The following is a 70,249-nucleotide window of genomic DNA, read 5'->3' as shown; positions in this document are numbered from 1 at the left end:
GGTCAGTGCTTTGTCCACTGTGCCACCTAGCTGCCCCCTGAGGAGGCCTTTTTGGAGGATGGGGAGTGCAGGGGAATGGGGGAGAGAAGCTGCGCTGAAACTGACCTGAAACCAGACAGGGAAGGGCTTTGGACACCAAACAGAGGACTTTGTATCTTGGAGGCTAATGGGGGTTATTTATTGTTGCTCAGCCACATCCAACTCTTCATGACCCCATTTGGGGTTTTCTTGGCAAAGATACTGCAGTTGTTTCTCGTTTCCTCCTCCAGCTCTTTTTTTTTTTTAAGTGAGGCAATTGAGGTTAAGTGACTTGCCCAGGGTCACACAGCTAGTAAGTGTTAAGTGTCTGAGGCTGGATTTGAACTCAGGTACTCCTGACTCCAGGGCCTGTGCTCTATCCACTGCACCATCTAGATGCCCCCCTCCAGCTCTTTTTACAGTTGAGGAAATGGAGACAAACAGGGTGAAGTGACTTGTTCAGGGTCACGTGGCTAGTAAGTGTCTGAGGCTGGATTTGAACTCAGGACTTCCTGATTCCAGGTTCAGTGCTCTATCCACTTTGCCACCTAGGGCGTTGCTATGGCAAAGGAGAGAACTACTCAAGTGCATGGTCAGACCTATACTTTTTTGTTTGATTTGTTTGTTTGATTTTTGAGGTTTTGTCTTTGTTTTTGTTTTTTTGCAGGGCAATGAGGGTTAAGTGACTTGCCCAGAGTCACACAGCTAGTAAGTGTTAAGTGTCTGAGGTCGGCTTTGAACTCAGGTCCTCCTGAATCCAGGGCCAGTGCTTTATCCACTGCGCCACCTAGCTGCCCCGATATTGTGTTTTAAGGTTTGCAAGTCTTTTGCAAATATCTCATTTGATCCTCACAACAACCCTGGGAGGTGGATACTATTATTATCTCCATTTTACAGTTGAGGAAACCAAGGCTGACAAAGGTTAAGTGACCTGCCCAGGGTCACACACCTAGAAGAAGTGACTTAGCTAAGGACACTCAGCAAGTTAGGGTCAAGGCCTGGACTGTGACCTCCAGAATATTTCAGAATCTTTCTCCAGGTCCATCTTCTGTTATCATCCATTATGATCCATAGATGCATGATGCAGATACTCATGCAGATGATGAAATTATCCAGGGAATGGTGCCACCCCCATAGGCCTAGCCCCAGGCTGGGCACCCAAGAGGTAATTGATAAGAAATAAGGACTTCCACTTCTGTCCTGCTTTCCTTCTTTTTTTTTTTTTTTTAGTGAGGCAATTGGGGTTAAGTGACTTGCCCAGGGCCACACAGCTAGTAAGTGTTAAGCGTCTGAGGCCGGATTTGAACTCAGGCACTCCTGACTCCAGGGCCGGTTCTCTATCCACTTCGCCATCTAGCTGCCCCTCCTGCTTTCCTTCTAATCTTGGCTGCATTGCTTCTGTTTGTACAAACCCTTTTTAATTTAATGTAATCAAAATGATCCATTTTGCATTTCATAATAGTCTCTATCTCTTGTTTGGTCATACATTCTTCTCTTCTCCATAGATCTGACAGGTAAACTCTTCTTTCCTCTCCTAATTTGCCTATAGAATCACCCTTTATGTCTAAATCATGTACTCATGCCCTTCATCATTTCTTTGGTTTTTTGGGGGTTTTTTGTGTGTGTTTGTGGGCTTTCATAATTTCTCATAGCACAACGGTATTTATCTATTTCTCTTCTCCTCTCTTGACTGTTTTTTCTAACTTCTCTCTTTTCTCAGAGCATAGATGAAGAACTAGAAGGGCAATATAGCCTATGCCCTTTATTTTACAGATGAAGAAACTGAGGCCCAGAGAGATTAAGTGCTTTGTCCAAGGTCACACAGGTAGGAGTGGTGGGGTAAAGATCCCAGTGTGAGCATCCCATGCGGTGGAAATGCTTTCAAGGAAGCCGAGGGTCCCAAAGGATAATAGATGATGATGATGGTGGGGATGAGAAAAGCAACAGCTGGCATTTATATAGCAATTTAAGGTCTGCAATACACTTTACATGTATTATCTCATTTTATCCTCACAACAGTTCTGGAAGGTAGCTGCTCTTATTATGATCTCTATTTTACAGATGAGGAAACTGAGGCTGAGAAAGGTTGAATGATTTTCCCAGGGTCGTGTAACTAATGAGTGCCTGAGGCTGGATTTGAACTCAGGTTTTCCTGACTCCAAATGTAGATTCTATCCACTATACTACCTAGCCACCTCTATGATGAGAATATTGAGACAGAGATAGGTTAAGAGACTTTCCCAGGGTCACACAGCTACTTTGTGAGGCAGGATTCAGACAGAGGTTTTGCTGATGCCAGACCTGGTTCTCTGGCCTCTGCACTACCTATGCTCTGGCCAAGATAACTGGAAAGGAGGGAAGGACCTTTGGGGCTGTGGACAGGCTAGAGAGGAGAAGCTCTCTGTATGTGAGGAACAAGGGATGGGAGTGTCAAGGAGGCAGGAGGACTGGATGCTGGCCCTGGTGGGGACCCCAGGGACTGACACTAACCCTAAAAAGTGGGCCAAGCTCCTTCTCTGGGATCCTCCCAGAGGACCTTCTGACGGAGACTGGCAGGCAAATGTGGGACGAGTCCTGGAATTCAGGCCAATTATGGTAAAAAATACAGTATTCATAACAAACATCTTTCTTCTCGTTCTCTTCCTTCTCCTTTTCCTTCACTTTTTCTGCTTCTTCCTCCTCTTTTTCTCTCTTCTCCTCCCCTCTTCCTTCTCCTTCTCCTCCTCCTCCTCTCCTTCCTCCTCCTCTTCTTCCCCTTTCTCCTTCTCATCTCTTTCCTCTTTTTCTTCCTCCTCCTCCTCTTCCTTCTCTTCCTCTCCTCCTTCTCCTCTCCCTCCTCCTCCTCCTCCTCCTTCTCATTCATACACTGACTTTTACTCTCAAAGCATTTTCAGATCCACAATCTCATTTGATCTAGAAGTGATTTTCCACTTTGGGCACCACCGCTACAATATCTCTGGCTCCTGCCACTTTAATATACCTCACATATAAATGCCAACTTATTCTTCCTAAGGCACAGGTCTGACCATTTTATTGCCCTGTTCTAGAATCTTCAGGGGCTCCCTATTGCCTCTAGGACAAAATTTGTATTTTATGCCTCAATCTGCCATTCAAAGTCCTTCACCATCTGGCTACCATCTATATCTATAGTCTTTAAAGTGAAATTCAATAGAGATAAATGTGACATTTTACACTTGGAATCAAGAAATCAACCTTGCAAGTCCAAGATGAGGAAAACACAGTTAGACAGAGGGTTCCTGAAAAAGATCTGGAGGTTTCAGTGGACTGCAAATCCAAAATGAATCAGTTCCAGGATCTGCAAACCAAGAAATCCAGTGCTACCTTAGGGTGAGCTGTGTAACATCCCAGCTTAGGGAGATGATGGTCCCACTCCATTCTGACCTGGTCAGATGACATCTGGAGCATTTTGTCCTGTTCTAGTCATCACATTTTAGGAAGCACATGGAAAGGTCAGAGTTTCCAGAGCCTGACTACTATTTGAATAGGGAAACGTGCCTAAAGTCCAGACCAGATGAGAATTAGTTGAAGGAACCAGCAATGTTTAGCTTGTAGAGGAACAGATTCAGGGAAGAGGTGAGAGCTTCTTCAAGGATTCGCAGAGCTGCACATGTAGGTGGGATTTGCCTTATTCTGTCTGGTCCCAGAAGACAGAACCAGGAGCAATGGGGAGAATTCGCATAGAGGCTAATTTGGGCTTGATGTCAGGAAAAATTGCTGAACAATGAGAGCCGTCCCACAGTGGAAGAGGCCCTTCAGAGAGGCGGTGGGCTTCCCATCTCCCTGAAGGTCTTGGAGCAGAGGCTGAATGACCAGTCATTGGGTAGGTGGTAGTGGGGATTCCTAGGAGCTGGATTACACAGTCATTGAGGTCCCTTCTAACTCTCAAATTCTACACTAGCCCACATCCCCTCATTTCCTCTGCCCAGGCTTGGAATGCACTCCCTCCCAACTGCTGGTGAAGAGTCCCTCGATTTCTTTAAGGTTCAGCTCAGGTTCCTTCTCTGACTGTCCCAACCTGCCGACCCCAGCTGAAAGGAATCTCTCTACCTCTTCCAATTTTGTCTAGAGCCTTTCTTCAATTACCCTCTACTGTGTATTACAAGTGGCAAAGTACATTCCCCACCTCCCTTAGTAGATTGTAAACTCTCTGAGAGCATCGACTCATTTTTCAGCTGTCTGTCACGAATGCCTTGCGCATAGTAGGCACTTGACAAATGCTAGTTAAACGGAACGGATGACCTGTCTGCAGCCTTTGACACGGGTGACCACCCTTTCTTCCCAGACCCTTTCCCCTCCCTTGGCCTCTGTGACACTGCTCTCCCTTGGTTCTCCCCCAGCCCTTCAGCCTTCTCAGCCATTCCACCTAGGTATTCCACCTCCTCCTTTGGGGGAATTCCTTCCAGAACCTCCATCATGAGTGAGAGCTCATTCCTCTCCTGGTTTTGCTTTGGAATCTCTGAACTGCTGGACTTCTCCACCAAGGTTCTCCCCTCCTGTTCAGCTCCCTTTTATGTGTGACCTTCCCCCATTCGAATGGAAGCTCCTTGGGAGGAGAGATTGGGTTTTTTGCCTTTAGTACAGTGTCAGGAACATTAATAAGCCCTTAATAAATGCTCTTTTCTTTGACTCAGTGACTCTTCCTCAGCCTTCTTTGTTGGATCTTTCTCCCCCTCCCCATTAATTGTGGGTGCCTCCCAAGGCTCTGCCTTCTCTTCTTTGGTGATCTCTTCTTCCTTTTCTTCCTCTTCTTCCTCCTGCTTCTCCTCCTCTTCTTCTTCTCCTTCTCCTCCTCCTCCTCCTCTTTCTCCTTGTCCTTTTTCTTCTCCTCATCCTCAGAACTGAGAGGTATCTTAAAATGCAGAGTGTCAGAACTGGGAAGGAACTTAGAATATGGAATACCAACATCATGGATATGGAAAGTTAGAAGAAATTACCTTGGAGATTACTCAGTCACATCTCATCATTTTACAGTAGAAGAAACGGAGGCCCAGAGAGGAGAAGGGGCTTGTTTTTCAAGAGCTACTGGAAAATCGTGGTGTCCTCAACAGAAATAGGGAAGTTTGGAAGAGGTGAGGATTTGGAAGGAAAAATAATGAGTTCTATTTTGGACATGCTGAGTTTGAGATGCCTATGGGACATCCAATTAGAAATATCCAAAAGGCAGTTGGTGATGCTGAACTGGAACTCAAGAGAGAAATGGGGGTTGGATATACAGATCTAGATGATAATGGAACCTATGGGACTGGCGATGAGATCACCAGGTGAGATGGTACAGAGGGAGAAGGGAAGACCCAGAGTCTTGGGAGACACCAAGGTTAGCAGGAATGATATGGATGAAGGAAACTGAGAAGGGGGTGGTTAGACAGGTAGAGGGAAAACCAAGACAGCTGTGTAATGAAAGACTAGGGAGGAGAGACTATCGAGGATGAAAGGAGAGTCTCACACAGAGGTCAAAAAGGATCAGGGTCAGGAACAGGTGACTAGATTTCCCCCAGGCCCAGAGTCATGAAGTCATAGAACAAAGGAACAGAGATTTGAAAGGGCGCTCAGAGACCATGAATTCCAACCCCTTCATTTGAGAAGATGAATCCAAGGCCCCGGAGAGAAAAAGGGACTCACCAAGGGTCACATACCAATTTAATAATAGCATGGAGACTAAAACCCAAGTCTCTTGATACCTAGTCCAAGGCTCAAGGTGCTGAGTGCTCTCTCTCTCTCTTTGTTCATCCATCCTTCCCTTGGCTCTAAGCACATGTACACGGATACACACAAACACATACACAGAAGCACACACATACATACACACATATATGGCTGCCTGAGAGCCAAGGCATGGCTAGAGGGCAGAGTGTGGCCGTCCTTTGAAGCTGGCTGCTAAGGCAGCCAGCATCTTCATTGGCTATTTAATCATGCTGCTGAGCATTTCCTCTCATTATAATTTATGGGTCAGGCTCAAGCCTTGGAGAGCTGAACTCATTAACATGCAGGATGCTCCTGGGCTCAGCTTCTGCTAGGGAAGGTCATCTCTTGGAGGCCAGGCCCTGGTCCCCCCAGGAGGGAAGCCAGGAGGCCCTGTGGCCCCGCAGCCAGTGGGGGGCTGAGCCAAGAGAAGGACCCGGGTCCCCTGATTCTTGCTCTGTCTTTAGGTTTCCATAGCAACAGTCACTGAACACCCCCCCATCCCCGTGCCTTCCCCCCAGTAATGGGATGGCAGGACTGCCTCTTCTGTGGCTGACAAAGGAGAGGGGGAGGGTTGGCTCAGCTGTTTATCTTTTATCTCCATAGAAAGGGATCTATTTGGGTGGGATTCAGCATGGGGAACCATGTAGAAGCAGTGGGATTACAGGACCTCATGTGGCCCTCTAGTCCTGCCCCCTGTCTCCTGCCTCCAAATGAACAGAGCTCTTCTAGCCAGAGTCTAATATTCTTAATAACGTTTCAGGAGACAACTGGAGTACAGTGGCCAGGACGCTGGTTTTGTACTCAAAAGACCTGGCTTTGAGGCTTGTCTCTGGAATACAGCAGAGTGGATGGATAGAGGGCTAGACTTGGAGGCAGAAAGACCCAGATTCAAATCCTGCCTTTACTATTTATTTGCTGTATGTCTATGGATAAGTCAAGCAACTTCTCTGTTCCTCAGTTTTCTAATCTGTAAAAAAGGGATATATTATTGTGCCCATAGTCGCTACCTCACAAGGTTACTGTGAGACTAAGGTGAGGTAAGGTCTGTAAAGTACTTTGCAAATCCCAGAGTGCCACAGAAATATTGGGTATTATTACTGCATAATACTGAAGTGGCCAAGTGACTTAATATGCATCTCAGTTTCCTCATCTGGAAGCGGAAGGGGCTACAGTAGATGACTTCCATGGTTCCCTTTGTCAGCATGCCTCACTGGGCAGAAGGCTGGACTTGGCATGAGGAGGACCTTAGTTTAAATTCCACCTCAGAAACTCACTAGCTCTTCGAATGTAGGAATGTCACTTAACCTCTCTGAACCTCAGTTTCCTAATGTGTAAAATGGGTATAATGAATCTGCTTGTGTTTAAAGAAATTGTCGATCAGCCAGCTGTTATTAAACACCTACTATATGCAAGATACTGTGCTAAGGGTACAAGGAAAGGCAAAAACACATCCTCTCATCTCAAGGAATTTACTCTCTATAGGCATGGATATATAGAGGTTTCTGTGACTCATAACCCTGTCTGGTTGGGACCTTCCTCCTGATGTCTAGCTACTTTGGCCCATTGCCTACAATTCAGGCCTTCACAGACTTCAAGTACTGCTGGTCCCTAATTGAGAGATCATTGCCCAGGCTCTTGGGAAAGGTCACCTTTTTTTCTGCCCACATAAGAAAAGCCCAACCTCCCGCTGTCCTCAGGCAAGGGGGCCCCTCCCTCCTTGGGTCTCACATCTAGCATGGTTCCTGAGCTTTTCTCTGGCACTTAGCTCATTCTCCCTGACATCACAGTTATTTATGTCCAGCTCCTTTCTCTCATCTGAGGGTCAAACGCTGCAGATCAGGGCTGTGTCTTATCACAGGCAGCGCACTAGTGGAAGGCTGGATTTGCAGTCAGAAGTCTTGGGTTCCAACCCTGCCTGTTTTTAGTACTTGTGTGACTTTGTTCCACTTGACCTCATTGGGTCCCAGGTTCCTCATCTGTAAAAATGAAGGGCTAGAAAGGCATAGCCTCCAAGCTAGGATCCCATGAGCTGACTTGGTTCAACTCAGCACCAAGGACAGCGCCTCAAACAAACAAGACAGTTCATGAAAGATTTGTTGAAATCCCTGTTTACAAAGTTTTTCTCATAATCACCAACACATCGCCGAAAAGCGACACATCTTATTATCCCCATTTTGCAGACAGGGAAATTGAGGCCCAGAGAGGTGAAGTTCCCCACCCAGGGTCACACAGCTAGTAAATGGTGGAGCCAGGACTAGATTTCTCACGCCCCTCCCCTACTCCCTCAGAATGCCTCTCCATCTTACAAGGCCTGCCCAGAAACAGAAAGATGGAGGGGAGGGTGCCTGAGGAACAGAGAGGTTGAACTTGTCCATGGTCACACAGTAGATAAATGGTAAAGGCTGTATTTGAACCCAGGTCTTTCTGATTCCAAGTCTAGCCCTCTATCCATTCTGCCGTATTCCAGAGACAGGACTCCAAGCCAGGCCACTGGACTTCCATTGTCTCCCAAACTCTACAATATAAGGGGTAAGTATAGTACAGGGAAGATAGGCCAAATTTGGAATCAAAGGATCTGGGTTCAAATCCTGGATCTGCAACTTACAACTTATGTGACATTGGGCAAGTCCCATAACCCCTCTAGACCCTGTTGCCTCAGTTCTAAAATGAGGGGGTTGGACTCAGTGACCTTTGAGGTTTCCTTTAGCTTTAAATATATGAACCTATGACTAACAAAAACAGCTAGCATTTATATAGGGCTTGAGGTTTGCAAATTACTTTCTATGTTATTTTTTGGTTTTGTTTTTGGTGGGGCAATGAGGGTTAAGTGACTTGCCCAGGGTCACACAGCTAGTAAGTGTCAAGTATCTGAGGCCAGATTCTATGTTATTTTACTTGATCCTTAAAACAACCCTGGGCAGTAGGTGGTATTAATATCCTGACTTTACGGATGAAGAAATAGAGGCAAGGAGGGTTAAGTGACTTGTCCAGGGTCACAGGGCTAGAAGGCATCTAAGGCGGGATTTGAACTCAGGTCTTTCTGATTCCAAATCCAGTATTCTCCACTGAGCCACCCCTGCTGCCTGTGACTATGGCTTGTCTCTGACTTTGCCTTTCTTTAGAGCCCAGCTGGAATGATTAGCATGGGAAGACCCCAAGGGCCCTCCCTTCAAGAGAGTGGGGCTGGGGTCGTTTTCAGTAATGCCTGACTCAGTGACCCGACTTGAGGTTTTCCCAGAAGAGATACTGGAGTGATTTGCCACTTCCTTCTCCAGCTCATTTTACAGATGAGGAACTGAAGCAAACAAGGTTAAAGTACTTGCTCAGGGTCACACAGATAATAAGCTTCTGAGGCAGAATTTGATTGGCCAGCCCTCTATCCACTGCTCATGGGTGGGTTGTGAGTGATACTAGCCACCCCAGGGGAATGAATCTCTCCAATGCTAAGGTCACAGAGTTTTGTGAGAGTTTGAGACTAATACCTGTGCAGGGTTATTGTAAGGAAAGCCTTTTTGTAAACCATGAAGTGGTTTATGGGCTGCCTAGCAGTCTTCATAACGGTATTAGATGAGATTCTGGCTTCAAGTCGGGGGTCAGGTGACATGAGCACTGATGGCTCTTCCAGAGAGGTTTACCCTGAGTCCCACAAACCTCCCACTGGACATGGGGAGGGAGCACAAATCCCTCTTTTCTCTGCTCCTCAGTAGCTGACCCTAGCTGAATTCTGCCCATCCTCCAAAATAGTTAACAACAGATATTTCCATAGATTTCTATAGTGTTTTAGGATTACATGTGCCGTTTCATTTGATCCTCACCAAAAACCTGGGAGGTCTGAATTACTATTATCCCCATGTTACAGGTGAAGAAATTGAGGCTGAGGTTAAGTGACTTGCTCAGGGTCACATAATTCGTGTCTGAGGTAAGATTTGAACTCAGATCTTCCTGACTCCAAGTTCATTGCTCTATCTGCTAGGCCACCTATTTGCCATTCTTCAAAGTCTCACCTTCTCCAGGAAGCCATCCCTGAATACTCCAGTCCAGAGACATCTTTGAACACTCAGAGCATTGACTATGACTACCACTCTTCTCAGCACTTTTCATAGATTGCTTTGTGATCACCCTTGTATTCTTTGTCCCCATTGTTCTTTAACCTCATAATGTTAGTGAGAAGCAATATATTGCAGTGGAGGTAGAGAGCTGGCCTTGGAATCAGTGAGATCCAAGTTCAAGTCTTGACTCTGACTCATCCTGGTTGTATATCCCTGGGCAAGTCACCTAATCTCTTTGTGTCCCAGGCAACTGTCCTTTCTCTCCTACAGTGGCCACGTCCCCAGAATCTCCTTCCAGATCTAATCCCCACCCTGTTCTCTATCCTTGTAGCAGCCTCACTAGCAGTAACCTCTTGGTGTCCTCAAGTCTGCCCCTCACAGAGGCCAAGGCCTTTTCTTTCTCTAACTTGCTTCTCAAACTGAACTTGTCTTTAAAGTTGACTCGGGTGCACCTGTGCTGCTTGGCCCAAGTGTGCCAGAACTGCCAATTACAGCTCCCCGGCAGCTCCAAATGAGGAAGAACTTTCTAGCAATCAGAGCCTTCCAAAAATGGAAGGGCTATTTTGGGAGGTAGTGAGCTGCTTGTCACCGGACAAGTGAAGCAGTGGCGAGATGACCACTTGTCAAAGACACTATTGAGGGGTTTTCTGTGAAGCTCTAAGCTGACCCAGATCAGTTGCGTCAAATTCAGAGAATCAGATCCTTGCCCACAGTATAGGGAGCTTGTTTGTCAAGTCTTTCTTTTTTTCCAGTCATGTACAACTCTTCATGACCCCATTTGGGGTTTTCTTGGCAGAGATACTGGAGTGATTCACCATTTCCTTCTCCAGCTCATTTTACAGAAGAGGAAACTGAGGCAAACAAGGTGAAGTGACTTGCCCAGGGTCATACTGCTAATAAAGATCTGAGACCAGATTTAAACTCAGGTCTTCCTGACTCCAGGCCCGGCCAATTCAATTTACTGTGTCACCTCAATGCCCTGTATACTGACTTGGAAAACAGTATATTAACATTACCTATGTTGTACTTATTTTTATTTAATTTGTTAGTTTCCAATTACATTTTAATCTGGTTCTGGTTGTCTTAGAAAATTTTGTGGTCATCTACCCACCCTTGAAGTCCATAGATGGCACTAGTGTGTACAGAGCATCATGCCTGGAGTCAGGGAGACCTGAGTTCAAATGTAGCCTCCCACACTTATGAGCTGTATGACTATGGTCAAGTCACTTAACCTCTCTTTTCCTCAGTTTCCTCACCTGCAACATGGGGGTAATAACAGCACCTACATCACAGGGTTGTTGAGGGATCAGATGAAATAACTTATGTCAGTCAACTAGCATTTATTCTACTCTTATGTGCCAGGGACTGTGCTAAGCACTGGAAATATACATATTAAAAAACAAAGGGACAGCTAGGTGGCGCAGTGGATAGAGCACCAGCCCTGGATTCAGGAGGACCTGAGTTCAAATCTGGCCTCAGACACTTTACACACTTACTAGCTGTGTGACCCTGGGCAAGTCACTTAACCCCAATTGCCTCACCAAAAACAAACAAACAAAAAGTCCTCAAGCATAGGCTAACAAGGAAGTGGCTACCATTTATAGAGCACTTTAAGTGTGTGTTTGATATCATCTTATTGGGGGCAGCTAGGTGGCACAGTGGATAAAGCACTGGCCCTGGATTCAGGAGGACCTGAGTTCAAATCCACCTCAGACACTTGACACTTACTAGCTGTGTGACTCTGGGCAAGTCACTTAACCCCCACTGCCCTACCAAAAAAAAAAAAAAAAGAGAGGTTCACTTTCTCTTTTGGATATCGTTTTATCCATCCTGGGAGATAGGTATGATTGTTATTCCCATTTTACAGATTAGGAAACTGAGGCAGAGGTGAAGTGACTTGAATTCTGAACCCTTGTCTTCCTGACTTTAAAGTCCTACACTCTATGCACAACTCTATCTAGCTGCTGATTTTGTAATGCAGTTTGCAAACCTTAAAGTGTTACATAAAATCCAGCTATTATTATAATTATTATTGCCAGCACTCCATGCGCTTAGTGTTTAGGTTTTGATGGCTCAGAGTGAGTGTAAATAGCAGTTGTTTCTGTTGAGGGTCTTCCCCTCCCACGTGGATTCTTTTGTGAAGGACAAACATTTTTTACTCCTTTTTTTTTTTTTTTTGCAGGGCAGTGAGAGTTAAGTGACTTGCCCAGGGTCACACAGCTAGTAAGTGTCAAGTGTCTGAGGCTGGATTTGAACTCAGGTTCTCCTGAATCCAGGGCTAGTGCTTTGAATCCAGGGCTGGTGCTTTACCCACTGTGCCACCTATGCCTCCATCTTTACCTACCCTTCAATCACTGAGTGGGTATTGCTTCAGACAAACTGAGACCTTGGAAAGACCCTAGCTTAAAAAGGTCAGGGTCTCCCACTGCATCCTGACCTATGTCTTACTACTGAACCCTGATGAATCTGGAGGAGTGAGGCTGATGACTTTGCCCAGTCCTGCCTCACTTAAAATCGAATTCATGTGCAAGTCAATATATTACTCTCTTGATGTCATTGGTCCTCACAAACAACAACAATCTATTACCAGGAAAGGAGAGATCCAAACAAAATATTCTAGGATAATTTGAGAAGCATGAGTTCACTTTCAGAAGCAGGAATCAGGGAAGGGTTTGTGGAGGAGGGGGAATATTGAAGGAAAACAAAAATTACAACAGTAGGGGATAAACATAGTTCTTTCTAAGTAGAAGGCACAGCCTGTAGAAATGCATGGAGGTGGGAAAGATTAGGACCAGTCAAATTTGGCAAGCTCCAGTGAATGTGACAAGGCTGGGAAAGGAAGGTTGGAGCCATCATCCCACAGGCAATAAAAATCCAGTGGAAGTGTCTGGAAGGCGGGGATAGACTTGTGCGTTAGGAAGCTGACTTGTAACCTACAGATTGGAGTAGGAAGACCAGGCTATTATAATCATCCATGTCAGGCTATAGGTCTACACCTCAAAGAGATTATGAAAGAAATAAAAGGTCCTATATCTACAAAAATATTTAGGGAAGCTTTTTTTTTTTTTTGGTAGCAAAATGTCCCCCTGAAAATTTAGGGAAATGGATAAACAATCTTGGTCAATGAATGGGATGATCATTATCGTGCTTCTTCTTCTTTTTTTTTTTTTTAGTGAGGCAATTGGGGTTAAGTGACTTGCCCAGGGTCACACAGCTAGTAAGTGTTAAGTGTCTGAGGTCGGATTTGAACTCAGGTACTCCTGAATCCAGGGCCGGTGCTCTATCCACTGCGCCACCTAGCTGCCCCATTATCGTGCTTCTAAGGAAGGATGAAGGGGACAGTTTCAGAGGAACTTGGGAAGACTTGTATGAACAGATATAAAGTGGAGTGAGCAGAACCAGAAGCTTATTTAGTAACATCATGAAGACCTTAAGAAAGCAAATTCACCAACCGAAGGATGACTGATCATAATTCTAGAAGACCCATGATGAAACATGCTACCACCCCAACAGAAAGGTGAGGGATTCAGGTTGCAGAATGGGACATGTTTTCCACACATGAACGACGAGGGAATTTCTTTCAATTGACTGTATATTTGTCATAAGGGTATTTTTTAATGGTGGGAGGAGGCAGGATGGGGATAAAGTAAAATGTTGTTCATTGAAAATCATTTAAAATGATAATTCAGCGATCAACTGTGAAAGGCTGGGATACTCTGATCAGGACAGTGATCCAAGACAATTCCAAAGGACTCATAATGAAAAACGTTATCCACCTCCCAAGAGAGAACTGATAAACCGAGTATAAATTGAAGTATAAATTTTCAAAATGTTATTTTTCTTGCCTTTTTTTGGTTTTGGCAACATAGCTAATATGGAAATGTTTCACATGGCCTCACATATATAATAGAAATCAAAGTGTCTGCCTTCTCAGGGAGTGGGGAGAGGAAGGCAGGAGGAAGAGAATTTGAAACTTAAAAATTTTTTAAATGGTTGTTAAATTTTTTTACATGCAACCGGGAAACATTTAACAAAATCAATAAAAGGAAAACATAATGCAGGTAAGAGGTCAGAAGGGCCTGAACCAGGGGAAGGGCTATGTGAACGGAGAGGAGGCTGTATGAGATGAGAGGATGGGGTGTGAGTGAATGACCTCAGAGTGAATCTCCACAAATAATTCTGCAGAAGAGAGGCAAGCATCACCTGAAGGCTGTTAACAAGTCTTGGAGATGGAACCATTTCCCCTCTTTTCTGTGGGTTTACTGGGGAACGGTCGTCTTCTCACATCCAAAACCTTGTGACACCCACATATCATAAAGGTGACTCAACACTCCTGCTTGTATTTTCCTAGCAAAAGCAGCTTTGGAGTCAGAGGAAGCGGGTTCAAATTCTGCCTCTGATATTTACTCTGTAACCTTGGGCAAGTCATTAAACCTCTGTGTGGCTCGAGTTTCTTTATCTGTAAACTGAGAGGTTTGGACTTGATCTCTAAGATACCCTTCCTTTAAATACTGGATCCTATGAACTGCTGGGGGTCAAGGACCTTCCTTTCCTCATGTGGTCTGACCAGGGCAGAAGACAGTAGAACATCGCCCCTTTCCTCCTAACCCTGGACAGCCCAGTTTTGTGTCCTCACCTCTCTGCCTTTGCTGACCAGTGTTCTGCTAACCACCTCCCCCCAGCCTGCCTGACTCACACTAGAGCTCATCTAGCTGCCCCCACCTGTGTCCACACAATCAATCCATCCACAAGAATTTATTAAGCACCCACAATGTGTCAGGCACTGCACTAGGTCTTGAGGACACAAAGAAACAGCCCCTGCTCTAGAAGAGCTTACATTCTATCCAGGGAGACATCTACCTGTAGGTATCACACCATACCCCAACCTAACCCAGTGAGGACAGAGCCACACCCCTCTGGGGCAGGTATCCCGCCTCGGCTTCTTTGACAAGCAGGCAAGGAGCACCTAAAAAAAAGGTGACAGAGCCTGCAGCTAGCTGACAGCTAATGGGAAGAGGGAAGAACTGGGTTCAAATGCTGGCTCTGCTGTTCGATGCCTTTATGACCTTGGGCCACCATCTGCTGATGGGCAAAGTGAGAGGCTTGGAGCAGGGGCTTTCTAAGACCCCTTCTGTTTCTAAGCCCCAAGACTTCCCACCACTGGCTCCCAGGAGAAATCTCCCAGGAGCCTGATTCCTTTTCTAAGTGAATGGAGAGAACAGGGAGCTTTGAAGACATGCTGGCCCACAGTAAAGTCACTGAAGGGAGCAGTTTGTCTTTCCCTCCCTCCTCCCCAGCCCATGCTCCCCATGACACTGAGGCTCCCTCCAACGCCCCGTACCCAGAATGAGAAACAAGGGGGTGGGAGGTAAGGTACAGAGAAGATGATCATCTGGCCTGCAACCAGGACACATTGTTTTAGCCAACAGAGCTGCTGAGCCTGCAATGGTCTGCCTTGCAAGGTAGTGAGGTCTCCGTCACTATGACACAAACAGGATGATGACAGGGGTGTTGCTGGTTCCTGTTCAGGTAGCAGTGATTGGATGACAGCCCCTGCCCCACACCCCCATAACCTGAGATTCTGTGATTCTGAGCTTGGCCCTGAAGGCAGAATTAAAGGCAACAGGCAGAGACCATGCCATATGTGAGGATGACTGAAGGACCCCAGAAGCTTAGCCTGTGGATGAGAAGCCTCAGGGGGCACAGGAGAGCTGTCTTTAAGGACTTAAAGGGCAAAGGGTATAATTTGAACCAATGGGTAGATGGATCAAGGCACACTCCAGCTCAGTGTCAGGAAAAATCTTCTAAAACCTGGAGCTGACCTTTTGTGAACTGGGCTACCTTGAGAGGTAGTGAGTTCCCCATCACTATAGGTATGCAAGTGGCATACCCCTCTTTGGGGTGTTATGGAGGATGTGAACTCAAGGCCTCTGCCTCTGTCTCCCGTGTTCTTTCCGATGTCATAGGGCTTGTTTTCCCTAACGCTACCTTGACCCAAAATCCTAACCTCCCTGGGCCACCCTTTCCTCAGCTATAAAATGAGGGGGTCAGAGGGGCCGGCCATGACATCCTCTCTCTCGGTCTTCTCTTCTCCTTCCATGGTCAGCAGGGGCTAAAACAGGAAGTAGGACTCCTCGGTCAGCCCAGCCCCCTGCAAACACAAGGCCGTGTCTCTACTGAATTCCGGTGGGCCGCAGACCAGGGCGAAGGGCTTCCTCCGGCAGGAGCTGACAAGCTCCTGGACCAGGGCCTGGCTGAGGCGGCCCAAGTGAGTCTTTTCTTGGTAACTCCAGGGAAGCCTGTCCAGGGAAGCTTCCTGGGGAAACCAAAGGTGATTCGGTGAGATGAACGAGTAGCTACTGTCCCCTGCCCGCCCCGGCCACTGAGGGGAGTCACACAGACCCCAGAGACCCCAGAGAGAGACGTTCCAGCCTCCCTCTCAGAGAGGTCACAGATGCAGGGCTGGAAGGGGCCCTGGGGCCTGTAGTCTAGCCCCCTCATTTTACAGGTAAGGAGACTGGTGAGAGAAGGGAAGTGGCTTGTCCAAGGTCACCCAGGCTAATGGGGCAGTGTGTGGATTTTGAACTCAGGTCCTGTGATCCAGAACCAGGTCCCATTCAGAGGAAGCCAGAGGCTGGCCAGTCTTTTCAGCCAGATCCCGATGACAGAAGGTGAGCTGCTCGGCTTAGGGATGGTCTCCCTTGGGCTCATCCTCCACCAGGGGGAGCCGTCCCCCTCCCTTCCCCCTCGCCTCCCTCTGGCCTAACCTGGCTGAGGACGAAGCCGGTTCGAACGTTCCAGTAGCGAGCCTGGTCCTGGAGGAGGGGCTTCAGGTAGATGCCTTCGAAGGTCTTGAAGCAGCCAACCAGGGTGACAAATGTCTCGTCCTCTTCATTGTCCGTGATCTCCTTCAGGATGGGCAGCATGGGCGCCAGGCCAGTGCCCGCAGCCAGCATGAGGAGCTCACCGTACTGGGGAGGGAGACAGGGTGCGGGGAAGGAGAGAGACAGAAAGAGAGAGAGAGATGAAAGAGGGAGGGAGAGACAGACAGACAGACAGAGACAGAGACAGAAAGAGAGACAGAGAAAGGAGAGACAGAAAAGAGAGAGACACAGAGAGAGGACAGAGTGAAGCAGAAAGAGAGAAGAGAGACACAGAGACAGAGAGACAGAGAGAGAGACAGAGACACAGAGAAACACAAAGAGGCAGATAGACAGAGAAACACAGAGAGAGAGAGACAGAAAGAGACAAAGACAGAGACAGAGACAGAGAAAGGAGAGACAGAGAAGAGAGAGACACAGAGAGAGGACAGAGTGAAGCAGAGGCAGGGAGAGAAGAAAGACACACAGAGACAGAGAGACACAGAGAAACACGGAGAGAGACAGAGACAGAGAAAGGAGAGACAGAGAGGAGAGAGACACACAGAGACAGACAAGAGAGACAGAGAAACACAGAGAGACAGAGACAGACAAAGACACAGAAACAGCGAGACAGAGACAGACACAGACAGAGACAGACAAAGACAGACAGAGACAGAGAGGAGAGAGACACAGAGAGAGGACAGAGTGAAGCAGAGACAGATAAGAAAGAAAGAGAGAGAGTCAGAGACAGAGAGACAGAGAGAGAAGAGAGACACAAAGAGAGATAGAGAGGAGAGGAGAGACAGAGACAGACAGAGAGACAGACAAAGACAGACAGAGACAGAGAGGAGAGAGACACAGAGAGAGGACAGAGTGAAGCAGAGACAGATAAGAAAGAAAGAGAGAGAGTCAGAGACAGAGAGAGAAGAGAGACACAAAGAGAGATAGAGAGGAGAGGAGAGACAGAGACAGACAGAGAGACAGACAAAGACAGACAGAGACAGAGAGGAGAGAGACACAGAGAGAGGACAGAGTCAAGCAGAGACAGATAAGAAAGAAAAAGAGAGAATCAGAGACAGAGAGAGAATAGAGACACAAAGAGAGATAGAGAGGAGAGGAGAGGAGAGACAGAGACGCACAGAGAGAGAAGCAAACACTTTAACAGAAAGCACAGGCCATGCACCCCCTCCAGTTGGAAGCCTTGGCCCAGCCCCTGCCCCTGGTGCTCACGACTTCTGTGACTTGGGTCAGGCTTCTTGCCTTTCTGGGACTCAGTTCCTTCATCTATACAATGGCACTCCTACTCGGCGCCAGTCCTTGTGCTGGGCAATAGGGACACAGAGACAAAACGGGAACAGTCCCCCCCTCCAGGCACTTCCATTCTAACAAGGGAGAGGTAGTACCCTCACAGGTGTGAGTATGACCAATGGTGTACAAGGTTTCTGGGGGAGAGACACTAACAACCAGAGGAAATGGGGTGAAAATCACGGCAGGCTTCTTGGAGGAGGTGGTCACTGAGCTGGTCTGTGAAGCCGGGAGGGCTTCTCAGGGGCAGCAGTAAGGAGGGGGAGCACTCCAGGCATGGGCCACAGCCTGTGCAGTAGCAGAGATGGGGAGGGGGCAGCCCATAGAGGGAGAGAGAGGCTCGGCTTGGCTGTGACAGTGACTGAAGGGGAGTGAACCACTCTATGGCCGCTTCCTGCCTACCTCTGTCTCCTCTGCCGGACTCCTGGAACATGGATAGTCTGAGCCTCGAAACCTCGTGTTTCATCACAAACTCTGAGAGTCTGAAGGGGCCTGAGAGGGCATCTGGTCTCTACCCCACCCACACCAGGAATTCCCTGTAGGGCAGCCTCAACAAGTGGTCAACCAGACTCTGTTCAGAGACCTCCAGGGATGGAGAGCTCACTACCTTCCAAAGCAGCCTGTTCCACTTTTATATGGCTCTGGTTGTTAAGACATTTTTCTTCTTCCAAACAGAAACAGGTTTCCCTGTGCTTTCCACCTATTGTTCTGAGTTCTGTCTTCTCGGGCCAAGCATAAGGAGCCCACTCCTTCCCCGTTCCCTGCCTGTCTTTGTGGGGAGCCTGCTCCCCTTCTCTCCCCGCCTCCCTACTGAAAAGAAAAAGGAATTTTAGCAGACGGTGCTGGAGCAGACTGGAGAGGTCAATCCCACCTGCATCACTGGTGGTGAGTGGGCACCAAGACTCAATACCTCTTGGATGCACTTAATTATTTGCTTGCAGTCTGTCCTTGAGACAAGGATTTGTGTTTGTGCCTTGCTTTGTATCCCCGGCACTTACAGCAGTGCCCAGCACACAGCAGGCACTTAATAAATGCTTGTTGACTGACCGAAGACCTTCCACTGTTGGGGAATGGTTTGGATTGCTTTCAATCTGTCCTTTCTCTGACCCTGCTGCCAGAATCAGTTTCTTGATGCCTCGCTAAGATCAGGCCTTCCCTCTCCCCCTAAACCCCTGTGGCTCCCTACTGGAGACAACCTGACTCTGGCATCTGAAGCCTTCTAGCCCCTGGCTCCGACCTATGTGTCCAGCCTTCCCCCAGACTAACTGCTCAAGGGGTCTGGGACACTCCCCAAAAGGTGAAGAACCACTGCTCTAAACCCTTGGGAAGGTTTCCACAAGGAGCAGTGTGGTACAGTGGAGAGCTGGCTTTGGAGTCAGGGAATCTGGATTCCAATCCTAGACCTGCTGCTTCTACGTGTGTGACCTTGGACAAGTCCCTTAACCCCTCCAGGCCACAGTTTCTCCAACTATAAAATGAGGTTGTTGGACTAGATAATGGCCAGGGGCTCTTCTGGCTCTAAATGTGGGATCTATCATCTCTGGGCTCCCTGAAAAGGAAGCAAGAGACTGTTTAATTTGTGTCCACTCCATCACCTGCAGGTCTCTCAGCCCCTCAAGAACGCAAGGGTCCTCGAGATTCAGGAACAGAAAGGGCAGGATTAAAAGGATTTTGCTTTTTCTATAAAAATAAGCCTTGATTAAAATGACAATATAAATAAACACTAATTGCTCATTATGAACACATTGAATCACGTCCATTCCCTAGGAGAAGCTTAAAAGCCACTACTGTGGGGGCTCGTCCCATCTGGCTCAGGAAGGAATCTCAAGGCCATGACACCAGCCCCACCCCCCATCTTGGACTCACCTGGTTTGGTCTGTAGGGGAAGCCCCCAAAAGGTCCTCGCCAAAATGCTGTATCCCCAACTTTCCAGGACCTGACATGCTGGGACATGAGCCCCGTCTCATAACACTGGAAAGGAAAAACATGTGGATTCAGGAGGACCTGAGTTCAAATCCAGCCTCGCACACTTGACACTTACTAGCTGTGTGACCCTGGGCAAGTCACTTAACTCTCATTGTACCACCACCACCACCCCCCCAAAGAAAAGAAAAGAAAAGGCATGTGGAACAATTAGAGGGTAAAGCAAAGAGACAGAAAGGATTGTGGGGTGGGGTGGGTGGGCAGCAAACTGATGAAACAGCTAGAAAGCTGGAGCAAGTTGGCAGAAGAGGCGGTGGGGCAGCTCTGAAGGTGTTGTTGAGACTAAGGGGGAAAAAATGAATATAGGGATTGCCGAGTTCTTCAGAGATGATGGTTGTCTGTCAAAGTTTTAACCAAGCACTTAGAGTTGGGTTGTAAACACCGAAAAGCAGGTTAAAAAAAAAAAAAAAAAACAAGAGGAAGGGCAGCTAGGTGGCACAGCGGATAGAGCACTGGCCCTGGAATCAGGAGGACCTGAGTTCAAATCCAGTGTCGGAAACTTGACAACTTATTAGTTGTATGACCCTGGGCAAGTCACTTAACCCCAATTGCCTCAGCAAAAACAAAACAAAACAACAACAACCAAAAAAGGGGGGGGGGAGGAAGAAGGGAGGAAATTCCCACCAATATGGAGAGTAGGGTGTTCCATGTGATGACCTGTGCTGAATGTGTGATGCTTCTTTTTCTGCCACAGCCAAGTGACTGTGCCCCAAGTGGAGGGTGACCTCCCTCCTGGAGAAACATGAAGGGCCACAAGGAACGTCTCTTCACCTTCCAGGTTGTCAGGGGAAATGAAGGCAGAACAGAATAGAAGTAAGGCTTCCGTGGGGAAAAGAGGGACCCGAAGGGAGAGGGAGAGGAAGGGAGACACGAGCCTAGTCAGGATGATGGAGCACTGAAGAGGGCTACCCAGAGGAGAGAGAGGAAAGGCAAGACACCTGCACAGCTAAACTTTCTTTTTTTTTTTTTTTTTGGTGAGGCAATTGGGGTTAAGTGACTTGCCCAGGGTCACAAGGCTAGTAAGCGTCAAGTGTCTGAGGCCAGATTTGAACTCAGGTCCTCCTGAATCCAGGGCTGGTGCTCTATCCACTGTGCAACCTAGCTGCCCCCGTCACAACTAAGCTTTCTACCAGATCGGTGGCTCTCCCTGAAGAGGAGGGAGCTGGATGCTCTGAGGAGGAAGAAGTCCTGTGTGCTCCCAGGAGTGATTCCACAGAACCACAGAGTTCATCCACAAGGCACAAAGGCAGCGGGCTGGATAATAGCTATCATTTACATAGTGCTTTAAGATTCAAAGTATTTTACAAGATAATCGCACCAGAGAGGTCTATGATCTTCCCGGGGCATATGCCCTAGAAATAACAGAGAACCTCTAAGACTTATCAAAACTAATGACAGCTACTGACTTCTGGTAATGCAACACAAATGACAGGCCTTCAGAAGGAGCCTAAAACATGTCATCAACAATTAGGAAGTCTTGGGCGAGAAACTGAAGGCAGGAAGGGGACAGCCTGTTTTCCTCACGGTTGCCCGATAAAGGCAAAGGAGGCAGAAGAGAAAAATTAATTCGGGAAGTGAACAAGAAGTGCCCAGCCAGAGATGGAGCCCAACTAACAGGAAGAAAAGTGGGCAAGTCCAATCCAAAGGACTTTAAACCATAAAGGAGGAAGGAGGGAGGAGGTGGTAGATGTTTATCCCCCAGTGAGATACTAGGGAACAAGGGTTCTTCAGCCTTTGGGTATCCTGGACCCCTTTGGCAGGCTGGTGACCACTATGGACCTCTTCTGAGAATAATGGCTTTTTTTTTTTTTTAGTGAGGCAATTGGGGTTAAGTGACTTGCCCAGGGTCACAAAGCTAGTAAGTGTTAAGTGTCTGAGGCCGTATTTGAACTCAGGTCCTCCTGACTCCAGGGCCGGTGCTCTATCCACTGCACCACCTAGCTGCCCCAGAATAATGGCTTTTTAAAAAATTCATAGTTGAGAGGGCAGCTTGGTAGTGCAGTAGATAAAGCACAGGCCTTGGATTCAGGAGGACCTGAGTTCAAATCTGGATTCAGACACTTGGCACTTATTAGCTGTGTGACCCTGGGCAAGTCACTTAACCCTCATTGCCCCGCAAAAAAAAAAAAAAAAAAAAAAAGGAATAGACTACAGACCGCCTGGACAGAAACAAGAACAGACAAAGAGGCAGAGAAGCATGCTGCAGCAGTGATGGGGGACTTCAATTACCCAAACATCTGCTAGAGCCCTTTCTTAGTCAAAAGCAGAGCAGCCAATAACTTGGCCTTGCTTTACTGATAATTCATCCTGCAAAAGGAGAAGGAATCAAAAAGGGGAATTTCTGTTATAGATTTGATTTTCACTGACGGGGAGGAAGTGGTAACTGGAATGGAAATGATGGGAACCTTGTGGAGGAAGTGACCACTCCCTCCTAGAATCTGTGATAGAAAATAAAGGGAAATCTGGGCATAGTCTGACATGCACCCCTAAGTTTTGGGAAAGTAGATTCCAAAGGGTTAGCAGGAAGGCTATGAATGATCTCATGGATTGAAATGTTTTAGGGGAAGTCAGTCTAGGAGAGTGAGAGATGCTCAAGAATGAAATTCTGAAGACACACAGCGAAGCAATTCCAGCAACATTTGTTTGAACAGATACAGATGCACAGGGAACTCACCAATAAACTTTGTTTTTAGAAAGAAATATTCAAAAGATGCAAACAAGACCAGGGAACAGAGGATGAAAGTAAGACTGACATAGACCTATAAAAATAGTATCAGGTGGGCAGCTAGGTGGTACAGTGGATAAAGTACTGGCCCTAGATTCAGGAGGACCTGAGTTCAAATCTGTCTCAGACACTTGACACTTAACTAGCTGTGTGACGTTGGGCAAGTCACTTAACCCTCAATACCTTGCAAAAAAAACAATTAAAAAACCACCCTAAAAACCAAAACAGTATCAGGAATGCTGAAGCTCGCAAAGGAAGCTAAGGACAAAATAGCTTGTTAAAAGGCTATATTGGAAAGGAACAAAGAAGGGACTGAACCTTTGCTTGGCTGAGATGATGACAACATACGGCAGAAAAACAAAGTGGCTTAATTCTGATTTTGTTTGGTTTTTGCCAAGAAGAATGAGTTTTACGCTGAAAATGACAGAACAAAAATAATTAACGGGGACATCCAGCTGACCTTGATGAAGTCAAGTCTCTGACCCAGGTGCTGAAAGAACTGACAGGTGAGAATGCTGTCCCTGTCAGTGATATATAAAAGATCATGAAAAATAGAAAAGCTGCTACAAGATTGGAGAATGGCCCAAGTTGTCCAGATTTGAAAAAAAATGGAAGAGAGTAGAATCTATAGACATCAATTCCTGGGACACACTATTACTTTCGAGGTGGTTTTTGTTATTCAATCATGTCCAACTCTCCATGACCCCATCTGGGGTTTTCTTGGCAGAGATACTGGAGTGGTTTGCCATTTCCCTCTCCTGCTGATTTCACAGATGAAGAAACTGAGGCAAACAGGGTGAAATGACTTGTCTAGGGTCACACAGTCAGTAAGTGTCTGAGGCCAGATTTGAATTTATGAAGATGAGTCTTCCTGATTCCAGGCCTGGCACGCTATCCGCTGTGTCACCTAGATGCCCCCAAAGAGATGGTTACAAAACATCTAGAAAGCAAAGCAGCGATTCTAAGAAGTCAAGCCTGGCTCGGTGAGGAGCAGGTCATGCCAGACTCACCTCCTTTGCTTTCTGGACAGGATTACTAAACTAGCAGATGAGGAGAGGCTAGGAATATAGTTCACTTAGGTTTTAATGAAGCTTCTGATCAAATGTCTCATCCCGTTTTTTGTGGAGGAGATAGATGTGGACGAGAAGATAAGACAATTAAGTAGACTCAGAGCTGCTCCAATGGTTGGACCATATGGGTGGTTGTTAATGGAGTGGAAGCCCTTCCCCCACTCCATTCTGACATAAGGGAAATCTTAAGAACTATTAGCACGGTTATAGCATGGGAGTGAAACCCTGGGTCTAAACTGAATGAGGAATTTTGTCAGCCTTCTTTAAACCATCAGTTCAGAGGAAATAATCCCCCACATGGGCATCTTTTTGATTTGTTCTTACCTGAGGCCTGATCATTTTCTAAAGGGAGAAAGAGCATAGGAAGGAATTCTCTCAGAAATTCATTAAGGTAATGATCAGACTAAAAGCTAGGACTTCTCTTGATTGATTCAATTAATAAAAGCATCTCTTGAATTCACCTTTGACCAGGTTGAAAAAGGAATCTTTAGACAGAGGATAAAGAGGGCTTGAATGGTTTTAGGGAAATGATTCTCCAGGGCATGCCAAAGTTAAGTTACTATTAAGGATTAATTAATTACTTTTGTCTTTGTTCTTGAAATGTCTCAGATAATTATTAGCTATGTGACCTTGGGAAAGTCACATACCTCCCTATACATCAGTCCCCTCACTTGTAAAATAAATAAGGGGGGTAGGCTTGACAGCCTCTGAAGTCCCTTTCGGCTCTAAATCTAAGATCTTAGGAACCCTAAAAAATTGTAAATAAAAAAGCCTCTTGGTAAGCTGCTCATCGTATAGGCTTTTTAAATTTTATTTTATTTTTGCGGGGCCATGAGGGTTACACAGGGTCACACAGCTAGTAAGTGTCAAGTTTCTGAGGCCACACTTGAACTCAGGTCCTCCTGAATCCAGGACTGGTGCTTTCTCTACTGCGCCACCTAGCTGCCCCTCTTATAGGCTCTTAAAGCTCTTTTGTTTGTTATTTCAGAGATTTTCAAAAGCAGGAGGGATCTCCATCCCTGTGAGTTTTTATTTTTCTAAGCAGAGGGGCTTGGGGTTTGATCAATTTGTTCCTGGCAGACTTGTGCCAAAATAGCAGGAGACTGAGTTTTTCTTCTGCAATGATTCAATGTCACCTTGGCAGGAAGTCTCCAGTGGGGTGCCCCAGGGATCTGTGCTTAGAACTAAACTTTCATATTCTTATTGGTGACTTGGATAAAAGGGGAGATCCACGATCATCAGATTTATAGATTGTGAGATTAACATCACATTTAAAACCTGGCGGAGGGGGGCAGCTAGGTGGCGCAGTAGATAGAGCATTGGCCCTGGAGTCAGGAGGACCTGAGTTCAAATCGGGCCTCAGACACTTAACACTTACTAGCTGTGTGACCCTGGGCAAGTCATTTAACTCCAACTGCCTCACTAAAAAACAAAAACAAAAACAAACCTGGCGAAGGACCATTAACACAATGGATGATGGAATCAGGATGCAAAGAGATTTGGGCAGATTTGGGCTAAACCTAATATGATTAAATTCTATAGAGATAAAAGGAAAAATCTTACACTTGGTTTGTTTTGTTGTTGTTTGGTTGTTTTTCAGTTGTGTCTGACTCTTCCTGACTCCATTTGGGTTTTCTTGGCAAAGAGACTGGAGTGGTTTGTTTACCTTCTCCAGCTCATTTTACAGATGAAGAAACTGAAGCAAACAGGGTGAAGTGACTTGCCCAGGGTCACACAGCTGCCCTAGTAAAAAGTTCACATTTTAGCACAAAAAAATCAATACAAAGGAGATGGGTATCTCAGAGCCACGCCTCTGTGCTATGCTTTCTCCCCATGAGAAGAAGTCCAAGGATTTCTCTCTTGGTCTCCTTTCCATAGCACCCTAAATAAACTATTATTTCATTCTAAAAATAAATAAATAAATAAATACAAAAGGGGCTGGAAAAATATCTGGGGGTCTTAGCAGACCACAGTCTTCTCAGTATGAGTCAGCACAATCTTAATATGAGTCAAAAAAGGCAAAGCGGATGTTGGAGCTGCATGAAAGGGGACACAGCTTTCAGGAATCGAGAATGGGCGGTCCCACCTTCATTGGCCTTCTTTAGATCTCTTATGGCATATTGGACTCCAGTTTAAGAAGGACATGGATGAGATGGAGAGTGGTCAGAGGAGAGCAACCAGAATGGTGAAAGGCCTGGAACCCATGGCATCTTCAGGAAATGACCCAGGAAGGACACAGAAGCCATGTCTAAATACTTGAAGTATTACCAAGTCCAGGGGCCCGTGAGGTGGCTCAGTGCATAGAGTGAAGTGTCTGAGGCCAGATTTGAACTTAGGAAGATGAGTCTTCATGATTCCAAGGTCTGTGTGCACCCAGAACAGAACACGCTAATCAATGAGTCTGACCAGGGCAAATTAAATCCTTTGTCACTATTTCAGTTTGTATCAATCACCACTTAACTACTCAAACTTGGCTCTCCACTCAACTCCCAGGAAAACCATTATATTCATTTATGTGCGAAAAAGATCTGGGCAAAGCCTCTTGAGTAAGCTGCTCATCACATGGGCTCCTAAGGTCTTCAGTTTGTTTATTTCCTTAGCTGCTTCCCCAGTTACCCACTGCTCAGCTCCTCTGTGTGGGTGCTCAGCTGTCACTAATTAGCGGGTTCTTCTACTAACGTCATACTTCAGAAGACTGGAGGGGGATACAGAGGGGACGCTGCTGTCCCATGGTGGATTATAACCAACGAGGAGGGACCGGAGGAAGAAGTAGAAATGACATCGACTCTGGGAGATCTCGTCCAAGTAAAAACCTGGTGAGGGACCATGAACACGCCTGACAGAGTCCAGACCCAAACAGATGTTGGCAGATTGGAAGCCCTGGGCTGAAGCTGATATGATCAAGTTGATTCGAGATAAAAGTAAAAACCTCACACTTGGGCACAAAAAGTCAATTCCAAAGCACCAAACGGAGGAGGAGGAGCTGAAAAGAGATCTGGGGGATGTCGTGGAGCACCGTCTCCTCCACATGAATCAGCACAATCTCAACAGGAGTTTTTTGACTTCTGCTGGAGGCTCAGCCTCTGAAGGGTTGGTGATGGAGAAGAACACTGGGCTAGGGTGGAACTGTCCTTTGGAACAGTGGATAGCTCTAGGACTGGTCTGGTAAAAGGGAAACTGGCTTAAGGACTGAAGGCTTGATAAGGAAAGAAATCCTGGTGGACACGATCACCATTGCATTTACTGGGGAATAAGGAGAAGAAATGGCTGGAGAAAGAGAGGCCATTGAATGGGGACTTAGCCAAGAAATGGAATTTAAAGGGACACGTACAAGAGACAGGAGGGAGGACAGAGAGCTACAGAACAAGGGAGGAAGGTCAGTATAGAGGTGGAAGATGAAGGCATCTTATTCCTCCCCTCTCCCTCCCCCTCGGCCCCCTCCCCCAGCAGGTGCTCCAGATTGGTGAGACTTCTCCAACTCTCAGCCCCTCAGGTCCTCTCTCTGTTCCATGGGCTACCCAGCCACCATGACCCAGTCTCTGCCATCCTCACCCATTAGAATGGAAACTCCATGAGGGAAGGACTGTCTTGCTTATAGTATTCATCTCCCCAGCACTTAGCAATGCCCGACACATAATAAGTGCTTAATATCAATACTTTTTCATTCAGTCACTCATTCATTCATTCAAGAAAGATTCTAGGGGCAGCTAGGTGGCACAGTGGATAGAGCACTAACCCTGGAGTCAGGAGGACCTGAGTTCAAATCTAGCCTCAGACATTTGACACTTACTAGCTGTGTGACCCTGGGAAAGTCACTTAACCCCAATTGCCTCATCAAACAAAACAAAGAAAGGTGCTAGGAGAAATTTAAGGGAGGTTGTGAGGGTCAAATGAGATAATATTTGTAAAGTGCTTTGCAAAACTTAAAAGTACTATGTAAATGTTGGCTATTATTATTACTACTTCTCTTCCAGGTTGGAAACACTACAGCATAGGGGGAGGGGGGGGAATCCCCTCTATCTTTCTCCCTACCCCCATCACAATCCTTGTTTATCTCCTTCTAATAAAAATAAGGTTACTCTGGTAACCATGCTCCAACAGTCATTCCCTGGAGTTAACTCGTAAGCTCCCTTCTTTATCAATACCCAATTAGCACTGAATCATTTTAAGATATGCTCTGTAGTGTTAAGACCTGACCTAGTCAATCTTTTTTTTTTTTTAAATCTAAAAAGTGTCAGGGTCCTGTGATCTCTGACTGCCAGGATTCCTAGACTGCTGGTGGGATGCACAGAGAGAAAAAGGGAATGCCTCAAAAGGTGATGTCAAGGACACAGTTGCCACCCTGAGAGGAGGATTTGTCACCACCAAACCCAGTGCCGACCTGGGTGCCCAAGACCCAGGCCATGCGGGTTGAAGCCCAGCCTGACTCCAGAGGATTGCAAGAGAGAGAGAGAGAGAGAGAGAGAGAGAGAGAGAGAGAGAGAGAGAGAGAGAGAGACAGAGGAGAGGAGAGGCTGGGAACACAAAGGCAGACCCCCAGAGAAAGCCACCATGTCAGAGGCCCACCCGACCCCTTGCTGAGCCCCCCCAGAGCTCTCCCTGGGCTCTCTTTCCCTTGACACTCACCAGGGTGTCCAACTCCACTTATTCCACACACACCCCCCCCCCGCGCCCCACTCTCTCTCCCCCAAGTAGCACCTACTGTGTCCCAGGCACTGTGCTTGGTACCAGGGAGACACAGACAAATGAAATGGCGCCTGCCCTCAAGAACTCCCATCCTATCAAGGAAGACAACGTGTCTCTAAAAACCAAGTCAATCCGTAGGCATCTGTAGCTGGAGACCAGGAACAGGTGCCAGGGTTTGGGAGGAAACAAGGGTTTCTGAGAAGTGGAGGGCGGGTGGGCAGGTGGGCGGGCATTCTCTAGGGGAAGCCAGCCAAGGCAAAGGTTCAGACATGGGAGATGGTGGCTCGTGTGTGAGGAACAGCAGCGGGATGGACGGCCAGGTTGGCTGGACTTAGCATCTAGGAAGAGAAGTCACGTACAATAAGTTGGGTCCAGGCTGGGAAGGGATTAAAAGCAAATGAATGCCCAAGATGGGACTTAAATCCTGACTCACTCCCTGCCCACCAGGCCACACTGCTCCTAGGGAGCATTTCCATTGTATGAGCTCTAGTTTTTGAAGCCCTGGGAGACGGCAATGCGGGCATTAGTTCCCTTACCTTAAAGGAGTAAACTGAGGCTTGGGAAGGCGGACTGAATTGCCCAAAGCCAGCAGGGGGGATGTCTTTCCAAGGCGGTCCAGTAAAAAGGGGAACCTGCTCCAGAGCTGGGTTTGAATCCCTCCCCTGCTGCTCACTCCCCCTGGGGCCAGGGTCACTTCCTCCAGCCTCAGAGGCATTCGTGCTGAGTGGAGGGGCTGGGGGCACCACCTGGGTCCAGACCCCTAGTCTGGGGCACTTCCCCCCAGGCCACCGTCTCTCTGGCAGCTTCACTTTGCAGAGATGTTTAAGGGCCCATTTAGCCCCAGTGGCTCAGAGATAATTAATCTTGCCCCTAAAAGAGAAGCTTTACAGTTGCCCAGGGAGGACAATCAATCTCACAGCTGGGAGAAATACAGCTCCTCTGAAGAGATGCTTCCACGCTGAGCTGTGAGGCGGCCCCCTCCCAGATGCCCAGCATGGGGAGCCAAGGCAAGCGGGCAAGCGCCTGCAGAGCCCTACAGAGCCATGGGCACCATGGAAAGGGAGAGTTAGGGAGCTGGGGGCCCAAGGCCTGGGCAACTGAAAGCACAGAGCAGCAGCAGAGACTTTCCCTGAAGGAGAGGAAGTGGGAGGGAGATAAGGAAGAAGACAGGAAGAAGGGGAGAGGGAAAGGGAAGGAGGCAGAAGGAGGGGGAGAGGAGGGGCCAGAGCAGAGGTCAGCTCTGGAAGGGACTTTCAGGTCACCCAGTCCGATGCTCTCATGCCAAAGACAAGGAAATGGAGGCCCAGAGAACAGTGGGGTGCAGCCCAGGCCGTGGCAGTTCAGGCTGACACAGGGCTTTCCTCATGATCCTATGAGGTGAGGAGGCCAGATATTGTCCCCATTTCACGGACAAGGCAACTGAGGCCCAGAGAGAGATTAAAAGTGCGATGCTACGGTCACCAAGGCAGTTGCTTACCTGGAAGTGACTTGCCCAAGATCACACAGCCTCACAGTGAGTAGCCAGTTGTCCTCCCCCCCTCCCCCCATTAGGCAGCCAAAGAACCTTCCCCAAGGCAGCCTCCTGCGCTGGTAAATGCTCAGCAAATAGCTCTCTAAGAAATGGACCCGGGGCACACTTTAATTTAATCTTCGTTATTAACATTTCCCCATCACTTTCTTAAATCTACACACTCAACAAAGCAATAAATCAAGCTCTGATGTGTAGCGTTTGCCAATTTCCGAAGCGTATGAAAATTTAACAAGCGGCTGAGCAGGTCGGAGCTGGCTCTGGCACACCCCGATGAGAGACTGGAGCCTGGGGATGCAGGTGCCAGCCCAGACATTTTCCAAGAGATGATAAGCTCCTTGAGGGCAGAGAGTTTTCCAGTTTTGCTTTGGTGTCCCCAAAGCCCAGCACACAGTTGGTGCTTAATAAATGCTTATTGAATTGAATTGCATTGAAGTGAGTAAGGGTCCCTGTCCTCAAGGCAAGGAAGGAAGGGAATGAGCATTTATTTACTAAGCACCTACTGTGTGTCCAGCACAGTGCAAGCACTTTACAAATATTATCTCATTTGATCCTCCCAACCATGATGGGGGGTTATTATCATCCCCATTTAACAAAGGAGGAAACTGAGGCAGAGAAAGGTTAAATGACTTGTGTAGGGTCACACAGCTGGTAAGTATCTGAGGCCAGATTTAAACTTGGGTCCTCCTGACTCCAGGCCCAGCGCTCCATCCACCGAGCCACCAGATGCCTCATTAAGGAATTTGCAAGCTACTTAGAAAGACAAGAAGAACACAGAAAAGTCACAGTCACATATCCTGGACAGTGGGGGGGACCGCTGGACATAGGACCTGGGTTCCAATTCCACTTTGACCACTGTGTGATGTTGATGGCTCACTTGGTCTGTTTGTCAGAGGAGACTGGACCCATCTAACTTTAATCTATGACCCTGGGTCTGTAAGAAATCAGGTGTTCCCATGATATGGAATGCTCTGCAAGGGTGAGAGGGGTTCTGAGAATGGGGAGCCCAGCGGGACTGGAGCTGGGAGGGACAGGAGGATTCCCAGGCTTTGTGGGTTCCAGGCTCATCCCTGAGGCTTCAATCAGAGCAAGCAAGCAAACAAGCAATAAATAAGCATTTATCAAGCACCTACTATATGCCAGCAGGGCAAGAAACAAAAAAAGGCAAAAAGCTTTGCTGCCCTCAAGGACCTTACATTCTAATAGAGGAGACAACAGAAGTCGGCTTATGAGATCTCAGTGGAAAGAGCCCTGGCTCTGAAGTCAGTGGATCTGGGTTCAAATCCTACCCTTGCTCGTAGTGGTATGACATTGGGCAATTCCTTTATCCTTTATGGGTCCCAGTTTCCATCTCTGTAGGATGAGAGGGCTGGGGGGGGGCAGCTAGGTGGCGCAGTGGATAGAGCACCGGCCCTGGATTCAGGAGGACCTGAGTTCAAATCCGGCCTCAGACAATTGACACTTATTGGCTGTGTGACCCTGGGCAAGTCACTTAACCGCCATTGCCCTGCAAAATAAAAAAAAAAGATGGGCTGTATTAGAGTTCCTCTGAGGCCCCTTTCAGGGCTTAGCCTATGAACCTAAGTCACTTAACCTCTCTGGGCCTCAGTTTCCCCATTTGTAAAAAAAGGTGGGGTCAGACGAGATGTCTACCAAGAGCCTTTCCAGCTTTGAATCTATGATCCTGCCTCTGACCCTTATAGCCTGCGTGGCCTTGGACAGATGACTTAGGCTCTCTGGGCCTCGGGTGAAGGATGGGGCAGAGTGGGGGTAGGACAGGTGGTCTGTGATGGGAGGTATTTAACTTCCCCAGGCCTCAGTTTCTTCTTTTGTAAAACGAGGGGGTGGGCACAGATGGGCACCAGATCCCTTTCAGCACTGGCTCTCAGATCCTACAGCCCCAAGATCCCTCCAGCTAGGCGGGGCTGGCATTTCTTGACACCTAGGATCTCCCCTCCCGCTGGATCAGAGAATCGAGCTGAGATGTGACATCTTTACGGCTCCTGCTTTGATCCTGCATTCCCTAAAAGCAGCCAGCTCCGAGCCCTTGGCCTCTGGGAGGGAGGGGCCCACAGAAATGCTTCCTGGGCTCAGCTCTCCCCCTACTCCCCAGCTGGCTGGGGGGGGAGGGGTGCCATGGCCTCACAGATACAGGAAGCTGCCTAGTCCTCATCAGCAGAATCTCAGCCGCCCTCCCCCCAGCAGGGAACAAACTGAAATGAGGTCCAGGAGACCCACTGGCCAGCAATTACGCTCACCTTAATTAAAATCTCAAAATAGCCCTCGGTGTTCCTGGGGCTGATGGGCGTGTAGGCTCTCTGAATCTCCAAGCCATCCACGGTGGCCCTAGAAGAGAGAAAGGCAGGAGCCGATGAACTGGGCCCCAGACCTCGGGCATCTCACCAGCTCTCTCCACTCTCTGGGGGGGGTGCCTGGGGCTTATCTGTGCTTTCTAGGAGAGGAGACAAGAGCAGGGAAGGGAAAGGAAGTGAGCCCTGGGCACTGCGCTGACTGTCCTGAGACGAATGCTTAGCTCAGTGCTTGGTGCACTGCTGCGCTCCGTAAACGCCATCGCTTTTCAGCCACTTTTTTCCTCCTAGAGATGAGAGTCAGGAGTCTCCTCTCTCGCGGGAGAGCGAGGAGCCCAGACATAACCACGAAGCTGCTCTGGCTGATGGGAAGGCGGGGGCCAGGGAGCCAGGGGATGTCTTTCAGCTGGGGCTTAGGGAGGCACAGACACATGAGGTAAGGAGCCAGACCGGGAGGGTCACGGCCTTGGTGTGGGAGAGCAGGCTTCCTACCTACCGCAAGATGAGATGCTGTCCGGGGCTCAGCCCTAGGCGCCCATTCCCAGGCAGCGTGAAACGGACCTGGAAGGTGTCGTCGGTCAGCGGCTCCATGGCACTAATGCAGAAGGCCTGAAAGGTCTCCTGGCTCAACTCTGAGAGAGGATGCTGCAAAGGTCAAAGGACCATCCATCAGTCAATCAACAAACAACTATTAAGTGCCTTCTACGTGCTGGGCACCAGTGTTAGAGAGGCAAAAAAGGCTATGCCCTCAAGGAGTTTAGATTCTATTGAAGGAGACAATGTGTGTATGCACATATATACATGTAGGAATGGATATGTGTCTACACACATGCAGACACATACAGGTGCATGTGTGCACACATGTCTCTGATGCCTTGTGCATATCATACATGCATACATGTGTACACACACTCAAACATGCATATATAGACACAGGTGGCACCATGTGCTTATTTGTACATTGAGTATACATGTGTGTGCATATACATGCATGAGTGTATGTTTCTACAATGCATTGCATAAACGTGTGCATGTGTGTACATGTGTGTATGCAAATATAAACTTCCAAATACATGCATATGACATTTTAAAATAGAGAGATATATTACTTTTTAGGCCTCCCTCTGATATCTCGCCCCCTTGGGGAACCTCTTCAGCACCCTAATATCCTTTCCTCTCGAGTCCTGGGCTCCCTCAATCATGCCCTATTTACTGACCCCCACCCCAGAGCACCCCCACCACGTGGTTCCCCTCACTCCCCTCATGTGATGCTGGACAGAGCTAGAGGAGGTGAGGAAACTGTGCCAACTGGTCCCTCACTGCAGCCAGGCAATCCCGGTGCTTCTCCCTAATCTGCTGGGTGCTGCATGGCTAGAACCCTGGGCCTGGAGTCAGGAAGACCCGAGTTCAAATCCAGCCTCAGACGCTTACTAGCTGTGTGACCCTGGGCCAATCACTTCACCCTGTTTGCCTCTGTTTCCTCATCTGTAAAATGGGGATAATGAGAGCACTTACCTCCTGGGGTTGTTGTGAGGCTCAATGAGATATTTGTAAAGCCCTTAGCACAGTGCCCAGCACCTGGGAAGTGCTATAGAAACATTATCCAAGATCATGAATGGCTTCCCTCTCTCAAGTCTCCCATAGCCCCCTGCTCCCCCATCCTCCCTTCCCCTCACACTTCACCTGAAACACTGAGGTCTTTTACTAAGGGCTCCCTCGGCTCACACCACTCAGACGTCGGCCCCACCGTCTCCTCCTTCACCCTCCTCTCTCCTGCCCTTTGCGAAAGTCAAACCTCTCCACCTGCACATCTATCCCCTCCCAGCCCCTCAAGGAGACGGCCCCCTCCAGCATCCTGAAGGTCTCTCTAATCTTGCATCTCTCCCTGTCTACTGGCTCTTTCCCTAATGCCTACAAACATGCCCATGTCTCCCCATCACTAATAAACCCTCACCATCTCTTTTTTTTGTTGTTCAGTCTTTTTAGTCATCCGAAAACCCATTTGGGGTTTTCTTGGCAAAGATATTAGAGTGGTTTGCTATTTTCTTCTCCAGATCATTTTACAGGTGAGGAAACTGAGGCAAACGGGTAAGTGACTTGACCAGGGTCACACAGTAAGTGTCTGAGGCTGGATTTGAACTCAGGAAGATGAGTCTTCCCAACTCCAGACCCAAAGCTCTATGCACTATGGCGCCACCTAGCTGCCCACAATCTATATTACCTATTTTCCAGTAGCTTTCTTCCTCTTTTAGGGCTGAATTTCTTGAGAAAGCCGTCTACAATCAGTGCCTCCATTTCTTTTCAGTCGCTTCTAAAGCCTCTAGTCTCTCTTCCAACCAAAACTTTGCTCTCTAAAGATACCAATGGGGGCAGCTAGATGGCGCAGTGGTTAAAGCACCGGCCCTGGATTCAGGAGGACCTGAGTTCAAATCCGGCCTCAGACACTTGACACTTACTAGCTGTGTGACCGTGGGCAAGTCACTTAACCCCAATTGCCTCACTAAAAAAAAAAAAAAAAAAAAAAAGATACCAATGATTTCTGAACTGCCAAGTCTAATGGCCTTTTCTGGGCCACCTTCTCTTCCCAGATTCTCTCTCCCCTCCTCCCATCTTTTCAGTCTCCTTAGACACTATGTTATTCCAAGCACTCTACAATCCCACCATATTAACCTATTGCTTTTCTTCAAGAATGATGTGCAGGGGCAGCTAGGTGGTGCAGTGGATAGAGCACCAGCCCTGGATTCAGGAGGACCTGAGTTCAAATCCAGCCTCAGACACTTAACACTACTAGCTGTGTGACCCTGGGCAAGTCACTTAACCCTCATTGCCCCACCAAAAAAAAAAAAAAAAGAAAGAAAAAGAAAGATGTGCTATCTCCCACCTTCCTGCCTTTGCAATAGCTATTCCCCACGCCAGAAATGTTGTCCTTCCTCTTGTCCACACCCTGGAATCCCTGGTTTCCTTTGGGGATTAACTCAAACACTGCCTTCTCCAGGAGGCCTTTTCTAGGGCCTCCCTGTTCATATGCACAATCCCTGCTCTCTGGGCGCTTACAGTTGAGTTCAGAATAGTAACACAGGCACAAACAACACTAATGATATAATAATGTTATAAGTGCCTAATGCCAAGGCAGGGTGATACCCAGCAGGGACCCCAAGTGCCCTGAGATACTTATGGCCTGGTGAAAACCCTGAAATGCTGGCAAATCAGTCTCTGTCTCACAGAAGGGAAGTGACTCACCCACAGTCACACAGGCAGGAAGCAACGGAGCTGGGATTCAAACTCAGGTTCTCTGACTGATTCTAAAAGTATTTTCATTTTCTTAGCACTTCCATATCCCCACCCACTCATCTACCCCCAGTAGTGAGAGGAATTGGGAATGAGAGATGAGGAAGTCACCATACACAGAGAATTACAAACCTCCTCATGTCTGCACCTCTTTGCCATAAGCCTAAAGCAACAAGTATCAGGGAACTTGGAGAATCGTCTCCTGCATTCAAGACATTGTTAGAATTATTACTAAATTTTAACAAGTGAACTATGTCTAAATACACTTAGGAACTTAGGTTGGAATCTCAGCTCTGCTACTTATAAGCTCTAGAGAAATGTGCATTTCTAGTATTACAGTGAGAGAGAAGAGAGTTCACTGTGGTCTGGGGGAAAAGGTCGAACCAAAGCTTGGCCAGGAAGGATGGGTGGGGACAGACTACAGACTCCTCAAATTCAGAGGTGGGGGTGACCTTAGGGAACTATCTATGTGAACCTGATTGGGCCCAAACCTGCTGCTCCCATCTACATCAAGTCCAGATGGAGGCGGCCTGCCCTGGAAAATAGTCCTCAGGAAGTTCCCACCTCTTCCTTCTTTTTCCACAGAAGACTCTTGTCTTTCTTGGCCCGGGCTTTTTCCCACCAAGCAAGCTCCTGGTAATAGATGTCATATATGCAGGGTTTGCAGCCACAGCCGCAGCATTGAGCAGGCAAAGGTTCGGTGGGTCGGAGTTGCAGCCAGGCTTCCTCGTCATCATCTTCCTCCTTCTGCTCCATCATCAGCAGACGGGGACTGCTCAGGAGGGGAAAATGGGAGAGGGAAATTAGGAAAGCCAATTGGCTTAGATTAGGAGCCAATGGTGGGGATGAGCTCCTAACAACAGACCAGGAAAATCTCTGCCAAGACTTTGGTTAGGATCAAAGCATCCTACCCAAACCAATTGAACAAACATTTATTAGGCACCAACTATATACAAGGCTCTGCGCTAGGCTGCTAGCTGCAATATTAGGTACTTACTAAATGCTTGTTGACTTGACTTCTGAGATGAGGAATATAAACCTCAAAATAGAATGTAAACTCCCTCAGGGCAGGGACTCTCCTTTGTGTCTCTGTATCCCCAACACTAGTACAGGGACTGGCACTTAGCAGGTGCCTAATCAACACTGATTGAATTAAATTGGATTGGATTGAAAAGAAAATAATTGAGACCATTCAGTGGATAGAGTACCAGCCCTGGAGTCAGGAGGACCCAAGTTCAGATCTGACCGCAGATGCTTCCTAGCTGTGTGACCCTGGGCAAGTCACTTCACCCTGTTTGCCTCAGTTTCTTCATCTGTAAAATGAGCTGGAGAAGGACATGGCAAACCACCCCAGTAGCTATGCCAAGAAATCCTGAAAAAGGGACACAAGGAGTAGGACATGACTAAGAGACTAAACAACAAAGAAACAGTTGGAGGTGAGTCAAGTCCTGACTCCACCGGTGAGTAGCTGTGTGACCTTGGTTAGTTTACCTTCTCTGAACCTTGTTTTCCTTGTCCCTTAAATGAAAGGGTTGGTACGGACGACTTTCAAGGTCTCTTCCAACTCAGGAAGCCCCTGGGCCACAGATTCCAGGAGAAGTCACACATCAGGACAAAGGTCCTGACAATGAGATCTGTCCCCAGGAAGAGGCCCCCATTGGAGGTGAAGAGCAGAGGCTGGACAACCACTCCTTGGATACATCACGTACATGAATGGCTTGGACTAGAGGCCTCTAAGGTCCCTTCCAACTCTACTTCTGTGATTTTATGAAGCAGGCATGTGACCAGTAGCCTTTCGACAGGTGGCCCTGGAGGGAAGGAGGTCCTGGGTGTAGAGATGGCATGAGGCAAAGGGAGGGGAGCGAGAAAGGCTAGGTCAGGTTGTGAGGTTTGGCTGCTGCATGAAAGGCTGGGCCAGGTCCAAAGAGAAAAATGAAATTATCCTCCCCTCAAGGGGCTTACCTTCTAATGAGGGGTGGCTATAACAAGTGCACAGATCCGTAAATAGCCAGTGAGGGAGGAGAAAGCATTGAGGCCTAGGGGGTGGGGACTGGGGCAGATGGTGGCCAGACTACAGCCCTTGGTCTCAGTTTCCCCATCTCTAAAATGAGAGGGCTGGATCAAGCAGCCCCAGATCCCTCCCCTCTAGATCTAGGATCCCTGAGTGGATGGATGGGTGGATGGATGGATGGACAAATGGATGGATGACCTAAGAGACACTATAGGAGGCAAGAGGCAGCTCTCAGCCGCCAGGCCTGACTCCGGGGCCTGGGAGGAGACAGTGAGGGAAGAGTTAAGTGGCTTGAAGCATGATTTATGATTTATTCTGAGCTTCCTCAATGGGGAAGGAAGTTTGGGATTAATCTGGATTCCCAAGTATTTGCATATGAGTACCACAGTTTATGTAGAAGGAGCCGTGTCTAATCGCTGCACCTGCAAACCCAGTCTGGCCATTAATATCCTGAATGCAAATTTGATTCTTGAATCAGAAGCAAGGACTCTCCCTGGGCTGCTCCAAGCAGAGCAAAAGGGGAGTCTAGGAACACTCCCCCAAAAGCATCAGAGATGCCAGTAATCCAGCCTTGATGGGAATAGGTTAACCTCCTTAATTCTGCCTCCGAAAGGCTCCTCGGCCCTGGTCTTCTCCCTTCAATCTTCCTTTTTAGCCCTTTGAGCCCCACTTCTGAGAGATACTATCAGTAAGAGGCCCCCTACCAGCCCCTTCAGAGTTATGACATGCCTACTTTCGGGGCAGCTAGGTGGTGCAGCCGATAGAGCACCAGCCCTGGATTCAGGAGGACCTGAGTTCAAATCTGGCCTCAGACACTTAACACTTACTAGCTGTGTGACCCTGGGCAAGTCACCTAACCCCCATTGCCTCACCAAAAAAACAAAAACAAACAAAACAAACAAACAAAAAAACCCAAACAACATGCCTACTTTCCTCAACTCTCAGAGGCAGGCAAAACAAGTATGATTACCCCCATTTTACAGATGAAGATGCTGGGGTTCGGTGAAGCTAGAGGCCTTGGAGTTTGTATCATCCAAAGCTGTCCAAAAGACAGTGTGGCCAAGTGGATAGTGTTCAGGCATCAGAGTTAGGGTGATGAGTTCAGTCCTGCCCCTGGCACATTCTAGGGCTGTGCAAGCCAGGGAAAGTCGCTTAACTTTTCAGTCAGGGCTCCAAACAACTCTTAAAGACTGGACGTCACAGAACAATAGCAGATCTCCACAGGTAGAGGGCATTTCTCCACTGGGCAATCTTTATATGAATGAAATCAAAGGTCCAGGCCAAAAATAAGGTGGCCTTATAGTAATGGGTGGCTCCCAGGGGCCAGGAAGAGCTGCAGATATATGTTCCCATATCAAGGGGAAATTCTCTCAAGCATTAGAACTGATAAAATATATACATATACATATGTGTGTGTGTGTGTGTGTGTGTGTGTGTGTTCGTTCATTCATTCATTCATTCATTTCACGCCAAGGGCTGGCTTGGTAGGTAGCGAGTTCCCCACCAATGAAGGTATTTCAGCAGAGGTTGGATGATCTCTTACTGAAGTCACTGTAGAGGGGTTCCTGCCCAGGTAGAGATTGGACCAGATACTTTATAAGGTCTCCTCTGACTTGGAGGTTCTCTGATTCTCATAGCCACTCAAGGGTCATTCATCAGCCTGGCCAAATCATTTTTCCAGTCATTTCCATGCCCTGGCTGTGTCACCTCTTGGAGTAAGAAGTTACGTACTATGTGAAGCCAGACTTCCTTTTCAGTTGTCCCAAGTTTACTTCTCACGGGGTCCAAAGGGGCGCCATCTTGGTCTGGCAATTCAAGTATTGGTGAACAAGTCCAGGCTACCTTCTCTGAGACCTCCCTAATTTGATAGACTTCAATCCTGGTCTCTTTCACTCTCAGTTTACCAGAATAAAGAGGCTCTGGTTTTATATTTGTGCTTAGGGGGCAGCTCGGTGGCGCAGTGGATAAAGCACCGGCCCCAGATTCAGGAGGACCTGAGTTCAAATCCAGCCTCAGACACTTGACACTTACTGGCTGTGTGACCCTGGGCAAGTCACTTAACCCTCATTGCCCCACCAAAAAAAAAAAAAAATTGTGCTCAGAGACAGTGCCTTTAGCCCCCCCTTTCTCCTATATTAGCTACTCTTGGGAACTGCAGAAGAACGCCCCAAGAGAAAAATGGAGAACACGCTGGGTACCCAACTAAATACAAAGATGCGGCATCTCGGGAGATGAGGGGCAGTGTTGGGTGCGAAAGACTGTGGTATCTCCAAGGTGTAAGGGACCCTGGGAAGCACAGCGGTACAGTGGAAAGAATACGAGTCCTGGAATCAGAGGAACTGGATTTGAATTCTGCTTCTCAGCTTTACTCCCCTGGGGAAGCCGTTTTATTTTACCTCTCTGGACCTCAGTTTCCTCCTTTGTAAAATGAGGGGGCTGGACATGATGGTCTCTGAGATTCCTTCTGCTTTAGACCTATGATTATCAAGTCCCATCTCCCACTCAATAGAGGAATCCCTTCTACAGAGTCTCAAAGAGGAGATTTACATACCTACAGGGACAGGAAACTCACTACCAGCCTACTCCATTATCAGAGAGTTCTGTTAGGAAGTTCTTCCTTTATGTGAAACAGCTGTGTGGCTCAGTAGCTAGAACACTGGGCTTGGAATCAGGAAGAGTCATCATCTTCTTTTTTTTTTGGGGGGGGGGTGTGAGGCAATTGGGGTTAAGTGACTTGCCCAGGGTCACACAGCTAGTAAGTGTCAAGTGTCTGAGGCCAGATTTGAACTCAGATACTCCTGACCTCAGGGCCAGTGCTCTATCCACTGGGGCACCTAGCTGCCCCCATCTTCATCCTCTGACACTTACTAGTTGTGTGACTCTGGGCAAGTGACTTCACGCTGTTTGCCTCAGTTTCCCCATCTGTAAAATAAGCTGGAGAAGGAAATGGCAAACCACTTCAGGATCTCTGCCAAGAAAACCCCAAATGGAGGGACGACAACAACAACAAATCTTCCTTCTTGTAACTTTCATCCCACCTTTGCCCCCACAATGAATGCAGTTTGGCTCTCTGATCTCTGGTGTTCACGGATCCCTTCCAGTATCTGAGGACAATGATTATATCCCTATTAGATCTTCATTCAGTTGCCAAGACTCCTCACCAGACTGGCTACCCTCCTGCTTCTTGCTGTCTATATGTGGCCCCAAGAACTAAACAGTGGATAGAGCACCAGCCCTGGAGGCAGAAGGAACTGAGTTCAAATTTAGCTTAAGATGCTTATTAGCTATGTGACCCTGGGCAAGTCACTTAACCCTGACTGCCTCAAAAAAAAAAAAAAAGAAATAAAAAGGAAAAAAAGAACCACAAAGAATTTCAGATCAAAGTGAGATTTAGAGCTGGATTGGAAGTCAGAGACCACCGAGTCTACTCCCCTCATTTTACAGATGAGGAAAAGAGGGTTTAAGTGACTGGGTAACTAACACGGGCAGTTCAGATCACATGTGGAACTTGAAGCTGAGTCTTCCTGGCTCTGAGACTCTACGGTTCTCTATCCATGAAGCCATGCTGCCTCTCCTTAAAAAAAGTTTTTATATTAAACTCAGGTTAAATGCAGCGGCCAGAAGAAGTGAACAAACGAAGAAACCCACTTGTCTCCTCTGAGTAGGGAGGTGAGGGACTATGGGTGTAGAATACTGCATAAACCGTCAGATGAGTTTGGTTTGTTATGAAGGAGGGTTGGGGTGCATTAAGTAGGGAGGGAAACCTGTTTTCTGGTGGTCAGAGAGAATGCTGAGCTCCATCCAGTGTACTTTTCTAATGGACTTGCTGTGTTCATCCTAGAATTCTTCAGAAGGGAGATACATGGAGAGAAGATGCTCTGAAGAGGGGAGAGAGAAAGCCTTTGGAAGCTGCAGGCATGTGGAGGAAGCTGGCTCAGCAACGTTTCCCTGATCTCTAGATTATTTCTCTGAGGGTTGGCCCGTCTGCAGAGAGGAGGACAGACAAGAGCCAGCATCCTAGCTGGGGCAAGGAGGAGAGGAACGCAGACTCCAGGGTCAGTGCCAAGGCTAAGGGCTCTTCTGTTCACTATGAGGGGTATTGGCCTAGAATTATCCCTGTCAGTGATACCACAAATGTCTGTCTAGTCTAGGTATATGACATTCAGGACAAAAGAAAGCCACCTCCCTGGTGGTTCTTGAGGACAACTGGTAGCCCTTAGAACTGATTTTTCATCCCTTTTCTAAGCACTGTTCTTTAGGGGTACAATCTGCACTGTTCACAGGATTCAAAACACTCCACATAGAAGGACTTCTCAGGATGAACCCATTTGGGAAAATGAGCACAAACATATCACATTTATATTGTGCCTGGAGGTTTCTGAAGCCCTTTTTACAACTATTATCTCACTTGACTTTCCTAACATTCCCCAGGAAGTAGAATGTGCAGGTTTCCTGTTCCCATCAGAGATGTGGAAAATAAGGCCCAGAGAGGGGCAGTGACCTACCCAAGGTGGCACCGGGACTAAACGTGAGGGCCAGGAAGAAGGTCCAGGTCTTTCTGACTCCAAATCTGCCAGATAATTGGGGAGTGCTCTCAGGATAAATGCCCTAGTTTCCTCCCCCTCTCCCATCCTCATCAGGGCCCTGAGCAGAGGGAAGGGAGGAGCAGGCTTCTGCCCAGCCCAAGTCACCCACAATAGGAGACAATCAAAAAGATGAGGAATAGCTGGAAGAAAACCATTCTGGCCTGGACCAGAGGAAGGGGGAGGGAAGGAGGATGCTTCTCTGAGCAGCTGTACCCTGGGAGGCCCTAATGGGCAGAAAGGAGACAGGGAGTGACAGGAGGCAGATTTCAGCCCACTACTGAGAAATACTACTTCATGGTCTTTTGCCTCAGTCGCTTTGACACGGTCGACCGTCCCATCTACCCTTCTGAGATGCCACCTGTCCAACTGCTCTTCTGTCTGTCCTGTGGGCTTCTTGCCCTCTCCCCAAATGCCTACTGCCATCAAGGGCAGTCACCCAGGTTTGCGACCTCGACTCTCCAGTCCAGTCAAGTCTGGGCCGCTTCTCTCTCCACCATTTCTCTTCTCTCCACTCCCATACACACTCCCCTGTTCAGACCCTCACCACCTCCTGCCCAGGCTATCGCAATGACCTCCTAATTGGCCTCCCCATCTCACTCTAATATAGCCCACACATGGCTGCCAAAGTGGTAGTCCTAAAAGAAGGGGTGTCATACTGCTACCCACTCCCCACTTAATAATTCCTGTGACTCCCTATTATCGCTAGCATCAAATTATTGTTGAGGTTGTTCAGTTGTTTTTAGTCATCTCATTGTTCATGACCCCTTTTGGGATTTTCTTGGCAAGGAACTGGAGTGGTTTGCCATTTTCTTCTCCAGCTCATTTTACAGATGAGAAAACTGAGGCAAACACGATTAAGTGACTTGCCCAGGGTCACAAAGCTACTAAGTGTTTGAGGCTGAATTTGAACTGAGGTCTTCCTGACTCCAGGCCCAGTGCTCTCTCCATTGTGCCACCTAGCTGCCTTAAGAATCACATACTAACTCCTTTATTCAGTACGTCTTGCCTAACTATCCATTTCTCTCCTTCATATACTCTATGGCATAGCCAAACTGGCCTGGTTCCTCTCCCTCACACACGCCATCTCCAGCCTCTGAGCCTTTGTAGAGGCTGTTCCTCATGCCCAGAATGCCCTCCCTCCTCACCTCCACTTCCTAAATGCTTCATTTCAGTTTGTGCAACAACTCTTCTGATCATACCAGTTCTTGTACCTTCCCCCAACCAACAAAAGTACCTCATATTAATTTTGTATACACTTAATCTGTTCCCAAGAGAATGAAAGCTCCTTGAGCACAGGGGCTATTTCAGTTTTGTCTTTGTGTCTTGGCACTTAGCACGGTGCCTGGTATACAGCAGGTGCTTAAACAATGCTGGCTGCTGGCTTGAACTCAAATGCCAGCTCCTCCAAGAAGCCCTCCCTGATCCACAGAGTGGATTCAGAGCTTGTCCCTTCAACCTCCCCAAGCACTTTGGACTTCTCCAATGAATTCATTGAGGAAACATTGTATTGGGTCCCTCAGAGCATCGTTTTGACAGATTTATCACAGTAACATTATATCAGGGTCATGCCAGTACTGTATCCTCGTTATCGGAACCCTGCCTCACTGGTTCCTTTAACAAACATATACTGGGGCAGCTAGGTGGTGCAGTGGATAGAGCACCAGCCCTGGATTCAGGAGGACCTGAGTTCAAATTCAACCTCAGACACTTAACACTTACTAGCTGTGTGACCCTGGGTAAGTCACTTAACCTCCATTGCCTCACCAAAAAATAAAAAAGTTTTAAAAATTAAAAAATATATATATATATATATACTAATGACTGATCTCATATCAGCGCTGGGGAGACATGTGAAACATGACTTAGACCTCGGCCTTGGAGAACTTGCCTTCTGCTGGGAGGAGCTGGGATGAAGTTGGTTTGAAAGGTAAATGGGAATGTATAGGATGTTGGATGGGATGGAGAAAAAGGAGAAATCTAGGGATGTTAGAGAAGGAAGCAAATGCTTTGTCCTGGGGTTGGAGGCAACCAAGGAAGGCTTCCCAGGTAAGGAAGAACTGCATGATGAGGGGACAGGATATCCTAGGCCTTGGAAGAAAGGGCTGCTTAGGGAATGCAGAAGGAAGGAGGTGACTTGGGATTAGGGAATCATTAGTTCAGTTGAGTTGGATTGCAGAGTAAAAATAGGAAATGGGGGGGGAGGTGGGACATTCACCCCTTCTGAAGGAAGAACCCCCAAGCCTGTTTCATCACCTATCCAATGAGAGGGGGGGGGTTAGGCTAGATGATCCCTAAGGTCTCTTAGGCAGGTGGCTCAGTGGATAAAGCACCGGCCCTGGATTCAGGAGGACCTGAGTTCAAATCAGGTCTCAGACATTTGACACTTACTAGCTTGTGTGACCCTGGCCAAGTCACTTAACCTTCATTGCCTCACCAAAAAAAGAAAGAGAAAAAAAATGTTAACAAAGTCATCATTGATTCATTCATCCATCACTACTCTGGATTAATCCAGTTCCGAATCACATAATTATATTGTCGAATGGCCCAGTTTCTAAAAGAGCACTAAGCAATCAATCACCTAACAAGCATTTATTAAGTGGCTATTACTGTATATGCCCGGCACTGGGGGAGGGGGAAGGGGAAGTGGGGGGCATAAAGTGTATAAATAGGAAAGGGTGAGAGGGGTCCGCTCCCTGACAAGTCTCAACAGCTAAGTTCCAGCCACAGATCCCGGGAGTTCTCCAGTGAAGACCCTCAACCTTCAGTGGACACCTTTGGGACCGGCCAATCACCTGACCTAGAATGCCCGTTTCTGGGGAGCGTTCTGCAGCCTGACCCACAAGGACAGCCTGGGCAGGGATGCTAGGAGCAGACGCTGTAAGACCTGGGGCAGACCCCTTCTCCTCTCTGGGCCTCAGTTTCCTCCCCTGTAAAGGGCCAGGGGTACACTCTAGGTACCTTGACACCTTATAAAGAGCGCAAGTTCCGGGACGCTCCGCGGGACACCTCCACCCAGGCCAATGTGACATCATCAATGACCGCCTTAGGGGTCAGCTCCAAATCGCCCTCCGTTTTCTGGAGTCGAGCACCCCGGGGTGGGAGTTGGGGGCGCTGTACGACCCTTCACGACCCTCGGGGTCCCTCCCAGCTCTCAGCCCCCGCTGATAGGCTGGAAGGCTGGGCCCAGGAGGGGTTCAGGGGTCCGGGCTCTCTCCGGTCGGGCTCTATTCCTACTCAGCTCCTCTGGGATGGGCCACCCAACTTGACCCAGGCCGGGTACCCTCTCGCACATCCCAATACTGTCTGGTGCCGAAGCATTTCGCTACTCACCCCCGTTCCGGGCCGCTCTTCCGGGCTCCGCCCCCTTCGGGGCGTGGTTTGTACTTAGCCGACGCTCCCTTACCGGCCTGAGTCAGGGACGGGGCGGGAGGAAGGAGAGCTAGACCCACGGCGATTGGCTGCGGTAACCGCCGCTCTGAGTCCCGAGGCCCCGCCCCACTCCGCTCCGACTGCGCGCGCAATCCGTCTCCCGGCGGGCCGCGCGGCGGGCATAATGGCGGCGGCCCTGTGTGGACGGCCGGTGGTGGGGGCGCTAAAGGTGAGGGCTGCCCCGGGGAGCGGCCTGGGCCCGGGGGGGCCCCGGCGCAGCGCCTACCGGTGGGGCGTGCGTTCCACGCGCAAGCCCGAGCCGCCGCCGCTAGACCGCGTGTACGAAATCCCGGGTGTGGAACCCGTGACGTGGGCCGGCCTCCTACACCGGCAGCCCGGCCTAGCCAGGCCCGTGTTCCCACCGTGGGAGCGCGGCTGGAAGGACCCGAGGCGGCCCCGGCCGATCCCGCGTGACAGCCACCCCTTACGGCACGACGAGCCCTGCCACGTGGTGCACCAACGCTGCCGCCTGCTCGAGGGTGAGTGAGGCCGCCCCTGGGCTCGATACAGGCGGGGAAACTGAGGCGGGGGGGGGGGGGGAGGGGAGGATCCGGGAGGGCCGGACAGAGGTCGGGAGCATTTCAAACCTTTCCATTCTAGAGTGTTCTGGATTATGGGGGCCTTGAAGGCCAGGCTAAGGATTCCAGGCTTCATCCTATAGGCCAGGGCTTCTTAAACTTTTTCCACTCGCGACCCCTTTTCACCCAAGAAATGTTTACGGGACCCCGGGTGTATAGGTATACACCAATCAGACGTTTACCAGTGGTTTCTTTTTGTTTGTTTGTTTGTTTGTTTGTTTGTGTTTTTTTTAGTGAGGCAATTGGGGTTGAGTGACTTGCCCAGGGTCACACAGCTAGTAAGTGTTAAGTGTCTGAGGCCGGATTTGAACTCAGGTACTCCTGACTCCAGGGCCGGTGCTCTATCCACTGCGCCACCTAGCTGCCCCTACCAGTGATTTCTTAAATAGACTAAACTCTTCATGTTAAAATGGGGAAACTGAGGCCGGGCGAGTGGGAAGGTCTCATGGCCTTTCCTAATGCTCATCCTTCTCGACTTCTCTATGAAATCTGGATCTATTGACCCCCTTGGTTCTCTCTTCTCTCGAGGTTTTTGAGACCTCTCTCTCTCTCTCTCCTGGTTTTCCTCCAGCCTATTAGATTGATCACATCCTCTAAGTAGGGTTGTTGTGAAGATCCCCGACAGATAATGTTTGTAAAGCACGTTGCAAGCACTGTATATGTGCTGGTGTTAGAGGGCATCTCGAGCCTGTTTAAACTCGGCATGTCCTCCCCCTGCCCCCTTCTTCTCATTACTCTGGGGGCACCACCATCCTCCCAGCCACCCAGACTCCAGCCTGCCCTTTCTCTCCTCACCTTTCCCCTCAGCCAGTCGAGTTCTGTCATTCTGCCTCCTCTCATCTGATGCTGCCCCAGCCCTGGCATGGCCCCATCCCCTCACACCTGCATCAGGGGCTCTCCCCGCCCAGCCATCAGAGTGGTCTTCCTGCTAGGACCTCCAGGATCCGGTAGGAAATCTGCTCCCCTCTAGCCTTCACACCCTCCTAAGCTCTTCCTGCTGGTCCTCACACAAGACCCACCATCTCCTACCCTAGAGTGCCCCCTTCTCCCTGCCCATCTCAGCCTCCAGGCTTCCCTGGCTTCTTTCATTTCTCATCTAGAATCCCACCTTCTGCCAGAGCCTTTCCTTCTGCTACCACCCCCACCAGTCCTGTGGTGCCTTGTATGTCATTGTACACATCAAGGTTTGTATCTCACCAGCCTTGGGAGCACCTCGAGAGCAGGGGCCGGGTTTGCCTTTCTTTGTATCACATGGGTTTAGCCCAGGGCTTGCACATAGTAGGTTCCTAATAAATGCTGGTTGATTGTTACCCAGCCAGTGAGTGCACATGGGATCGGAACTTGACTCAGCATGATGAAAGCAAAAGTGACTTTGGAAGGCATTGGGGGGGAGGGGGGCACAATTTGTTGCTTTGGAATCATCCCCTCTTCTTCCGCCTCCCTCAGCCCACCTGTATCCTGGCGGCTCCCCCTGGAGCTCCAGGTCACATCTGGGGCCTTTCCTATTTGTGGGCCTCCTTGCCCTTTCCTGAAGATCGCAGCCACCTCCCTCCTTGGCCTCCTCAGCTCTGGTCTCCTCTGTGTTTGTCCTCCACGCGACTGCCAAATCTCTGTCTGTCCAAAAGCTTTGCGGGAGCTGTGCAGTCCGGCCAGAGCGGCTGCTTGTGGTTTCTTGTACCTTCTGCTTGGGGCACTCCCTCCTCATCTCTGTGCTCTCTCATCTTTGAGATGCGTGGCTGGACCAGATCATCTCTTAGGTGCCTCATGCCTGGCCTGCCAAGGGTCGAGGACTGTTTCCAGGCAGAGACACCGCGGACCTGAGTTTTCAGTCTCCCCTCTGATGGGTATGAGTTTGGGCACATCACTTAACCTCTTGATAGCCAGACAGCTTTCTCAGACTAGGTCATAGAGTAGCAGCTGAGCTGCATGGGGAGAGGGGTTGCTTCCCCTGGGAGTTACTCTGAAATGTACTTGTGAAATCACCAGTCTAGTCGCTAGCTTGCAGAACAAGGTGGCATATACTAGAGAGGTTTTATGGGACAGCAAGGAGACGTCACGGATCTGGCAGGGAAATGTGAGATCATCCAGGCCGACCCTTTTCTTGTGTTGCTGAGAACAGCCCTAGAACAGGGAGGGGCCTACTGAGAGCCCCATGGAATAAAGCCTTTGGACTCCAGCATCCCGTGTTCCTTACGCTGTGGTTACACGGCACTGTGACTAACGTCTCTGGGCCTCAGTTTCCTCCTTTGGAGAATGAGGGACTCAAGCTCATAAATCCTTGCTCTGTCCCTATTAGTAGATGTTTTGAATTGATCTGACCTGGGCGCTGTCAGCTCACTCTGTGGCTTGGGACGAGTGCGGCTGCACTTGTATCATCTCTCTTTCACTGACTGGGGAGGAAGCTGTCATGAATCCTGGTTTGGGAGGGGATCTTATGGCTCACCTAGTCTGAACACCTGTCTAATTCTGGAAGCTTCTCCCCAGCCTAACCGGACTGGTGGTCACTTGGCCTCTGTGTAAGCAGGCCAGGCGATGGCTTCGTGACAGGGCACCTCTGGGCACTGTTAGCTGTAGATGGGCTCTGGGACGAGTGACTGGTTTGGGACCCAGAGGCCCTGTGTCTGAATGCTGCTGCTCTGCTCTGTGTAACTTTGGGGATGCCTCTGTTTCTCATCTGTAAAATGAGGGGGTAGACTAGGTGAGCTTTCCATCCAGATGTTCAGCTTCCTAGGGAGCTGCCCAGCCTCACCAGACCTCCCTGGGGCACATCAACATGGCCTTGAACAGCAGCTCAAAAGCCCTTTCCAAGCCTGGAGGCCAAGGGCTGAGCCGGGGCTGTGACTCAGTCCTCCCAGTTTCCAGTCTAGGAGTAAAGCTCTGTCTTGAGAGCTCCTGATTTATAGCACGTAAACGTTCTTCTTTGGTCCTGGCACCACCAGAGTTACCCGGAAAGGTAACAGAGACCTTCCCCCTCGCCGCCCGCATTCAGACAGACTTCAGAACGTTTGTCTGTAAGTTAGGAAGCCTTCCTTTTGGCGTCTCTTTGGCCAGCATCCTGTGCCACCCAGACGGCCCCCTCCTCTGATAACGGTTCTTCCCCTTCCCTTATCAGAGGCTAAGCCTCACTTTCAGCCTGGCTCTGCATGTTTAATTCATGACTTGTCCCTGGGTCTGCAGAGCCTGTGGCAATGTTCTTGCTTCAATAGATGGCCTACTGTCAAAAGCGACTGCCCGAGCTCTGCCAGCCACATCTGGGCACTCTGAGTAGTGCATGGGGAATATCTGGCCAAGGGCTTGGACCCACTACTCCCCCACCCCGCCCATTACAGGATCCCAGGAGAGCTGCACCTGGGGCATGTGGGGCTGTCACCTTGTCCCCCCTCTGTAGGGAGTCCCCAAAACCCCTCTTTGATAGCCCCTTTCAGAGCTGCCACTCTGTCCTGATTGTCCTTTTTGCTGGATTACCCCCCCAGGTGTAAAGCAAGCCCTCTGGCTCACCAAGTCCAAGTTAATAGAAGGCCTCCCGGAGAGGGTCCTCAGCCTGGCCGACACGCCAGCGAATCACATCGAGAACCAGGATGAACAGGTTCAGAATGCCATCTGTCACGCACGCCTGTGGCATTCCGTTGAGGACATCCCCAAGAGAGAGACATACTGGTAAGCCTGAGAGCCTGCGGAAGCCCGTGGCCCTGCTCCGCTCACGCATAAGAAGAGTTAGGTTGTGGGCTCCACTCACCCATGTGTCTGTTGTTTCTCCCCCAAAGCCCTGTCCTTGTGGACAATCTAATACGTCTCTGTAATGCGAAGATTCCCCAGTACCCTGCTCTGACCAGGAGGATCCAAGCCAAGGACTACATGCTGTCAACCTCGTGGCATCGAGGTCAGTGCTGCTGGGGCCTGCATCCCTCCCGCCATCCATGTAATGGGTCAGTGGGCTTCCTACCTCATGAGTTATGTGGCATGTGCAGCAAAAGCCGCTGGTGATCCAGGAGTCAGGATACCCCACCTGCAGTCCTGGGCTAGCTGTACCCTCCCAAGTGCTTCCTGTACAAGGGTTACCCCCTATTAGAACCCAAGTTCCTGGAGGGCTTTGTTGGGTGTTTGTGTGCTTAGGGACACAGTGCTGGACACCAATAAGTGCTTATTAAATGCTTGCTCATTCAGGTGCCTTCCCAGCATGCTGTTCATTCATTCTCATCGGCCCAGTGTTTTCTTCCCCACCCTGAGCCCTGTTAGGGAGGGGCAGCTTTGAGCAGAGATGGCCAGGACCCCCAGGCAGTACCACCTTCCTGCTAGAGAGAAGCTGCTTGGCCAGAGCTCCCCAGCAGCCCCTGCTGCAGGGGGCCTTTTCAGAGCAGTCTGAAGTGACAGAAAGCCTGGTGCCCTCAATCAATTAGAACCTCATTAAGTAGAGAAGCGCATAATAGCGAACATCAAATGTTGCCTCTAATTAAACTCCATTCCCTGTAGTCACAGAGAAGGGATGTGTGGAGGATTGAATCAGAAACCACATTGGTGTGGTCTGTGGGGAGGCCCGACTACCCAGGGTCAACGAAGGTCCAGGAACAGCTACTGTCTTCCCTGCTCCTGTGGTCAGGAAATGGGAAGTCACCAAGTTATCTAGGAAGGAAGGCTTCTCTTCCTGCCCTTGCATTTTACAGATGGGGAAACCAAGTCACGGCATGGTAAAGTGACCCATTTTACGAGGGCAGCCAGGCTGGCTCTTTAAAAGCCTCCTGGACTCTGTCCACATGAGTCTTGTGCTCTGCAGAGGCACTTTCTTGGGCAGCTTTCCACAGCATGGCCGCTATTGCTCCGGCCCCTCCTCTTTGGGAGTTCCCAGCAAAGCCTGTTTATGAGCCACACAAGACCATCAGTCTCACTGCTCAAGTGCTGAGGGGTTTTGCTTCTTCACAACTACTGTTTCCCAGCTTATTAAGACATTGCCTTTACTTGGCTCTGAATGACTTTTTGAGGACTTAAAAGGACAAAGCTTTGGGGGGCAGCTAGGTGGTGCAGTGGATAAAGCACCGGCCCTGGATTCAGGAGGACCTGAGTTCAAATCTGGCCTCAGGCACTTGACACTTACTAGCTGTGTGACCCTGGCCAAGTCACTTAACCCTCATTGCCCAGCAAAAAAAAAACCAAAAAAGGACAAAGCTTTGGGCCCTCCAGGACCGTCAAAGCAGCGGCTAAGGCATTTTCTAAAGAGGAGCCCAGACCATCGGGTGCGAGGGGTAGTTCAGAACGAGGAGGGTGGTGGCTGAAGGGCCTGTGTTCCCCTCCCCAGGGCAGGCCAGCCTTGGACTTGGCTCGGGTGCCTGCCGGGTTTTAGAAGTGACATTGACAAGCTGGAGCACATCCATAGGAGGGCAACTGGGAGGTGACCAGGCCTCAGAATCACGAGTTTAGGAGGAACCGTAGCAACCTTTAACCTGGAAAAAACGAAACTGTGGAGCAAAGTGACGTGCTTTCCAGGTGTCTCAAAGGCTGTCACATGAAAGAGATGGGACTTGTTCTCTGCTCCTGGGGGACAGGCTGGAAGCTGCAGAGAAATCCTTTGGGGCTTGGGTCAGGGAGAGCCTGCTCACTAGGGGGCAGCGTGGGAACGCTCTGCAGGGGGTGCGGTTCCTGTTGAGATGAAGTGGAGCCAGGCCCCGATGGGAGCAAAGGCAGCTTTACTGGAGGCAGAACTTGGCCTCCCCTGGGCTCTGGGCTCTGGGCCTCGTGCCCATGGACCGAGGCTTCCTCCACTCCCTTCATTAAGCACTTAAGCTGGATTGTAGTGGGATACCAGGGAGATGTGAGGTTGGGGTGTCCTGCCCTTGTGCTGTTTGCAGCTGAAGAAACACTAGGTGCTGATGGGCTCCCTGGCTGGATCCATGATTTGAGCATGTACGCTGCTTCTCTCCTGCTGCAGGATGTAGCCAAGCCTGCCTTCTCATCCTGCTTGAGGCTTGGCACTCAAAGCTATTGCTGTCCTCGGGCTCTCCATTGGGGGGCCAGGGAATGAGGGTTAAGTGACTTGCCCAGGGTCACACTGCTAGTAAGTGTCAAGTGTCTGAAGCTGGATTTGAACTCAGGTTCTTCTGAATCTGAGGCTGGTGCTTTATCCACTACACCACCTAGCTGCCCCCTCGGGCTCTCCATTGGGCCAAGTGGTCTGCCAAACAAAATGAGGCTTCTGGGGATAAGGGGTTCATCAAAGGAGACTGGATTTAGAGCAGGAAAGGACCTTGAAGAAGCCCTCATCCCATTCTCCCTCTTGTTTTATCGATGAAGAAACAGGCTTTCCCCAGGATCAGACAACTAGTATGTCAGAAGTAGAATTGGAATCCAGATCTGGCTAACTCCCAGCCCCATATGCCATCCACTCCAGGGCAGAGGCAGAGGTAGAGATAGCTAATGCACATACCATGGGATAACGCGAATTATAGTTAATGGTGTATGTGTCACATCTGCTTAGTGGCCGGCCAGTTCTTTGAGGGCAAAGCCCATATCTTTGGGTCTCCCCCAGCATCTGACCCTGTTTTCTGTACTCAGTAGGGGCCTCATAAATGCATGATGTGCTTGTACAGTGCGGTAGCTATGTTTGCCTATTTCTCTCCTTACAGACTCCATTTTCCTTCAGATCCGTGGTCTTAATGGGACTCGTTGGAGTGCCAAGGATCCTTTGCTGCCCATCGCTTCCCAGGAAGAGGTCCAGGCGACAGAGAATCATGTTCTAGAGACCTTCTACCCCATAGCTCCAACCATTAATCTTCAGGAATGCGACATTTATGACGTGAGAGAAGACACAGGTTGGTAGGCCTGAGGCAACAACCCTCCCTTTACATGAAGGGCGGATGGGGCAGGTGGAACAGGATGGGATGGGGAGAGGGAAGGTGACTCTCTTTCCTACCATTATATATCCTTCCCCTTGTCCGGGTAGAAATGTAGTGACGTTAGGAGGTGGCCCAGACACGTGGCTATGCCAGGATTGTCCTAAGGCTGGGTGGGCATCGGAACTCGCAGCTTGCCACCTAAATAGGAGCCATCCTGGGAAGTGTGGGTGTGGTCAATCCCGGCTGCTGCAAACAAGGCCATCGGGTGAACTGCCTTCTGCTCTGAAATCCTTGCCCCTATCAGGATTCTCCCATCCCTCTTCCTCATCAAGCAGAAGCAGTGGCCGAGTAGTGTTTGTAACTCGGAGGACTGGGGATCCTTTTTTTTACCCCAGACAACTCCCTAATTAGACCCATGCTCTCATTTTTGTCATTGTCATTCTTTGGAGGGGGGTACACAGCACTGTAGGCTGAGATGGCCTCCCTCTGACACGGGCGGGCCGTGTGGCCCTGGGTAGTTCACTAAGACTTTGGTGCTGTGGCTCAGTGGTGGGAGCCCTGCACCCCCCCCCCCCATGGGGAATGGCTGGGTTGGAGGCCTCTCCCCCCAGTCCCCCAATTGGCCGTTTCTTCACTTCGTTTTCCTCATCTCTTTCCACCAGCTGTCACTAGAAGTGCTCAGGTGATCATAGGATCAGGGCAGCTAGGTGGTGCAGTGGATAGAGTACCGGCCCTGGATTCAGGAGTACCTGAGTTCAAATCCTGCCTCAGACACTTAACAGCTGTGTGACCCTGGGCAAGTCACTTAATCCCAATTGCCCCGCAAAAAAAAAAAAAGCTGTGATCTTTGATGGGGCAGCTAGGGTGGCACAGTGGATAAAGCACTGACCGTGGATTCAGGAGGACCTGAATTCAAATCTGGCCTCAGACACTTGACACTTTCTAGCTGTGTGACTCTGGGCAAGTCACTTTACCCCAATTGCCTTGCCGGAAAAAAAAAGAGAGGAAAAAAAAGGTGATCATAGGATCGATCTGCAGCCACCAAAGGTTTCTTCTCCACCAGCTTGTTGCCTGAGCAGTGCTATGGATTGAGGCTGAGGCTGTAAGGGGCTGCTCCCTGACCCGCCCAGCCTCAGTCCTGTGGCCGCTCATCTCTTCTCATGGGATGCCCTCTGTGATTTCCAGGTTTCCATGAAGGCTACCCCTACCCCCATCCACACACTGTGCTCTTCCTGGAGTCGGCGAACAGTTGCCGGGCCCGATTTCGACCTGAACAGCTTCGAGCCAAGATGATCATGTTTGCCTTTGGCAATGCTCTGGCTCAGGCCCGGAAGCTGTATGGGGTACGTGTTCTCTCATCTTCTCACCTGGCTCCAAAAGCCAGTGATCCTGGGCTGCTCCTCAATGAAGGCCAGCCGGCCTGAGCTCCCAGGGAGGCTCGGGCTGAGTGGGAGCAGCGTCGGGTCCCTTCAGCACTGACATGACGGGTGCTTGGTCTCCTTGCTCTCCCTTGTGAACAGAGAGCACCAGCCTTGTCCCCAAATCTCCCGTCACCTGTGGTTTTGGCGAGCAGATTTCACAGGCTGGTTGAGTGAGGCTAAGTCTGTCTGGAGCTAGGCTGTAGACCTGGAATGTGGGGTGTTTCCTTAGCCGTGCTCTCTGCAGACCCCGAGGCTGCGGAACGGCCCTTTCTGGGCACCCTTGGCTGGCAGCCAGGGGGGACGCTCTTGGGCACGTTCCCAGTCATTCGCAGCCTCTCCTGGGCGGATTGTGTTCAGCCCCCACCCTTTGCCAGATGCTCCAGGGGGCTAGTTCAGTCCTTGGAGGAGCTTTGGGGCTGGGCTCGGCCCCCACCTTTCCCTCCTCTCCTTTTGCCCAGACCCAGAGCTGCTCCTGCCCAGGAGGCCCCTTCTGGGCTGGGCCATGGCCAGCTCAGTGCCATCGTCAGAGCAGCCAGCCCACTGGAGCAGGAGAGCAGATGATCCGAACCGCAGGGGGAGAGGCCGGAGAGTAGCCAGAGCTGGGCCAAATCAAGGCTGGCTGCCCAGGTGCCCTCAATCCAGTGAAAGGGAGCCGGGCCCGGTGCTGTGTGCCCGCCATGATACCCACAGCTCTGCTTGTCTGCCTCTCCTCAGGAGGCTCAGGTACTGGAGCAGCCGGTCGTGGTGCAGAGCATTGGTACCGATGGCCGCATCTTCCAGTTCATGGTGTTCCAGCTGAACACCACAGACCTGGCTTCCAACGATGGCATCAAGAACCTCGTCTGGATGGATTCTGACCAGCTTCTCTATCAGCATTTCCGATGTCTTCCTGTCATTAAGAAGAAAGTCGTCGTGGTAAGTGTGAAGCCAAGTTGGTCCCCTCTTGTCAGCTGCACTCCTGTGTGTGGGTGTTGTGGGAAGAGGCCTGGCCGGGGGCCCCATCACAGTGCAAAGTTAGGCCACTCTAGGCCTCAGATTGTGTCTCCTCTTTGAATCAGGCCAGAAACCCCAGGACTCCAATGAGCTAATGAGGGGGTGGTGAAGCATAAGGTGTAAGTGATGAGGTCATGAGGGCCTCACCCCACTCTGTCCTCCTTGGCAGCATTAATCTGTTCACAAGTCACACTGCTAGGCCAAAGAGGGACTTCAGAGGTCATGGAATCCAGTCCCCCTCATCAGGAAGAGGAAATGGCCCAGAGGGAGAGGAAAGTTACACAGCAGGTCAGGGGCCAAGTGAGGATTCGAATCCAGGGTCCTCTGTCCCCACGTTCAGCACACTTCCAGCTTCTGGGCCTTGTGAGGCTCCTGGTGGGGGGCCCTGCTAGGCAGCTCGATGAGGGGATGAGAGCAGGCCGGGCATCCTCAGTGGGAGAATGAGCAGGTTTCCATGTCCTGACCCCCACTAAGTGCTGAACCACACGGGAGGGCCTCAGGTGCCTGCATTGGCTCCAAGGCCCTCCTCCCTCTGCCTCCTCTTGGGAGTGGGGAAGGGGCCAGGGTCAAAGAAAGAAGCACTTACTCATGCCCCATAAAACTGACCTTTGTTTTCATTCCATCCATGAAGTGGGATGGCAGAAAAGTGATTCTGTTGTATTCTCTCCAGGAACCTGTCGGGATTGTTGATTATCAGCCTGGGACTTTCAGGAAGTTTTTAGCAATGTACTTACATGGTGTGGCCTGAGTTCCAGCTCTTGGACTGTCCGAAGACCTTGCTGGGAACAGAGAGGCTGCCCGCCTGGGCTCCCAGCACAGCCCTCGCCCACATCTGTGCCCAATCTACCCGATGGCAATAAAGAGCTATTTATCTTCTCGAGCTCGTCCTTAATGCCAGAGTGTCTCCACCAGTGATGCTGGTACTTCAACAACGTTCTGGCCCTTTTTAGGAAATGACCTTAGCCTAGAGTGCCCAGCCTGGCATAGCAGAGGGTGTGCTGAGACTGCTGGGAGGGCAGTGAGGGGGCTGGGAAAGTCCCTGCTGGGGCAGCCGGCTTAGAATGGCAGGCACTGGTCCAAGCCATCCTGGGGAATTATGTGTGTTCTGGGAGGCTCGGTCTGCTGCAGGAATTACCCACTGAAGTCTCCTTGGGATCCCCCTAGGCTAGAATACCTTGAAACTCTGAGCTGGGGTTGGTCAAGAGCACCGAGTGCCCACATGCCACTGCTCCTGCTTGGTTTCTCACTAAGCAGCGCTGTTAGTCGGCAATAATTCCCCTCCACCTGTGGGGGTTAGTTGCCCTCTTGTCCCTGACACTTTATTTTGACTCTCCCGAGATCTTCAGAAACCATGAGCATTTACCAGGAGGCCAGCCAGTGGTGCCATGAGAGCAGAAGTCCAGTGTCAGCCCTTCTTGTTGCATCAGCTCCATCCCTACCTTACTCTGCTGGCTTGGGCCAGAGAAGAGCAAGGATGTGTACTGGCTGTGCGACCTTGGATAAGTCATTGCGCCCCCCCCCCCCATCACATTCCTCTGTAGAGTAGAAACAATCGATACGTGGTGTCACTGAGGGTAAGAAGTGATGTCTATAAGGGGATCGATAAACCTTAAAGCACGTTAGGAATATTAGGAACTTCCAGCTTAGACTTCCTAACCTACGAAACAGGTAATTCCTCTCGTAGTGTGCTGTGTGAAGATGCATCCAGCTCACAGAGAAAGAATTTTGTGAATTTTCAGTAGGCCCAAAGTGGCAGCTCTTCCGACTGTAATGGTTGTTAATAAGGAAAAGTTATGGGCTGAGTCACACCCTTGTTCCCGGGCCTCAGATATGGGGGGGTTGTGTAGAGGTCACAAGTTGTTTAATCCCTTTGGAAGCCCAGGGAAGCAGAGGGACCTGCATGAACTCACCCAGCTATGACATAACAGAAGCAGAATTTGAACCCAAGGGCTTTGACTCCCAAGCTCGGGCTCCCCCAGCAGTGGGCTGCCTCAAGGATTAGTTGGGCCTCTTAAAAGCTCATACACTGTGGGGGGCAGCCGCCCCCTGCCCCTGCACAGGCAGAGCACAACTCTGTGATCCTTTGCTTCCAGCTCTCATCGCTGGGTGAGGACAAGACGATTTCCGCTCTGGGGGCCTTTTCAGCCACAGTGCTGCCTGCTGAGGTCAGCACTTCTGGAGCCAGCCACTGAGGGGGTTTTTGTCTGGCCTTTGCAGTGAGACTTCACCCTAGCATGAAACTGGGCATGATCACAAGTTGTCAGTGAGGGGTGAATTGTTTAAAAACAAACAGCCATTCTTTCTGGACTTGTGTTCCTTGTGTTAAGAGTGTGTTTGTGTGTGTGGGGGGGGGGTGCGCTCGGGCTCAGGCCTGAGCAAGGGAGCTGCTCTGGCTTTATTGCTTTTTCCTGGCTGGGAACCAGAGGAAGCCAAGGTACCATCCAGGCAGCCATAAACAATCGGGGAGCCTTTGTTCCCCTGGAAAGAGCAGCCGGGAGAATTCTAGACATAACATCCTCCATGCCTTCTCTCACGTGCCATCCAGTCTGAACTTGCTCACGTTTGGTCTTTTTCCCTTTTTTAAACAGCATTTCCGAGACAAGCAGGCCTTCAGCTCACTCACTGAGGCCCCCCAGAACACTTGCAGAATCCCTTCACGTAGTCAGGGTAGCGTGACCCCCATTCAGTCAACTCTGCCAGCCCCTGACACCTCCAGGTTCAAATACAAAATCCTTTGTTGGACTTAAAGCTCTTTACAACCTGGCCCCTTCCTACCATTAGACTTTACTTCCCTCTTCATCTCTGTCTCCCAGCTTCCCGGACTCCCTTCAAGACTTAGCAAGATCTCTCCTGCAAGATGCCTTTCCAGGCCTCTTAACTGCTAGCTCCTCCCTCTGAGATTTTCTCCAGTTTATCTTGTGTACAGGCTATCCCAAAAGTCTGAGTGCAGTTTTACAGTGTTAAAGCTTAAACATTAAAGCTCTAATATTTAGCGTTTGACATTTAATAACTTAAAACTGCACAAAGATTTCTGGGACATGCTCTATATCCTGTTTGTACGCAGGTGTTTGCACATTGTCTCATCCATTAAACAACTCCTCTGTAGCCACAGTGCCTGGCACACTAATAAATGCTTGCTGGTGATTTTTCAAATGGCCAGGAAGCTGTCACCAGGGGCAAGTCACTTAACCTCTGGCAGCTTCAGGTTCCATATATATATATATATATATATATATATATATATATATATATGGGGGAGGGGTTAGAGTAGATCTGCTTCCAGATCTAAGAATCTCTGATCCCAGATCCATGGATGTGATGAGTAAACCTGTGATTTCATGGGTATAAGGGAGCTCTTCTATGAAAATACCCCTTGTACCATCGTTGTAAGGTTGGTTACTACTTGGACTCTTGGGCCAGAGCTCCTTAACATGCTCTGTGGAGGTCTGCAGAGAGAGAATTTGGGCCCATGACACAATTTTCAGAAACCCCAAGGTCATACAGCTAGTATGTACACTAAGCTAAACTGTTGGGACTTGAACCCAGAGCCCTTCTGGCATTCCATCCACTATGCCAAATTGCCTTTTCCCTAGATATCTGCTTTATAATAACCATTTCTTTAATGCTTTACGGTCAATAAACATTTATTAAGCACTTACTATGTGCTACACTAGAACTGCAAAAAAAGCAAAAGAGTCCCTGCCCTCGGGGGGTGCACAATCTAATGGGGGAGACAACAAACAAAAACGTACAAATAAATTATAGACGGGATAAATAGAGAGTAATTAAGAGAGGGAGGGCACTGGAGTGAAGAGGAGTTGAGGAAGGCTTCCTGGAGAAGGTGGGATTTTAGTAGGAACTTGAAGAAGGCTGGCAGAGATGAGGAAGGAAAGCATTCAAGGCATGGGGGATAGCAAGACCAGGGCAGTGTCAGAAGCAAGAAGGGGGTGTATTCAAGAGATGCTGCAGAGGTGAAAGTGACAAGAGATGCTGCAGAGGTGAAAGTGACAAGAGATGCTGCAGAGGTGAAAGAGACAAGAGATGCTGCAGAGGTGAAAGTGCCAAGAGGTGCTGCAGAGGTGAAAGAGACAGGCCTTGGCAACAGCTTGATTGTGGGGTGTGAGATAGTGAGGAATCCGGGATGACTTCTAGGTTGGGAACCTAGAGGCCTGGGAATGCGATGGTTCCCTTGACAGTAATATGGAAGTTTGGAGGAGGGGAGGGTCTAGGGGGAAATATACTGAGTTCAGTTTTGGACATGCCGAGTTTACAATGTTTATTGGGCATCCAGTTTGGGATGTCTGAAAGCAAATGGAGATGCAAGATGATGCAACAAAGAAGTGCAGGCTGGAAAGGTAGATCTGAGAATTATCAGCATAGAAAAGATAATTAAATCCATGGGAGCTGATGAGATCACCAAGTGAGGTAGTAGGAAGGGAGAGGAGAAGAGGGCCCAGGGCAGAGCCCTGAGGGACACCCATGGTTAGAGGGTAAGGTCTGGAGGAGGATCCAGCAAAGGAGACTTGAGAAGTGGTCAGAAAGGTTGGAAGAGAACCAGGAGAGAGGAGTATCCCACAAGCCTAGAGAGAAGGGAGTATGTAGGAGGAGAGAGCAATTAATAGCATCAAAGGCTGCAGAGAGGTCAGAGAGAATGAGGAGAAAAGGCCATTGGAGTTAGCGACTAAGACATCATTAGTAACTTTGGAGAGAACAGCTTGGGTGGAATGAGGAGATCAGAAGCCAAATCGTAAGAGCTTAAGAAGTAGACGCATCTATTGTAGACCCCTTTTCAGAGAGTTTAGCCACAGAGGGCTAAAGAGATATAAGATGATAGGAGGGATGGAAGAATCAAATGAGGGTATTTTTTTTTAGGATGAGGAAGACGCGGTCATGTTGGTAGGCAGAGGGAAACTGAGCTGGGAGAGAGGGGAGAGATTGAAAATAAGTGAAAAGGTGGGGATGACAAGAGGGGGCAATCTGTTGGAGGAGATGGGATGGAATGGGATCACTTGAACAGGGAGAGGGATTAGCCTTGGAGGAAGGCTACCTCATATGATAAGGGGTGAGGAAGAGGCGGGGAAGCTCATAGTGAATTGTCTGTTTTTTTCTGAGGGTGGGAAGGTTAAGATTTAACCAATGTATTCCTAATTACTTAGTGAGTGCTCTTGTTCTCTGACTAATTTATTTATTTTTTTGGTGAGGCAATTGGGGTTAAGTGACTTGCCCAGGGTCACACAGCTAGTAAGTGTCAAGTGTCTGAGGCTGGATTTGAACTCAGGTCCTCCTGAATCCAGGGCTGGTGCTCTATCCACTGTGCCACCTAGCTGCCCCGAGTGCTCCTATTCTCAAAGAATGGGGCAGAACATTTTTGGCAGAGAGAGGACTTGGAAATGGGGCTTTAGGGGCAGCTAGGTGGTGCAGTTGATAAAGCACCGGCCCTGGATTCAGGAGGACCCAAGTTCAAATGTGACTTCAGACGCTTGATACTCACTAGCTGTGTGACCCTGGGCAAGTCACTTAACTCTCATTGCCCCGCCCACCCCCCAAAATGGGGCTTTAACAACTAAAGGAGGAAGAACTTGCTAATTAAGGAATTAACAAATGTGTTTATTCAAATAACAAAAATTGTTGTTTGTCCTTTGTTATCGAAGAGGACCATGACAGATATCATGACTTGCACTGAATTGGATTTAAGTGAGGGAAGGCTGTGCAAGGTCCCCATCTAGGACCAGTGGCAAGATATACATCAGGACAACTGGTGATGACCCTGGATGTTTAAGGCAATTGGGGTTAAGTGACCTGCCTAGGGTCACACAGCTAGTGTCTGAGGTGAGATTTGAATTCAGGTCCTCCCAACTTCAGGGCCAGTTTTTTATCCACTGCACCACCTAACTGCCCCCAAATAACAAAAAATATTAGTTAAGGAAGTAAAATGCATTCACTGGCTTTCATTCACAAGCCTTTCGACCTTGATCAGAATGCTGAGCTGCAGTGGATGGGGAGAGAAGCCATAGTAGATTAGGAGGTAGGAGAGCACACCAGCCCAGGTGTTCTCGGGTAAGTTACTTTCCTTCTTAGGGCCTCAGTTTCCCTCATTTGCAAAGTGAAGAGGTTGGATATGATGACCTAGAAAGGCCGGTCCTTCTTTAGTGAGTCACTAAGCTATGAATAATTAGTTTTGACCATAGAAGTCTAAACACAATGCAAGTTCATGAATTTTCTGTGCTCTTCCCTGCTGAGGACATTAACCTCCCTCTTTAATAAAACAGAGCAGAGGAACAGGGACCCCCGGGCTGCTCCTTCTCTGGCCTGGTCTCGGCTGCTCCTTCTGATTCTTTACTAATCTTTCTGTGGCCTGGTTAATTTCACTGCCGTTTTCCAGCCCATGTTTTCTAGAGTCCAGCTGCTCTTCCTCTAGGACCCTGGACCCGGGACAGCTGTGCCGGCCTGGGCCTACGCTCCTCTTTCCCTTCTATCTCTGCCTGCCCAGCCTCCCCTCCCCATCTCATTTGGCAGTGGCTGGGAAGACAGTCCAGGAGTGGCAAATTATGGCCTGGGATGGGGCAGCTAGATGGCGCAGTGGTTAAAGCACCAGCCTTGGATTCAGGGGTACCTGAGTTCAAATCTGGCCTCAGACACTTGACACTTACTAGCTGTGTGACCCTGGGCAAGTCACTTAACCCCCATTGCCTTAAAAAAAAAAAATTATGGCCTGGGAGTCAGGAGACTCGGATGGAGAGATAGTGTCTTAGATCCCTTGTAGTTCAAACCTTGCCTGTTCTATATCCCTCCAGGCTCCGTTGTTCCATTGAAATAGTCTACTGCAAAATACCCTTCCCTCTTTAAAGGGATTAGGCAGAGGACTGCAGTGAATGGAATGAAGGAATCAATGAATGAACCAATGAATGAACCAACTTAAAAAGTATTTAAAGACTCTTACTTTGTGCCCTGCACCAAGAGAGTCCCGGACCTCTGGAAGCTTCAATTCTAATGAGGAAGACTGAGTGGCCTGGCTTTTGGAAAGGGAAGTCCAAGGGATGGTGATTAGAATTGCAAAGCTTCCAAGTGCATTTGAATTAGGATTTGATTCAATCTACCCCAATCTCAATCAACAAGCATTGCTTAGGCTCCTGTGTGTAGAGCTCTATGCTCTATGCTGGGACAAAATGAGAGCTCCCAATTTGGGGGAAGGTGGCACGTGTGTATCTATGTGCATATGCTAAATAAAGGCAACATAGGGAAGAGACTAAGTTGTGGGGGGATCAGGAAAGGCTTCATGTAAAAGTTGGTGTTGGAGCTGATGCTTGAAGGAAGGGATTCTCCAAGTTCCAACTGAGAAGGGATGGCATCCCAGGCGTGGGGACCTGCTGGAGCAAAGCCAAGAAGTGGGAGGTGGGGATGGCATGGTTTTGCAGTCCAGTTTGGCTGCATCTCAGAGTATGGGAGGAGGAACAGCATACAGTATGGCTGGAAAGATAACATCTGACTTTAAAAGCTAAACAAAGGAATTGTGATTTCATTCTCAAGGTAACAGGCAGCCTTCAGAGCTGAGTTATGGGGAATGACTGAGTAAGATCTCTACTTAAATCAAATTAATGGAGGAGGCTAAAAAGGGTTAATAGATAACCTAAGACTCAGGTGTAATTGGGGCAGCTGGGTGGAGCAGTGGATAGAGCACCGGCCCTGGAGTCAGGAGTACCTGAGTTCAAATCTGGCCTCAGACACTTAACACTTACTAGCTGTGTGACCCTGGGCAAGTCACTTAACCCCAATTGCCTCACTAAAAAAAAAAAAAAGACTCAAGTGTAGCTAAAAGGGTTAACAGAGAAACTAAGATTTGTGTTCTTATCAACTGTAACTAGAGGGTCCTTATCAACCAATATCAACAGAAGCTTAGGGAAGGAAGGTAACCAGGGACCATTAACCATTAATAGCCATTAATAATCCTGGTTGTCGGGAAACAGCAACTGCACCTAGAAACCAGATCTTAAAGTAAAGAGATATCCTAAACAGAGAGAGACTCTTGGGGTCTGACAAGTTTGAACGTCTTTAGGAACATGCGCAGAGGGACTAAAAGTGTCTTTAGACCCCAAAAACACACCCTAGGAAAAAGGTACCCTCCTTGGACGATGGCTTAGCACCCCAGGAGCTCCAAAATAGGATGTGAACCTCCCACAGGAGATTAAGATGAGGAAATAATCTACTTTTCTCACAATAAATATTACTCTTTTTCCTCTCACTGTTTGAGACGCCTCTCTCCCTGTGATCTCCCTGTGGCCTCACAGTATTCTAATAAAACTTGGGAAACTGAGTCACTGAGTCTTTTGATTCTTTGGGACGCCTCACGATTAATTTGATCAATTCAATCCACCCCTCCACATCAAAATCACCTTTCTTTATGTGTCGGACTCTTTCAAGGCACCTGCAATGATGGGACCTGAGGGAGAGATGGAACAGTTCACCCTCTGGGCAGATGAGGAAATGTAGGGTCAGAGAAGGGAGTGCCTTCCTCCAGGGCACAGAGCAAGTTAGTGGAGGAGCCTGGCATCAAGTGAACCTCAGCTTCCTGACTCTTAGTCTCTGATTTTGAGTGCCCTCCACCTCGTATGTGTGTGCACATGTGTGTGGAATGCACATGTATGGGTACGTGCCTATACATGTATTCATATATATAAAAACATATATATAGACACACATATATACACACACACTCCAGCTCATTTTACAGATGAGGAAACTGAGATAAACAGGGCTAAATGACTTGTCCAGGGTCACACAGCTAGAGTCTGAAACCAGATTTGAACTCAAAAAGAAGAGTCTTCCTGATTCCAGGCCCAGCACTCTATCCACTGCACCACCAGTTGCCAAGCTGGGTGAAGGGGTCAGCTTGTGAAAAGCTTTAAATGCCAAAAAGAAGATTTTTATATTTCATCCTGGAGATAATAGGGAGCCTCTGGACCTTACTGAGTAAGAGGTATCACGGTCAGATCTGTACTTTAGAAAGGTTTCTTTGGCAGCTGAGCAGAGGATGGACAGGTGTGGGGAGAGACTTGTGGCATGCAGTCCTCCTCCCAGGTGTGAGCTGGTGAGGGCTTGTACCAGGGGGTGTCTAAGTTTTTTTAAATTTTGAGTTCCAAATTCTTTCCTTCTCTCCCCTCTCTCCTCATTGAGAAGGCAAGCAATTTTATATAGGTTGTATATACATGTGCAGTCATGCAAAACACTGGCCCATATTAGTCATGTTATGAAAACACAGACCAAGAAAATAAAAATAAGAAAACTAAAAAAAAAAAGTTTAAAAAAAGTATGCTTTGGGGGCAGCTAGGTGGCACAGTGGATAGAGCAGTGGCCCTGGATTCAGGAGGACCTGAGTTCAAGTTCAGCCTCAGACACTTGACACTTACTAGCTGTGTGACCCGGGGCAAGTCACTTAACACTCATTGCCCCTAAATAAACAAAGAAACAAAGAAATAAATGAATGAATAAATAAAAATTTTTAAAAGTATACTTTGAAAAAAAAAGTATGCTTTGAGCCACATTCAGACTCCATCAGCTCTTTCTCTGGAGATGGATAAAATTTTTCATCATTAGTCCTTCAAAATAATCTTGAATCATTTATATTGCTGAGAAGAGACGTCTATCATACAATGTTGCTGTTCCTGTGTACAATGTTTTCCTGTATGTCAAGATAATGGAATGTGGTAGATGAGATTTAGCAGATACTCAGGGGCCCACCTGGAGATCATTGCACTTTGCATCAGTTCATGTAAGTCTATCCAGATTTACCTAAGAGCATCCTGTAGAATACTTTGTTTTTTAGGCAATGGGGGTTAAGTGACTTGCTCAGGGTCACACAGCTAGTAAGTGTCAAGTGTCTGAGGCTGGATTTGAACTCAGGTCCTCCTGAATCCAGGGTTGGTGCTTATCCACTGCACCACCTAGCTGCCCCTAGAATACTTTTTCATATGGCTATTGATTCCTTGGAGTTCATCCTTTGAAAACCTGTTGTTCATATCCTCTAACCATTTATCTAGTGGAAATGGCTCTTAATTTTATAAATTTGAAACAGTTCCTTATATATCTTGGATAGAAGATCTTTATCAGAGACAATGCAAAGACTTTTTTTGCATTACCTGCTTCTTTTTAACTACATTAGTTTGTACAAAACCTTTCCAATTTAATAGAATCCAAGCCGTCTGTTTTCTCCTCTGCACAGCCCCCCGATGCTGGGCCCCTGCTGCTTTCCAAGTAGACCCCACACCTCTCCAGACTCCTGACTTCCCCAGTGGTCCCTGGGCCTGGAGTTCCCCCCCTCCTCACTTCTGCTTCTTAGCAGTCCAAAGCCCACCCTCAGCGAGAGGCTGGTCCTCGCCTCCACATTGCCCATGGCTTGTTTGTACCAAGTGGTTTCATGTTGAGTCCCCATTCAAGTGAAAGCTCATGGGGGGCAGGGACTGTTTGCTTTTTGTTTTAGGTCGGTCTTTGGATCCTGAGGACTTAGCACCATGCCTGGCACCTGCTAAGCGCTTAACACATGCTTATTGCCTAGACCGGATTCAGCTGTGACTTTGGCTGTGGAAGGGGAGCTCCCATGAGAACCTGGTCCCCTCCTGGGAAACCAGGTGTCCAGAGAGATCTCCAGGGGTCTGGCAGACCCCCAAGACCAGGAGGCCTCAGAAGCCCTAGATCACCTAGCAGCCGGCCTCCCCTGGAGAGCCCTTGGTATCTCAGGAACGTTCCAGGAAAAGCATGGCCCCACGAAAGCAGGCCGAGCCCTTTTAAAAAAAAGACATTCATTCCTCTTTTCCAAGTTCTGAACATGCTGTGGGGGAGGTGACAAACAGGAAGGCAGGACAAGGCAGATCACTGCGGACAGGAATGTGGGACAGAGCCAGAGGTCCAGCCCTGTCCTAGGCTCAGGACTGAAGCACACAGTGTCAATGAATGAACATCTCGGGCCTCCTCAGCAGGGTCGTGATGGGCTCAGGGTGCTGGGGAGGAGGGGGAGAAGAGAGAGGAGCAAGAGAAGGAGGGAGAGGGAGAGGGAGTGGGGAAGAGGAGGAGGAGAAGGATGAAGAGGAGGGGGGAGGAGAAGAGGGAGAGGGACCGGGGAAGTAGGAAGGGAGAGGGAGGAGAAGAAGAGGAAGGGGAGAAAGAGATGGAGGGAGGAGGAGGAGGAAGGAAGCATGAGATTTTGTTGTTGTTGTTGTTGTTGTTTTGTTTGTTTTGCGGGGCAATGGGGGTTAAGTGACTTGCCCAGGGTCACACAGCTAGTAAGTGTCAAGTGTCTGAGGCCGGATTTGAACTCAGGTACTCCCGAATCCAGGGCTGGTGCTTTATCCACTGCGCCACCGAGCTGCCCCGAAGCATGCGCTTTTAAATTTGATCTTTATTATTGGCATTTTCTCCGTCACCTTCTTAAGTTTAGAAATCAACAGTACAATAAATGAAGCCTCAATTTATAGCATCTGATGACTGCCAAGGTATAAAAGCTCTCGTTGAACATTTAACAAGCTCAGACTTACCTCTGCCAAGTCCCAACCAACCGGCTGGTTCCTGCACAACCTGGTTTAGTTCCTGCCTCCCTGCCTTTGCCCACTGGTCCCCCTGCCTAGAATGCCCTCCTCATTTCTCTCCCTCTGTTCAAAGCTGTCATCGTTCAAGGCCTAGCTAAAGTCCCACCTCCTCCAGGAAACATTTCCTGGTTGGCTTCACCCACATGGATCTCTACCTTTCCCAACCCCTCCTGCAGCTTTTATATGTACCAAGGGGGTCAGCTGATATTGAGGGAGTGTAGCTGGGACCCAAAAGGATATTAGTAAAATTGAATGAGTCAAACCTGACCACCTAGAATCTATCCCTATATTTAATGGGAATAAATAGTCATAGGGCTATACAAGGTCAGGTCTGGAAGGGACCCATTCTGGGCCAGGCCTAACTCAGGCTAGCTAGCACAGTGGTTCTGGCTCAGGGTTGGAATACTGTGTGACAACACAAAACGACATTACTGATAATAAGCTGAAAAAGGACACAATTCATGGTTAAATCTAAATAAAACACCATTTCCCATCCCCTATGTAGTAACACAGCAATCAGTAATGGGCCAGAGACAGATATAGAAGGAGAGGGAGAGGAAGAGGAAGAGGGGAGTGGAAGGAAAAACCCAAAACAGAGAAAAGCAGAGATGGAGGGAAGGCGACACAAGATAGAGATCTCCCAGGAATAAGGAGGTGACGGTCCCTTGAACCTCTAGAATCTTGGGACCTTGATCAGCTGTAAAACACCTGGAGGGTGATTAGGGATGCATTCATTCAGTCGAAGGCAAGTGGGGGGCGGGGTGTCAGTGACTTGTTAATGCTTGTGGAGAGAAGGCTAAGGGGAACAAATGTATGAGGTAGAGCAATAGACAAAGCCCAGTGTGACCTTGGATAAGTCCTTGTATCTTGTCTCAGCTTCCTCATCTTCCAAATGGGGGTGGGGGAGGTTTGAGGTAGGTGGTCTCTAAGACTTTTCTGGGTCTAAAGCTGTGATCCTGTGTTTGCCATGTGGAGAATGGATTTCTTGTTTGACCCCAGAGGGTAAATGTCTGCTGAATTTCTATTGAACTTTAAACTTTTCAAAACACTTTCCTCACATTAACCCTTTGAGGGAAACAGGACATGGATTATTCTCCCCATTTTAGAGACCGGAAGGAGTTTAAGTCAGTGGGAGTGAGAGCCAGGCTTTTTAACTCCAAACCTACTATTTGTTCAACTTTTCCAAAATAACCGTCATTCATGGTGGAATTAGGGCCAACATGGGGGATGTTTCATGGACGCAGATTAACGGAAAGGAAAAACTTCCTAATAATCAAGGTATCTCCAAGCAGAATCTGGATTAAAAACCTATTGGGGGGGGGGGGCAGCTAGATGGTGCAGTGGATAGAGCACCAGCCCTGGAGTCAGGAGGACCTGAGTTCAAATCAGGCCTCAGACACTTAACACTTACTAGCTGTGTGACCCTGGGCAGGTCACTTAACCCCAATTGCCTCACTAAAAAACAAAACAAAACAAAACAACAAAAACAACAAAAAGACCCTATTGGGAATGAGGTAGAAAGGTTTCCTGTTTAGTTCAGATGGGGAAAGGTGATGAGGTATAGCGTCTAAAGACCTGGGTTCTAATCCCACCTCTGCCACTACCCGCACAATTGTCTCTTCATCTGTAAAACAGGGCTGGATACTAGTGTAGTACCTACCTCATGGGGCTCTTGGGAGGCTGTGGTGACAGTCTAGGCCTAAACCACTTTGCAGTCTTTAGAAAGCTATGTGAATGTCGGCTCTAATCACCAACTCATTCCCTAATGAAATCTTATGGAAACCCCTTAAAAGTGTAGAGTAGACAGACTGCGGACCGGAATATTCAGAGTTAGACAGATTCAGTCGTTGCTGATGGTTCAGTGTCAGTGTGGCAGAACATCTCCAGGCGGTGGCTCAGAGATCTGTGCTTGGCCCTGGGCTATTTAATATCTTTGTCGATGACCTGAATGAGGGCATTGATGGCACGCTTGTAAAGTCTGCAGATGACAAAGACTTAACACACTAGATAAGAGCCAGGATCCCCCCAAAATATCTTGATAGGAAAGACCATTTGTGCTAGAGCTATTAAGTTGAAAGGCAGCAGGAATCAATGTAAAGTCATGCACATGGATACAAAAAATCAACTTCTAAAGAATAAAATGGGTAAAATGGGCAGTTGATAATGATAGCACTTTACATAGCACTTTAAGGCTTGCAAAGCATTTTCCAAATAAGACCTCATTTAATCCTCATGACAACCCTGGGAGGTGGATGCTATTATTATCCCCATCTCATGGTTGAGGAAACTGAGGCACAGACAGATGTTAAGTGACTTGCCCAGGGTCATGCAGCTACTGAACTTCATCCAGAATACTGTGTTCAGTTCTGGTTTAAAAAAGATGTTGACAAAGCTGGAAGGAGTTCAGAGGACAACCAAGATGATGAAGGGTATGATTGGCTGAAAGAAGTTGATGTGTTTAGCTTGAAAAGACTATGCGCTGTGCATAGCATCCTGCCCCCTTTCCAGAGCCCCTGAAGCAGATTTATTTCCACACACACTTGGGAAAGCTCATGCTTTTCATTAGCACATTGGGCAGATGAGACAAATGACTCCCTTTTTGTCTTTTTTCTGTCGCAGAATTAAATACATTTGTGTTAAGATTCAAACACATCTTCACTGGTTCATGAGCACCGCAGGCTTCCTCTCATTTATTTACACTGCCTAAATCTGGAAGATCCAAGTCCAAATCCAGCTTCAGACATTCCTGGGGTGTCACTCATCTGCCTTGATTTCCTCATCTGCACAGTGGGGATGGTGGCACCTAATTCCCAAGGATGTTGGGGAGATAAAATGAGAATATATTTGTAAAGCGCTTTGCCACACTCAACGAATGCTCAGAAGCTGTTTGCACATTGTCTCCCTCCTTTAGATTGGGAGCCCCTCGAGGGCAGGCATTTTTTACCTCCATGCTTAGTACTGTGCCTGACACACAGCAGGTGCTTAATAAATGCTTGTTGACAAGGCCCTGGAAGTCGAATATCTTCAGACAAATCATTTGTCTTGTGATCATGTCTCTTGCTATGTGAAGCCACGGGCTCTAACCTTAGCGGGGATGTCTCTTCCTTTTAGTGTGACACAGCTGGCCTCAAAGCCAGAAGGCCTGGGTTCAAGTTCTGCTTTTTTTTTTTTAAGTGAGGCAATTGGGGTTAAGTGACTTGCCCAGGGTCACACAGCTACTAAGTGTTGTGTCTGAGGCCAGATTTGAACTCAGGTACTCCTGACTCCAGGGCTGGTGCTCTATTCACTGTGCCACCTAGCTGCCCCC

General features: G+C 48.7%; 2 protein-coding genes across 3 annotated transcripts; one reads left to right on the top strand and one right to left on the bottom strand.

The window, feature by feature from the left end:
- Window positions 1–14,510: 14,510 nt before the first annotated feature.
- LOC122726210 (NADH-cytochrome b5 reductase-like) lies at window positions 14,511–45,570 on the bottom strand. Of its 2 annotated transcripts, none has more exons than XM_043963808.1 (7): window positions 45,452–45,570; window positions 36,089–36,296; window positions 32,733–32,881; window positions 32,186–32,273; window positions 19,802–19,906; window positions 16,538–16,741; window positions 14,511–16,086 (listed from the first exon to the last, which is right to left on the bottom strand). In XM_043963808.1, the coding sequence occupies exons 2-7, from the start codon at window positions 36,281–36,283 to the stop codon at window positions 15,883–15,885; spliced, it is 945 nt and encodes a 314-aa protein (XP_043819743.1). In that variant the 5' UTR covers window positions 36,284–36,296; window positions 45,452–45,570; the 3' UTR covers window positions 14,511–15,882. The 2 variants fall into 2 exon arrangements, with proteins under 2 accessions (XP_043819743.1, XP_043819742.1); XM_043963807.1 differs by lacking the exon at window positions 45,452–45,570 and adding an exon at window positions 45,080–45,401.
- Window positions 45,571–45,662: 92 nt separating this feature from the next.
- Window positions 45,663–56,246, top strand: MRPL37 (mitochondrial ribosomal protein L37). The gene is made up of 7 exons (XM_043999523.1): window positions 45,663–46,029; window positions 49,602–49,785; window positions 49,893–50,008; window positions 52,743–52,928; window positions 54,138–54,295; window positions 55,088–55,288; window positions 56,037–56,246. Exons 1-7 carry the CDS (start codon window positions 45,675–45,677, stop codon window positions 56,112–56,114), a joined length of 1,278 nt encoding a protein of 425 aa, XP_043855458.1. The 5' UTR covers window positions 45,663–45,674; the 3' UTR covers window positions 56,115–56,246.
- The last annotated feature ends 14,003 nt before the right edge of the window (window positions 56,247–70,249 follow it).

Source organism: Dromiciops gliroides, chromosome 4 (assembly GCF_019393635.1).
Source record: "Dromiciops gliroides isolate mDroGli1 chromosome 4, mDroGli1.pri, whole genome shotgun sequence".
In the NCBI taxonomy this organism is placed as follows: Eukaryota; Metazoa; Chordata; class Mammalia; order Microbiotheria; family Microbiotheriidae; genus Dromiciops; species Dromiciops gliroides.
The sequence above is the reverse complement of the archived record's forward strand: the minus strand, read 5'-3'. Positions and strand labels throughout refer to the sequence as shown.

Excerpts from the sequence above, each read along its gene's own strand:
- MRPL37 (XM_043999523.1), top strand. The coding sequence starts at position 45,675 with ATGGCGGCGGCCCTGTGTGGACGGCCGGTGGTGGGGGCGCTAAAGGTG. Across the intron at positions 54,296-55,087 it reads AGGCCCGGAAGCTGTATGGG|GAGGCTCAGGTACTGGAGCA; the intron begins GTACGTGTTCTC and ends GCCTCTCCTCAG. Across the intron at positions 55,289-56,036 it reads TTAAGAAGAAAGTCGTCGTG|GAACCTGTCGGGATTGTTGA; the intron begins GTAAGTGTGAAG and ends TATTCTCTCCAG.
- LOC122726210 (XM_043963807.1), bottom strand. The coding sequence starts at position 45,153 with ATGATGTCACATTGGCCTGGGTGGAGGTGTCCCGCGGAGCGTCCCGGA. Across the intron at positions 32,882-36,088 it reads TGTGGAAAAAGAAGGAAGAG|CATCCTCTCTCAGAGTTGAG; the intron begins GTGGGAACTTCC and ends TGACCTTTGCAG. Across the intron at positions 19,907-32,185 it reads ATTTTGAGATTTTAATTAAG|TGTTATGAGACGGGGCTCAT; the intron begins GTGAGCGTAATT and ends TTTCCTTTCCAG.